We start from the raw sequence: 72,089 nt of genomic DNA, 5'->3' as shown, positions 1-72,089 counted from the left end.
ATCAGTAGAAGTTTTATTATAGACGTATAAAACTTCTGAAGATTCACATTGGAAATATATTCAACATCTATCTATTACTGACAAATAATTAAAAAATATCTATCCCATTATTTTACTATATTACCTTTTTTAATTTATATTAGATACATAAAAAGTCAAGCAGTCAATAATTTAAGTAATGTAAATGAAAAAACAAAAAAAAAATACGTTAGCGACAAATGGACATAATTTGATAATAACATAAGCAGCCATAGTAAAAACACGAATATAGCTACCAAATAACGGAGTGAAACTATAATTAAGAAAGATAAATATCGTTTATTACTGTTAGGAAAGTCGATTAGAAAAAAACTACCCCTTTCACCCCACAATTTGTAACCCGTTGTGTCCGTGCAGTGGGCGCCGCGCCACCGACACGCATAAAAACCTACGCGGCTAAACTGTACGGAGAAAGCTTCTTTTTTACGTATAACTGTAGAAGAAGTTCAAAAGTCTGTTAAAAACATGTTGGATATATTAAAATGGTTAATTCACGTCATTAGATTACGGAAATTCTCATATTTTATCTGTTTTATCAACATACATAATAATGCAATCCAGCATTTCGTATTTTTTTTTATTTATTACTTTATATGTATGAAAAAAAATACATTTTTTATTAATAGCAAAACACAGCGTATTCACAACAATAAAGCGTATTCCATACATAGTAACATAAAAAAAAATACAGTTACATAACGCTTTCCATAATAATAGAATCATTATCGAAAACAGAAGAGTGGGCAGCTGATTTATTAAACGATAATGGTTGCTGTCATAAATAGTTTTTTTATTAAATTTTTTGACTTAAGCGTGCACTCGCCCGACATAAGGTGTATAAGTTATAAACCCAGGGCATCACTTTTACCCCAGTGTAACTTTAATCGATGTATTTTAATATATTACTAAAATATTTTTGTAATGAATTTATAATTAATATAGTATTTTATTTTATACTGACCTCGCAACGCCAACAAATAATTTACTTGTTTATTTCAGAACCTACATATGAACAATTGTATTTAACTAAGAGACAGCTACGGCGGTATTTTTCATAAATTTTTGCATATAACATTTATTTTATACGCACTACGTCATTAATTTACTTAATTTTCTTTTTTATCTGTTAAAAAAAGGAGCTTAATATTATATGAGGCTATGGAAATATTTTATTACTTGTAGAAATAAAGTTGGTCATATTAAATATGTTAAAGTAGCTTTTATATTTGTAATTTTTAAGCATGAATTATTTAAATATTAAAAATATTTTAATAACTTGTATTTTTTAATCTTGATCGCGTCCTATGATTTATAAATACAGAATAAAAATTATTAAGTTTGGAACATGATATCACATTATTTCATAAACGGGAATAATTTTAATTAAAATATAAAAAATAATATGAGTTTCGACACGTGATATTATATTTATGTTCACACTTAAAACGCCCAAGTAAACTATGTCAATATGTCAGACACATATGTTGGACGACCTTGACTAATGCACGAGAGTTGAATAGCAAATCGGCGTATCGTGATTTATAGTTGGAGTCAGAACAAATATTAGCTGGGCGAAGAGCGCCGGAGCGCCAGGCGCCGAGCGCGCCGAGCGTGCCCAATGCAACAGCCTACGCAGCATTTTTTCAATCTCGTCACATCTACTTAAGTAAAACGACTTTAAAATCAGCGATTCCCCGTTGAAAAAAAGAGTTAATATTGATCGTAGATTTCTCGTCGTGGGGTGCAGCGGCCGGCTGAGTCACCCCACGGTTTTTTAACTCACCCTAAGTTATATTTTTTGTAAAGCCCCCCTCACCCTCCCGGCCCGCTTTAAAGGATGAGTAGTCTCTATGGAAACGGCTCGATCTAATTTATAGCCGGGAGAAAGTACGAATTGCTTAATTAAGAATTTAAAATGTGTCTACTAAGCAATTAATTAAAATTTTCGAGTCTGCAAATTTCGAGTCTACGACATTTATCTTCGCCTTATAATAAAACCCAATTCTTACTGTTGAAACTGGAACTTAATTAAAAATAGAAGCGCTTCTTGTATATTTACACCAAATTAAATACACTTATAATGTTACGGTCGGTAAATGGAATAGATCCGAAAATCAATATTAGGGATATAATTAATTTCGTGCAAATATTTTTGACGAAATTACGAAAAATTTCTCATTTTAATATGTTTCAACTTTTTATCGCTGGATTAATCGAGTGACGTAGACGGTTTATGAATACGCAAGGGTTGTTTAGCGTGGGTGAGCTCGAAGCGGTGAGGGCACGCGCGGGTATACTGTGGGTCACGAGTCTCACGAGTACGCTGGGAGCCGAGAGCAGACACCGCGCGGGCGCGCTCGACAGTTGGCGTGTTTTATAGTGAGTTTTCTACTAGAAACGCCTGCGCAGATAAAATGTCTAAGTCTGGTAAGTACGTTTTTCTTATATTTTGAGTAAAAGTCCTAGAACTTGCACCGAAATCAACATAATATTCATACGGATATCTGTAAAGAAATCATCGATTGCATAATCAACATTAAACTTCGATTCATTCACAGTTGGTTCTTAATTTTCATTCAATATGATGTTTTAGTTTTTACTTAATTACAAAAATATAAAATCTTTTACAGGTCAACGGTGCGTTCACATTCGATTTATATTTATTTTTAATGTTATAACATCTAAGTAACCACATTAATCAAATATTTCCATTTACATCGCATTACATTACAATTTTTTTTGTCTGTTATATATAGTTAACAATACGGTAACTATACGTTTCGGTATGTAATATGATAGCCTAGTGGCTATCATTTTCATATCATAGGCTAAAATTATAACAAATACACGAAAATTTAATATCATATTAAACTGTGGATTTGAAACGTCCAAACGACGACCGAAAAGTGCACAATGGCGTGTTATGATTAATGAGATTTGTACCATAGTACCATATATTAGCACAGTTCGTGTGCAGATCCCTGAGTATTTAACTAAGGAATCTGATGACTGTACATTGTACAATGTTATATTATTTAAGCTTGAATGGATTCCTGAAATTTTGATTGTAGAAGATGTGAGCTAGTTAAAAATAGCTGGGACAGTTTAACAGTCACATGGAAACGGTAATACTTAATATAGGCGGAAAAATGGAGAAAGAGTTAATTTTTTTTCTGTTGACTTTCAACTTAACTACACGTTTTAGGTATTCAATTTATAGAAAAAAAGGAACTCAGTGCATACAACTTTTATTTTAAAAACTTTACCGACATCCTTAAATACCTAATTACATAGTCAAACCAGAATATAAGTTATAGCCGTAATAGTTTATGGTTCATGACTGCGACATTTTTGCTGGTTTTGCCGATCTTGATAATTAGATAGTGTGGGTAAGGCGAAAAAAAAACAATGGCGACGATGATGCCTAATGAGCCATAAAGAAGAAAACGATACGTAGAGCAAGGCGTAGACAAAAAGGGCGCGGCAAGGGTGAGGAAATCGTGCAGGGGAGGCGCGAGGAAATGGCGGGAGAGCTAAATTAATTTGCGCGCTCCCGCCAAACAAAGGCACGCTAATGGAACGCGGCGAATGGAAAAAATGCCACCGTCCGCTCTCTGGCGACTTATTTTTTTTTCAAACACAACCTTTGACTTTCCCAAATGAATAACATTACACCCGTCGAAGTTTGTCAATGGGTGCTTTGTTTAGATTTAATGATGAACATTAAGCTATATTGGTTTGACAAAATTGCTTATTATTTGTTTCTTTGTGAAACTTTGATTGCAAATTTTCATTTACCAATAAATATTTTAAATACACAGTTTTAATGAATTTATTTTAATTAAAATATTTTTTTGTTCGAAATAGCTGCTACGAGTTTATTAGTAATTACTGAATAATAATTGTAATTAGTAATCAGAAAAATATTTATTATACGACATCATTAGTTCAATATTAAAAGTTTGAACGTGTGCCGTTGAATAAGTATAGTAATTACGGTAAGTCCCGAGATTCATGCATTATCTCACTATATTGGAGGAGTCGCTAGCTACCAAAGTAATGAGCGATGTTCATCTAAATGTACTAACTCACGGCTCTCCATTTTGTCGCGAAATGATATTAATGCGTCCCCATTAGCTATGCTCGTGCGATTTATGAGTGCCCAATTAAAAGTTGAGAGCGCTGAAGACTTAAAATTAGTGGAAATTTCGAACATTTATCAAGACATCAGCGTTGCCTCGCGCAACGCGAAACTTCCCAAATTTAAATTAGAGACGATTTTTACAGCTACCTCCCGAAGGAGGTAGGGGGGGGGTACTACCCTTTCCTTATAACGAGGAAGGCCTCATGCATTTTTATGTGCTTCTTTTTTCGCCGGCGTTTTAAACAAGGGGGTGAGTATGGGGAGGCTGAGGGTGAACTTTTTTATTCGCGTCTTGATAAGTTAGGGTTGAAATTAGACGTTCGAGTTTCGCTCGCGGAATTCATAATGACTAAAATTAATAAGTTTTCCTTGGAGGGTTCTTGGAACTGCGATACGATCGAACATGATTTTCTACTTGCGAATTGGTTTGCGAACTAAGTAGCTTGCTTGGGGTAACTAAAATATCAATATACAGCAAACAGTAAGATGTTAGTTATGATAATGAATGATACTGTATAAAAATATTCTATATGATGAATGGAATCGTGATTGGAATCCCTAAAAAAATACTGGTACAATTGACATAACATCTTAGTTTTGGTGGCGGATTGAGGTTATAATGCATGATTTCTTTCAGTGCAGACGACTGTGGACAGTGGTGACCACTTACCATTTACCAGTTACCATAAATATCAATACTTTTTTATTTCAAACAGGTAGGACCTGTTTTATTAGTATTCATATTTATTTCAGCCAAGAAAATATTTTCGTTAACATAAGCGAAAATAATTACGTTTAAAGTTTTTGTAAGGTGTTTGACTCTTTTATTCTAGATATATTATAATTTGATATAAACACAAAAGTAAAAAAAATGTGTTTCATTTTTTTTGTGTGAAATTTAATCACGAATTTAATCGTAACTATTTAAGAAGACCATTCATTACGGTGCGAAAGATATATATAAATATAAATCTTAATTTATATCTCCAAAATAAACTTAAACGTTGGCGTAAAAAACAATTTATAAACCTGGAAAAGAAATATAAGTATATATACTTATTTTTTACAATAACTTTACACATATAAAAATTAGAATTATAATAATATGAAAATTAAAAACAAAAAAATATTATCTCAGATTATAGATAAATATTTACGTTGCTTGGAATTTATAAAAGCATGTAGTACGGTAAAGGTGTTTACTTCAAACAACGGATGCATGAAATCTCGGACACTGAAGAACTGGCGGATAACGTACAGGGAGAGTGAAGCACATGGTGACACTTGTTGATTGTGTGGCTGTGTGCGAGCATGCGCGCTCACACACGCTCACATGTTCCTAACTCACACTATAATTCAACTGTCGTTAGTCGAGATTTTCAACGATTTATATCGCAGTACCTAGTTGTTTTCGTTTTACTTTATTTAACAATTATATTACTTAAAAGTAGTGTTCTCTTACTTCAGTTGCGTAAATCATAATTATTATTATGCATGTCTACTTTACATAATTATTTCTAAATGACGATTTATGATTATAACTATCTGTTATATATTGTTGGGTGTTTAGAATTTTTAAATCGATACATAAAACGATGATAAACAGTTTTGGAAATTCCATTCATAATAATATTAATAAATTCCATTCCATTCATAATAATAATAGAAAATTCCATTCCTAAAAGTAATACCCCTATATTAGTAATGTAAAGTATGAAAAATTGTAGGGCCCCATAAAATGTTTCCTTAGTTCGTCAAATAATGGTGAATTTTTTAAGCTATTTGGTACAAATATATGGATTATTTTATTTTAGTGCCAAAACATTATCCCATAATGGTTAAATATGGAATGAAAGTTGAAGTCAGCTTTGTATTTTATAATTATTAGTATAAATATTATAATATGAATACTAAATTATAATAATTTATCTTTATGTATTTATTAGTTATTAAAAAAATTAAAATTACATACATGAAGTTTCAGTGACACTTTGGTGTTTGTGCTAGTACTGATACTAAATAATAATAATAATCTCAATCCTATGTATAAACACACCAACTGCTGACGCAGTACTTACAGCACGGGATGCTTCTAACTATGAGACTAGTAAGGTCACCCATAGGCCAGCTTAAGTGGAAGGTACGTTACATCTTTGCAAACATATCAATTCACAACCTCAATAAAGCCAGTGAAAAGTAACTAATTAATACGGACATAACATAGAAAAGACAGAGGTGCGCGCCGTGGAATAGAAATTTTGCGTTGCAATCAACGTTCCCCACATCAGACTATATCTATCTAATTCTAATCTTTTAAATTTATTAATATCTATAATTTAAAATTACTTTAAAATTCGCCATTATCCGCATTCCACACGGGCGAAGCCGTAGTTTCAACTAGTAATACATTAAAATCGTTTTACAATTTTATGACCACCATGACATTTAGTCATTATAATTAACAAATTAATTACGATTTATCGATGTAAATCATCGATATATACTTATAGACTTTGAGTAGGATTTTAGCAATAGCCAAGCAAAGGACGTTCATTAGGACAATCAATCCGGGCCGAAGCTGCGCGAAAGGAAGGGCCGTTCGGCCTATTATAATTCGCGTCTAATAACGTCGTTAACAACGCACATTAAAACAAAACAAACAGTGGAGAAGCGCGGGCGCGGGCGGGCGCCATCCTTCCTCGAATCCGTGTCATTAATTTACGTAATGCGTAGGTACGCGCTATCCCCAAATATTTAAGAAGCCTCCTTCGGGAGCGCCCGCTCCTCCACTATTCCTCCCATGCCCCCGTCCTCCTCCCACAACTCGCCTGCCGAGAATTATGGCGGCCGCCTTGTAATTATATTTTTTAATTTATCTTCCTTAGCAAATACAATGGAGGCGCCACCCCGCCACCGAAGCGCTTCCTTCTCATGCTGAATATTGTATCAGGCCGCTGAAAAAAGGAAAGAAAGCTTTAATTACAAGCGAGAGCGCGGCCGACACTACGCGTTAAATATTTGATGTTGTCTCTTTCTTGTCCTCTCGCCGCTCGCCGGGCGCTCCGCGGTCCGTCGTCAATAATTAAAACACCTATCAACTCATTCCTCCTTCACTGACCCGTCATTATCTACTTCCTAAATGGAAAAAACTGTACAGACAAATAAAATAGATACCCGGACATAATAGTAATTAATTTAGTATCGTTTATAATTTACAGTTACCGTTAGTTACCATATCCCTTACATTAGCTTACATACGCTTAAGTTACAGATACAAAAGTACTTACAAATATTTATTTGTAAAAATTAGAAATATAATTTAAAAATAAATATATGTTTAAATCATAAAATAATTATCATAAACATTTAGTGAAAAAAAGTAAATTAATTCAATAAGTCAAGATACGTCTAGAATCTAAATACTTAGATTAGACCATCTAAATTTAATGTGAACTGCTTATAGAGTATAAAAATAATTAGAAAGAGTTTATAAATAATGTTATATAGACGTGACACAAGAAATCTTGTAAACTGATTTATGTCTAAACAACAGTCACAAATTAAGGCGGATTCCGTAGCGCGGACACCGGGAGCTGCGAATACTTAACGCGAGGAGACAAAGTATAAAGTAGCAACCCCCATCCACCCACTGAAAAACGTCTCTAATATTCTTTTAGAAACGGTGGCATTTACGGGCTATATTTTATCCTGAATTTGCATACGCTCCTTTTTTCTTTACCCGTCCTCTATTTTATGGGTGAGTATTTTTTCATCCGAGGGTTAAGATACAAAAGGGTAAAGCGCGGGAGCCGCTACGATAATTAAATTGCACCGCGGAGTGTGCGAGTGGCATTAACATTTCTGCGAAGCGTTCGGATTTCAGGCCTTACTACTTACTATATAAACAGAAATGCTGCTTAAAGGGATTTTTGACAATTTCACTAATAATTTTTAATAAATTTAGAAATGTTATCTATAAATAAATAATAATTACAATGTAAAAATACAATTTGTAAAGACTTAATATGCCTTGTAGCGTGTTATTTACATAAAGCGCAGTTATGTTTACAAATAGTATAATTTAACACTCATTAAAATTACTAGATATAAACGTAATTTTGTAAATAATTGATCCTCATCACTGTGGATTGTCAAACCTCCAATGTCTGACTGTTTTAATTTTTCAATAAAATATAAGTGACATTTTTGGAGTATTGACTTATTAATGCTACATGTTAATTACCACCAGTGTGACCAGTGACCAGTTCCAATCAAAATAAGCTCAACAAGGCTATACCTAATCTATATGATGTACTCATATTTTATAAATAGATTTACTTGGCCTTCCTTTGCCTGGGACTGAATCTAAAAAACAAATATCCTTACAATTTTTACTTTAACGTAATTAAAATATAATTTCTAAGTCTAATGTTAAATAATTTGACCAAAAAATACATGTCGATTACATTTAAATACCGTATTCCAATCGTAGCAAGAATAATGATAAGCAACCTTATATTTTCATATTCCAAGCCATTTCCAATTAATTTATTACTAGAACAGCACTTTTGCACTAACTGCTTATATCACAATTAATTTTACTAGAGTTCCGATAATTTCGCTAAACTTCGCTAACATTCAATACTTAATATAACCAAACGGCTTAGATATTACAGGACGTGAATATGTACCGACGATTGCGGGTTCAAACGGTTTAAGTTATGTATTTAAGATACCAAAGTTATCATGCCAATGAAATGGCATCGTTTGTTTTTGGTCTTTACTCTTTATGTAATTGGAATCGGCCCGAGAGTAGAGACAAACCTGGGTATTCCTGTATGCCCTGGACAGCTGTTTCAGGGTGCGCCAAACTCATTGAAGAAATATGTACTGTTTCACACAGCGCTATCCAGTGCACGTTGTCAATGTGTCAATGTCCATCCCAGTTTTTAGTCATACAGTCAAACTTTTATTAGTCTGCTTCTTGTTTGCAATCTAATAAATGGTTCATTAACGAGTCTATTACAAAATTTTATAGTTATAACTGGTCAGTAATAGAAAAGAGAGAAAACACCTTAATCAAAAATTGATAAAAATTCAAATTAGTAAATTGTTCTTTTTTGGAAGGAATTGTTTCATAAAATTAGTAATAAATTTAAGTGTTAGATTTAACTTCGGTAGGAAATTATGTATTCTGTCAGTCGCGATAATAATTTAACTAACAAATTAGGAGAAATCTTACCCTGCTCTAAGTCAAATTACCATAATTGCTAATCAAATGTTGTAGGAGCGGCCGCGGCGTTGCTTCGTACTAATTACGAATTCTAATTTTCTCTCTTGTTTCACAGGCCTTTTGAATTTGTAAAATATTGCTGTTGCTTCGGGCTATTAAATGAATTTCAATCTTTTGGGTAACTTTATGTAAGAATATTTCATTAATTAAAAAGTAATCACAAAGTTTACTAATTCGAATTACTTTAAATTTAATTAATGTAGTCAAACACTTAAAACAAATGTAAAGGGAGTTTAAAGTAATAATAGTAAGCGCTAATTTCATAGAAGGAAGGATAATAGTAGATGTCAATTTACTAATATCCAGGCACCCAGTTCGGTACAACAGTATTTGTATCTTAAATCATATGTGAAACATGCCACTAATATCAACCGCTTCAAATTAATTTTAATTAACCCTATTAACAAAGAAATATACACATCATCAGATAGCTTAAACATATTTTATACATAATAATAATAATGATTTACTTGCTTCGATAAGTACAATCAAATATTGCAGTCTTTCGAAATTTCTTATTACCCGTAATCTTTAGTAAAGATTCACGTACATTAATCACTGGGCCACCTCGGGTCTATTATTGATTATGGATTCGTAAAAAAAAAGAATGTTATGCGTGTCACTGAGGTTGTTGTTAAAAATTGTAAGTTAAATTAAAGTATCTATATTATATATAGATAGTTAAGTGGAATAGTGTTGTATTCACTTGATGGTAGGCCTACGTTTGTATGTAGGCCTACCGTCAAGTGAACCTAGTTGGGTAAGTTTCAACCACTCAGATACATCAGATATCCTTTCGCTAAACTTAGTATTTATATTGTATTTGGTTCAAATGCAAGCCAGGGTAACAACAGGCACAAGAGACATGACATCTCAGCTTCCAAGGTTAGTGGCGCATAGACGACGTGATTTGTACCTATGTATCTTACAGCGTCAAAGGGCGGTGGAGAATACATATTATACAATAATAATTAGTATAATAACTTATAAATAATAAAAAATATGAATCAAAAACTAATTGGTGTTTTAAATAGTCTTTTGCATGAAATATGTAATAAATCGTTATGTTGGTTTATCTTTTGGTGTATCTTATCTTTAATTTGATTTACCAAGCATCATCACGATCTAAGTTTTAGGATATTTTTTTATAAATATATTATATTCATTAATACGCGTCTGCATTTGAAGTCGTAGATTCCAGACGATATCTTTATTGAGTCGGAATGTGCCCTTATTCCTATATCCGTTATTTGTCTTCGTGGGATTCTGGATTCCTTAGCCGGTTAATTCCGATCATCTCTACTATGAATCATCATTTTTAGGTTCTCATCGAGACTCTCTTTGGCAGCCACCATCACCACTTTTTCACCAGCATTCCCAAAGCGTCTTCGCCGGCGTCGGCATAAAATACGAAGTATTACATTTTACGCGATATTGCAACCTCTGCATAGGATACGCTATCGTGCAATTGTAGCTCTAAGATATGTTTATCTTCTTTTATTGGAATAAGCTATCGATAGAATAATTAAAAAGAAAATACTTTGAAAAGAGATGAGTCTAATATACATACGTACCTAAAGGAAATGCAAATATTAAACGCTATACTGAGCTATATTGAGCCGAGATGGCCCAGTGGTTAAAACGCGTGCATCTTAAATGATGATTTTGGGTTCAAAACCAGGCAAGTACCATTGAATTTTTATGTGCTTAATTTGTGTTTATAATTCATCTCAACCCGTATTGGAGCAGCGTGGTGGAATATGCTCCAAACCTTCTCCTCAAAGGGAGAGGAGGCCTTAGCCCAGCAATGGGAAATTTACAGGCTGCTAATGTAATGTAAACGCTATACTACTTGATGGATTAATTATTATAAATATTTGTAAAATGGTTTGACTAAGATGTTGTAATAAATAATATCCGTTATTTATGAGATCTGGTAGAGTTATTATTGTTAAAAATTTGTCCCGACAGACCGTATGCCAGGTACGGCTGATCAGCAAAATAATACCCAAGGATGGTTTTGGTTGGCGACAGGCACGCAGCACGCTGAGGCTGCCAAATCTGAGAATAGTAAGAAAAGATGATGTTCTTGCGATAGCCGCAAATCATTTCGAAATCTATCCGTAATCAAGATCAGATAATCACATTTTAAACTTAGGAATATAATAAATATATTTGTCGTAAACATAAACACATATTTAGAATTACTGATCTTAAATTTCTTTGAAGTTTTTCAAGACATATTTCCATAAGATCTTTGAAATTTAATAACATTAAAAGTATTCGAACTCAGTGTTGCGTGATTTTTTAATACTCTCACAAGCCTACTTATACAACACCGGCTCCAATTAAAAGCGCGACAGGTTTAAAAGCAAAGTAAAGAAAAATATGAGTAGATGGGGAAACATGCTCGTGTTTACGGAAACCTCCTCCGGCAAATATTATCGCGAGACGAGCGCGATCAAATATTCAGAGGACGCGCAGAGGCGGCGGCGGTGCGGGACGCAACCCTCTCTAACTTTCAAGCCCTTCCCTTAGCACGCCCTACACTAATTACGTTTAGAGTTCTTAAGCGAAATTACTTAGGCCCCTCGCCACCCGCGCTCGCCTCGCGACCCCCTTCCGGAAATGAGGCGCGCTGGAAAAACAAGAGGAAAGCGTTATACTTATAATGCGCTCGCTGTCTCTGTGAACGTCCCAAATCTGGGCTATCTCTAAGAGATGTTGATGTAATGATTTTTTCTTCATTTTCGCAAGTATTTTGTTCATGAGCGGTTGCTAAGTGAAAAGCAATTAAAGCACGGGCGAGTGATCTCCACCCCCCTCCCTGCATCTGGGGGCCGGTATCCCATCCCATCTTGAGACTTACACAATCAACAAAAAAGGAAATTATATTAAACTTGATTTTCTGTACTTAGCATTTTAATCGTCGTCTTTAAATTAAATTTTACTACTGAATGCTTAATCTTAAACATACTCTTCTTGGTAATTAATTTACTTATAAGTTTTTGTATAGTTTTGGTACATGAGCATTGCTAATAATAAATAATAATAATAATGAGACGACTATATCTGCAATTTAATTGAATATAATATTCCTCCCCCGACCGTTATCGCTGAAGACAGCCATTTTCAGGACATTAATAAAGTACCATATATTACAATGAGAATGCATCTGTACTCTCTACTCCTAAACTTTTATAATGGGTTGTGACCAGAACATCAAAGATAAGATGTAGGATTTCATACGCTTTCCAAGACAGAGAAGTGTAAATACTGCCAACTTTCTAGTCTAAGCTCTAATTGCGAATTTCGAGAAAAACGCAATAAGGTTTTATTAACCCGACTGTTGGAACCCAGGTCCTTGGGTTCTGCAACCAAGTAATTTCACAACGAGACCAATGTTAGTTAAACAAAATAATACTGCATATTAATGTTGAGTGAAATATGCGACAGATGAGTTAAATATAATATCGCCAAATTAATAAATACATTTTGTAAAAACGTAGAGGATTGTTAAATTAATAAGTAATCAAATTGACGGTTCGTTTTTAATTTAACATTTTTTACATAATTATATTAATTATTGTATTACAAATACTGTTTTATTATATAATCGATTTTGTATTTTCAAAACCTCACTAGCATGTTGTCGTTCGCTTTCCTTCCGCACCTTTTATGTGACGGATTCACTTTAATTTTCTAATTTTCAAATTTGCCTCAAGACAAGAAAGCCAGGCAGTATTCATTATCCAATCGGAAGCAAGCGTCAACATGAACATTGGAGTGTTTGTCATAGATTCAAAAGCGCTATATAATTTCCTGTTTAACTTTAATGGCTTTGATGTTACATATACGAACGAATTTTAATTTTGCGAAAAAAGTAAAAGAGAAAAATATAATCAATTTTATATTTTTTAACAATTATATCAAAGTTTAAAATGTATAAAAGCATTAACTTAAGCACAACTTTTAGCATTGCTACTGTTTAATGAGATTTAAATAATTAATAAACGAGCTAAATTCCTTTTTTCAGCAAACGGCAGGCGGTAGGGGTCGCGATGAAAAACAAGTCATAATTACAACCCTGCCCGCGAGGAATACTGCTGATTTAGCATCTCCTCGCTTTAAACGCGCACAAAAGCAAAGGGAGACGAACATAATTCATAAATAAAGGCATAAAAATTGTCGTTATGAATCTTGATACGAATATTAATTGCTGTTTAATTTTCAATTTAATGAGGTATCATTGAGAAAGTTTTGTTAAACCATTTTACAAATAACAGTTAAAAAGTCGCTAAAAAACTATTTGTCTAAAATGTGTTATCGAAGCGACCGTTACATTAAATTTCACATGATTGCTTCTGAATTAATTCAATTTGAAATGTTAATAACGAACGATTCCGCTAACTTGAATTTCCGTAAATTCAGTTCGGTGCTTCTTTATAGAAAAATTACATTATCGCAAAATCGGTACAAAATTTGAAAAAGGAACAATTTAGATATTCAAATGATTGACATCTCGCCAGGCGGTCAACCGCTACGCGCCTCGAATTTTTGTAAACTTCGCCCCTCTTCATGCCAGCTTCCGCAATCCATTGTTGGTAAGTCTGACCGCGATCGATTTGATTGTGATCACATCTAAAACTATTTAAATTATTTTCCGTTTTTAAGATATTTTTTGCGATTCCTTGGGAACTTCCGTTATTATAATTATGTGTTCAACGAAGTTGATTTGGTTGTTTTTGCTTGAGCAATTTCATTGTACTAAATTCAGTTATTTTTGGATAATAACCCCAACTGCATAAGGTTTAATTATACCTCATGCTTTAAAAACCTGTGTATTATCTACAAATATACATAATATTGTTAAATAAGTATATTTATATAGCTTTAATTATAACTCATTAAAATATTTATATAATCAACAAGGCTTGATGTTGTGAAATTCTGGGCTTAGGCAATTCGGAATACCTCTTTATACCGAAAATATAGTTTAACAATAGCATTATTTATTTAAACAAACCAACATGACCAAGTTAATCCTTTTCTATTAGATTACAGCAATTTATATAATAATGGACTGCCAATTATCCAGTATTTATTTTATAATTTTACAGGCACTTGGGGCTTTCATCAGTTTGTTTTCCACCACTGCCGAACGAGATGAACAGTAAGAAACACAACTCATCACACATTTTAAGCACACGAAAATTAAATGGTGTTTGCCTGGGCTAAAATTAACATATTCACTAATTGGGCTAACTCGGCTCTTTTTCTTAACCTTCACTAGGGTTTTGAATATGACACATAAATACTAATCACAAAGATATAGGTATCACTCCATATTGCACATACGGTTCTGATATTTTATTTGTGTAGTAAAAGAATCACGAAATAATCTACTTAAACACCATTCGAGTTAAACAGTTCGAAGCAAATAAAATTAATACTAATACCTTGCGTTCGGTGGTCTTTTCATTGACAATTTATAATTATTAATTTATATTATAACATTACAATTCTATTCATGATGTCTTCAAAAGTAAAAATCATGATGTTGCAAATCAATACTTATTAAATTTATGTGAAATGAACAAACTAGGTAAATAATTATCTTATCAATTAGATCATACGAAAAAAGTGACATATTAATCCCATTCCTAATAAGCCCTAAATTGAGGCATGCGCTAGTTGCAGATGGCGGCCAGCGCCGGCAGCTCGCGTGCGCTACTTGTGCCACCCTACCAAAACACTATTGTCGTTCCCCACTTACAAAAAACTCACCCAGATTGTTTACTTCACTTTTTACCTTTTTTTAAACTTCTGTTCACCTTTTTATGAGTATTTTCGTCGCGGCGCACGCGGCTACCGCCTTTATACTTTTCTCGTTGAAGCGTTATGCGTCTCTATTGTGATCAGATATGTCGAAGTAATTCATTTTTAATGTTTTGTTAAATACAGATAATCGACGGATTTATCGTATCCACTTTATCAATTTCTTGTTAATTTATTGTATTTTAATATGCATTAATTTTTTTCATGTTTAGTGTGAATAAATATGTAGGTACCTAATTCGTAATAAGATGGCAGATGAATTTATCATTTGGTCATGCATTGATAACTTTAGTTTGATTGGTATTCATACTTCGAGATGGTCAGTGGTAAAAGCACTTTTATTAAAAAGGTTCATACAGTACATACACCTTGTATGTACTGATACTAATACTGGTTCAATTCGATTTTACCAAGAATTGACACCTTAAATTATTCTTTAAAACAAATTTTCAGCTGTCTTTAAACAAGTAGGTTACCAACTAGTTTTTAGAAAAAATGAACGCCTTTTAATCGAAATAAAAGAGAGAAGTGTTTGAAGAATCAGTTGTTTATATATTTTGTTAATATTTATTCAGGTATGCAACTCCTTTATATATATGTAGACAGGGATAAAGACAACGGAACTCTTCAATAATTACCAGCAAATACATTCAATTAATTTGAAACTTATACATTGGTGCAGGCAGTTGAGATTTTGTTTTCTAAAACTCGACTCATACGCTACCATATTAGTACTGTACAGACACAGTCACATGACAAGTTAAGTTGTGGCGGATAATTATTTCCAGGCCAAATTTAAAGTAGCGTTGCAACGCCTGCTAGGCATCGACTAGTATATTTATAATTAGATCTTATTATTAATCTGCGAAAAATCTAAGATTTATCTCTGCCGTTATCATGGACCTTATTGATGGGATGTTATGAAGTTGTTTGTTATTTGTGTTTTAGTAAATACATTATTTTTATAGACGATGATGACGATTACTCTTCCCTACAAAGGATGCCCAAAGGGGTCCCTACTTATTTCGGACGTCAATTCTATTCGATTGGCCTAGCTAACTACGCAGAAGATATTATAGAACGGCTTTACGTGCTCCCCGAGTCGCTACAGTGCCAACTATAATAACTAATTATAAGTGCAATCAACTTTATTTTTTTCATGTGTGTATGTTATATCTAAATAAATAAACTCTGATTAAATAAATAAACTTCCCAATTCCGAGCTGCTAGTGAAAAAATATAAATCTATGTTTTTTTTAAGGGCCTGGGTTCGACGGCCTTACGATATCATATATTAGGAACAATCACAAATTATCTAGGAGAAAAATTTACACTGACAACGTAACCAGTAACTTTAATTATTACGTTAATGTATGATGTTCATATTTCGATCAAATGTTTCAATATAAAAGGAATGGAAATATGTTATTTATATTTTACTTTTGTCATAAATGGAAAATATAGAATATGTAAAACTAGTGTCAGGATAAATTTAAGAAAATATATTTTGTATATATTTTTATATATATACTTAGTAAATAATAATACGAAAACAGTAATTATGTAATTACTGACATTAAACAAGAAAATATAAATAAGTAGCTATTAAAAAAAATATAAATATCATTTACATATAAATCATATATACCGTATATAATTTTTTATATAAGTCATACTTGTAAAAAAAAATTATTCGTGCGCAAATTCTGTAGCGAAACGGAATACGCAATGCAATTAATTTATTATCTAAACAAAAAAAAACAATCAGAACTTTTTCAAAAACAGTTTTTGGTTTGAATAATGGTATCTATACATATAATAAAATTGGTGTGTCTGTTTATAATATTAAAATAACCCATTTTTACGAAATGCATATGTTTGTATACACGGAACATATACAAAAATAACATTATTTACAATTTTTGTCTGTCTGTTTGTTCCGGCTAATCTCCGGAACGGCTGAACCGATTTCTACGGGACCTTTACTAGCAGATAGCGGATGTAATAAGGAATAACTTAGACTTACTAACTTACTTTTATTTTAGAATTATATGTAAAATAATAATAAAATCACGCTTTTTTGTTAAATTCAAACGCGCACGAAGTCGCGGGCGCAGCTAATAATGAGTATAATATAAAAACATATAAGTTGTTGTATTTTTTTATTTACTTAAAAGTACATATTTTGTTTTAATTAATAAGAAATAAAACATTATGGTGTATGTAAACGATTTTGCAATATTTTGTAAAATGTGTTGATTTATTTCTGATGAACATAATTTTGAACATAACATAAGCATGACAATTTTTTTACACAAAATAAGACCTTATGGTCTAATACCTAAGGATACTTACATCTGCTATGCTTTTGAACTTCTCTATACAATTAATTTAACAAAAATCTTTTTAGGATACTATTGACTATCGCACGCTCTATTTTCAAAGAAGTATTAATAATAATTTATTGAAAGTATTATTAGATTTAATTTAATATTTCAAATATAATCCAGATAGAGTAAAATAGCACCTTGTTTTAAAAAAAAATGCAACATATATATTTTTTTAAAGTAAAAAAAGTAATAAAAATGATTATAATCATAAACCGAGACGGTCCTGAGGATACAAATGGATGTTAAATAAGCTAAATTGAAGGGGAAAAAGGAAAATTTGTAACTATCTATTCGTGGCTTGCATTTTTTGGCATTAAATGTCATATTCAGTGCCATTAAGTATCGCATAAATCTCTTATGCTCGAGGATGTTAATGGAAAACTTTATAAGAAAACCCAGGGTCAGATGTAGGTTATTCTGCAATAAAATAGTATGGTGGAATAAGCTACAAATCTTTTCATTAATTCACCCAGCAGTGGAATTGTCACGAGTTGTAACTAATATAAAAAAGCAATGTACATAATACAGTCAACATGTCAGTGACAGCTGATGACAAACATGAATAAATATCAATCATAGTATTTTAGTTTAGATCATTGGCAGTGCATCCCCAATGGCCGGTCCAGTCGTCAGCAGGCGTTGGCAGATGCAAGGTATTCATTGTACTTCTTCTCTTGAGCTTGTTGTAATTTTTGCAATTTTTTAACTAAGCCTTTACTAAGTTCTTTACCTTCGTTGTCGTGTGTCGGCAAGCCCTAATAAAAATAGATATCAGTATAAGGTCCATTGTTCATAAGAAACTATTGCAAAGCAAATTATTGAAGTAATTAGTTCACTGTTCAGTATAAAATAAATAATATTCGCCAACTATATTTATAACTTTAATTAAAATTAAAATATTATATATACTTTTATTATATATTATAGTAAAAAAAATTATAGTACTTCTGTAAATTTAGCTGAATAAAGATTTTATTTCTCACCTTATCATCGAACTTTGAATACTTGTCGGTTTCCTTCTTAAACATTTCCATGGGTGGTATTTTCTTCTGCTCCTCCTTTGCCCTTTGAGCTTCTAACAATTCCTGTTTTTTTCTCAGTTTTTCCGCTTCTTGTTTTTTCTTCTCCTCTCTTTCTTTCATTAATTCCTCTTTACTCACGAGTTTCACAACTGTTCTATCTAAAATAAAATATATTCCAAATTCAGAGCCACTTCCACCCCGTAATTTTTACCTCACTGGATAAATAAAAATGTTACGACTTGCGAAGTTTACATATTCTGCTGAATACAGGGGTTTTTTGTTGCATGCATGCCCAACTATTCCCTGAAATAAACTATGTCATAGTCCGCACGACACACACCCGGCTTGTCCTCCAGCCGCACGCCCAGCTCGGGCAGCACGTCGTCGCGCAGCGCGTCGCACAGCGCCAACACGCCGCCCGCGCCCCCCGCGCCCCCCGCGCCGCCCCGCGCCGAGTCGCGCACTTGCGCGCGGAACGTACTCAGCGCCTCCAGGTACGGCATCACCACCTCCTCCAACTGAAACACGGTTCGTTCATTTCATAATCGTCGAGAAATACAATCGAAACGGTCAACTCACTACAACTCACGCATACGTCGCCGGCGTCGGACACCGGGAAGCCGATGAGACCGCGTGGGCCCTCCACGGCGCCGAACACGTGCAGCACGTCCGTGACGTAGCGCGCCGCCGCCGCCAGCAGCGGGGCACTGCGCGGCGTCGTGCTGCGCAGGAACACGTGCGCCGCACCCACCACTTCGCGCAGCGCGTCCAGTGCCGCGCGGGTGTCGATGTTATCTACACATATGCACATTGTATCGATGCATTTCAATAGTATGGATTCAATCAAGTTATTGATTGTGTTAAAAGACTTACCGCACAAGGCCCTATGGACTTGTTCCTTCGCGTTGCTGAGTTTGGCCGAAAGGAGCTGCTCTTCGGGACCCCACGGGCCACCGCTGCCCTCGTCGTAGCCGCTCCGCAGGGCATCTTTTACCGTCAAGAAGAACTCCTGGAAATTAAAGATTACCCACATATTTATTTAATATATTATTCTTTAACACATTAATTTATAACTTTAAAGTTCAGAAAATGCAATATATTGAATGCTTACATTAAACAATTTCTCAGTCTGTATAGCCATCTCCATTGTATTTTCTGAGTAGTCTAAAGTCTCCTTCCAACCATGCAGGAGAAAAGCAAAACGTAATTGTCTGGCAGTGTGACGTTTTAAGGCCTCGGAGATGGTTACGAAGTTCTTCAATGATTTCGACATCTTGCAGCCAGCTATTGTAAGATGTCCTGTATGAAGGAAGTACTTAACCCAGCCGGGCTGGTCGAAATGCGCCTGTAGAATTGAGAAATCTATAGTCAAGAGATTCGAATCAAACTAACACATTGATTTTCTAAACACTATCATGATGAATAGCATGTTACAAATCCGAATATAAATAAATGTTTTATTTTTAGAAAATAAACATGTCTCTGATATTTTTATTTGCTATTAAATTTTCCAGCTGCTTCTTACATTCTTGCTAAAGTAATATGGTTGACATTCTTAGCTCCATATATTATCCTAATGTAAATCTAAACAGGCTATCCTAATGTAAATCTCTGTTGCTTTATAATATTAGTAAACATTACATTTACAGAAATACATACCTCACTTTGAGCTAACTCATTGTCATGATGCGGAAATTTAAGATCAACTCCGCCTGTATGTATGTCCAAGCTTGAACCGCACACATCTGATGCCATAGCTGAACATTCTATGTGCCAGCCTGGTCTACCTGCACCCCATGGAGATTCCCATGATGGTTCGCCAGCTTTACTACGCTTCCAAAGAGCAAAGTCATTTGGAGATTTTTTTTCAGCAGTATCATCACTGAGATCACCTGAATTACATATTGATTGATGGTTAAATTACATATCTGATGTCATTAAGAATGTGGTTTTTTTGTGTCATATATTTAGGTGACAGGCAAATATACCTGATGTTAAATGATCACCACTGCCCATAGACATTAATACTGTAACAAATATTAATCACTTCTCACATTGCCAATGCTGGGAACTAAGATGTTATATTCTTTGTGGCTACATTTACAAGGGCTCACTCACCTAGCCACTAACTAAGCACTGTTGCTTGGTGTGAGAATATATTATGAGTGGTTGGTACCTACACAGTTTGCACAGAGTTTGTACTAACAAGTAAATGATAAAATTGACACATTACCTTCGCCTTCCTGCAACGATTTTGTGTCTCCGTAAGCTTCAGGCACTAGTCGGGCATAGTGATGATTATCCTTGCTGTCAAACTCACTAACATTGAAATAAACAGAACCATTTGATTCATAAGCTAGTCCATTGTCAATTATCTTCTGAATAAATGAAACTATTTGTGGAATATATTCACTAACTCTTGTTAAGACATCTGGTGGTAAAATCTAAAATAATAATTGTACAATATTTGCATCATTAACATACCAAAAACTTTTAAATATCTATATGAAACTGATGCTATATGAAATTGATTATACAAGAAGGTCATTCTACACTAGTGCCTTGCCTAAGTAATATTTATATATATTTTTAGACCTGAGCCGTATCTACAGAATCATCTTCTAGTAAAGTCAAGTCATATGTTTTCCAACTGTTCTGCTAGTTTTGATGGCTAAAATATATATTTTCAATTAAATTTAAATCTACAACATACTTTGTATTAATAGATGAATTTATAAGATAAATATTGTAAAGATTTTAAGCCTTTTATTAAGGATACATATTAGTAATATTGTCAACTCAACTACATACTATATTCTCCATTCCAACCATAATAGGAAAAAAGCCAAATAAACAACATATGACAGCAAATTGACACTATATCATTGGTTGAGAGCTTGATTTTTCATGATGTTCACTATGGTTTTGCATAAAAATGGTGTTTTGAATGACAATTAAATGGTTGTCGGAATTTTGGAAGTAAAATTAAAGTGGATATAAGTATTTATGTGTAATAGTGTAGTATTATGATTAAAGATATATAAATCATAAATTCTTAGTTGTGCACAATATGGCTGAGTTATTAGTTAATCGCATGAATTATGTTAATCTAAGGTTTGTTTCTTTTTTTTTCCTATTTCCATTGGAATAGGTCATAGAGTAACTCACATTAAGTGCCTTCATATCATTATGAAATTCATTCTCCCAGTACTTAGGTAGTGCAGTAAAAATGGCATTATCTTTAACAGTCGAACCATACTTTTTATCCAACCATTCAGATATTGGATCTTTTGCTGATTTCAACATTTCACATTTCGCTGAATTAATTTTCTCACCATCATTCATTTCCACAGCCTCTTTTAGTACCTTTACAGAAGAGGCAATGCTGTAAATAAATATTAATGATCAAAACTGCCATATTTTAGTGGAAGGCAAACCAGCTAGACATAATATAAATTCTTTCTTACTTATCTAACATTTTTTGCATTGTGTTTTTCTTATCTGGATCTGCAGTTTGTTTTACTACATCTTCATAAAAGTTAACAACTGCAGTTGCATCGTCTATGGTGTCATTTAAATTTTTGATTTCTTTTAGATATTTCTCATACAAATAATTTTGTCTTGCTCTTCTTATTATTTTGTCATCAATATCAGTAATATTCATAACATATAAGATATCATACCCAAAATAATTTGACATAACACGTCTCAAAATATCAAAAGAAATATATGACCTGCAAGAATAAAAGCCTATTAATAGTTTTAACACTACCACTAAATATTTATGACTATATTCAAGTTTAAGAATTAAAAAAGAATAAATGAATACTCCTCAAGTTATATTAACTTTTTGCTCTGATCAGATCCGAAAACAAGTTCTAAACATTGTAATAATTTATACATTTACAAGCCGCTAACTTTCAGCTCACCTTGCGTGTCCCATGTGGGACGCATCATAGACGGTAGGACCACAACTGTACCAGCTTACACGATTGCCATTTGAACACACAAATTTCTCTTTCTGTCGTGTCAGACTGTTGAACAATTTTAACACAGGTCTTTCTTCTCCAGAGGAAGGTGGCGACCAAGTTGGCTGAGATCTTTTCGACATTTTAAATAATAACCACCTAAAAATTTCACAAAAATGTAACCAAAAACCTCAATTGTAACAGAAAAATTAGCATTTATAGACTCAAAACTTAGCATTAACTTATTATAAATGTGCCACGTACTTAAATTTACTTAAAATATCAACCACATCAGAATTTCACACCGATATCTATCCAAGACCAATATGAAATTATGATGAGTATGATGATAGATTTAATATTTGTCACTTGTCAGCCGGACAGTTGAAATGTCAATCAGGAAAACACGTTTTGGAATTTCGGTTCGAATTATAAAGATTGTGTAGCACATTGTAAACTTGTATAATATATATACTAATTAAAGAATCATTAATTTTATATATATCTTTAACATAAAATTTGCGCTGAAAATTAAACTGCCGTAATTAAATTTTAATGACTAATAAATAATATCATCAGTATCAGTAATTAATGTTTTTATTTCTTTAATGATATATCATGTATTAGTTTTATTTTATTTATATGTATCTGACAAAATGAGTGACTACGGGCTACTGATTTTGCAGTCTGCATAGCTTGCTTGCTTCTTAGTGCTACTGTTGGCTATATTTTCATTCGTATTTACGTATTATAGATGTGTGCTCCTTGCTGTTAATGTCTCTTTCTAGGTAAACGTATTTTATATGGTAGCAAAAGGGATGGAGTGATTTGATCACTATATATACATTTATATTGTATTTATTATTTTATTTTTAACCTTATAACAAGAGCATATAATTCATATTCCATTGCAATATAACTTTGAGTAAAGTTTTTAGTCTACAATTTACAGGTGTGTGTATGATAATAGTTATATACATATGTGTATATACTAGGTACGATTTTATAACATAAATAACAAACGCGTTTATCCACTGAACTACTTTGTATAATTTTACTACGTTCTTGTATATTTTAGTTTTTTAATAATCTCATACTAATTTACATCTTGTAAAATGGCTCTCTGTGTTTGCAAATGCTTAAATGTATCTTTAGAAAGTGATAATTTTGAAGAAATTATTGATATCGGAAAACTGGATTTATCTTTGACGGAACAAAGGGATATTTTTTTCAGTGAGGTACGGTCGGTAAACATGATTTAGCCTTGACTTCATGATGGGCTTTTGCTTCTTATAGTCAAATAATAAAGAGTTTTCGTGTTTATTAATATATATGTAAGCATCTAGACTCTATACTAACAATAAAGTAAGTATATATTTCAAAGAAACATGAAGTTGCATTCATAAAACTAATTTTATTTTAGTAAATGATTGATTCCGTTTAGTATTTATAAAATATGATATTACGCATGTTATGTAACATTTGGATTGTTTACAAGATTCGATCTATGATATTTTAGAATGCCACTTTATATCTTTAAATGTTATAAAAAGTGCATATATTTTCGAGACACCTACAACACATTTATTTATTTGAAAAATAAAGGTGCTTATAAATGAGAACAGTATGCATTTTTTTGTTTATCAACAAATTAAATAATATACACAATAGGAGAAGAGACGAATTGTATGAATACATTTAATTTAGGAATAATTAACAAAGTTTAAAATGAATATATAAATTGCTTTGTACTTTTAATATAACGATTACGAAATGTATAATATGACAAATATAATAAAATTTTAATACACATTTTTCAGAAGTTACTATCATGCACTTCCAAATCATTAAAAAGCCATGTGGTTCAACCGGCTCTGATTGGACACCGCATAGTTGGTCGCTACAATATAGAATCATGTCTTGCATGTGGGCAGACTACACATGCAATATTACCTGAAAAGAATACAGTTCTAATTTTAAAATCAATTCAAGTTAGTATAATACAATTTGGTAAAATTGAAAATAAAGTACTCGCTACTTTATCATTTATGCTGAGCTTAATAATTGATATGAGCATTTGCTTTGTTAAATGAATAATTTAAATAAATAACATTTTATTTTATTTAATGCTTATATTTATTTTATAGACTTCAATGGAAAACATAAACAACTTAAAAAAGTCAGAGAATTTCTCACCAGTATTTAATTTATTAGTGCCAGAAATTACAAATGATATTGAAATGAAAGAGAATGTCGATACAAATAATCAACTGATTAGTGATAAAAATGGCTGCTCTCCGTCTATTCAAGTGATTGGAACACTTAGGAAACAACTTAATCAAACTCTACAATCACAATTAGAAGCTATAGAAGAAACTGTAAGGCAATTCAGGGATCAGAAATATGCAGAATATGAAGCTTACAGGGAAAGGGCTCAGAGAGATCATAAAATTTTATCTAGGTAAACAGATAAAATATGTTATATGCCAAACTAGGTCATTAATTTTACATTATTTTTATCTCTAATGATTTGTGAAACCAGTGTTTTATTTCTTCATATAATATTAATAATGCTGATTTATTTTGAATACTAAACTGTTTGTTATTATTACTATAACATTTGCTTGTCTTTACATATTACAGTATTGTAAGTAAATCACGCAACAACTCTGAAAAAGATAACTGGGCAAATAATTCTACCTTAGACAATGGACCACCCTCACCTCTTCTACCACCTCTGCAAAGAAGAAGATTGTCCTCAATTAAAGATGCTAAAAAGTTCAATCAAAATGTGAAGGTATGTTTAAAATAGAAACTTACTATCTCAAAAATAAACATAATATGTCTTAACTAGGCTTCATTCTCATCGGTTAATTTATATTTATTACTTGTACTGATAATCATAAACATTTACGTTGTTTTTTTCTGGGATTAAGCTTGAAATGTAGACCATGTGGTTTTTAGCTTATTAGTATTTGCATTGTAAAGAATAGTTCTTGTAGTATTCATTTGTGCTGTGATATCCAACTACCTACTGGAGACTTAGATAACCTTGTATTGATCATACCTTTCTTACCTCAACACTAATGTTACAAGTTATACTATCAGGTTTATATATGGTTATATATGGTAAATATGATTGTTATTAATGTCTCAAAAAAGTCATCAAAAATATGATGGTAAATATGTATTAAAAAAAATTTCTTCAAAAGTGTATTATGATTTATTTCAGACCTCTATTCAAATCCCACATGAAGAAGATTCTTTAGATGCTGAGGATATTTTTGATTTAGAAGGAATGGATTCTAGAAACTACATGGCCTCTGACCAGGATGATTATGATTCTGACCGTAAGTCTCAAAATATATGCAATTAACATATTTTATACTACTTTGCTATAAAAGCTAAGCAAGGTTTCATCAATCAAAAATTCCATTTACCAAAGCCTGATACTTCAATTAAATTTGATTTCTACATTTAAAATTATGTCCATACAGATAGGCAATACTATATATTCGAAACTAGCAGATGATCAAAACATATTGTGTCTTGATTGTATTAGGAGGGTTATTTTACAACAGGTATTTCTGGATGTTTAGCAATTGATACATGTAGAAAAACCTACATACCTTTTTAGTATTCCTATAATATCTTAGATAAAAATTCATATTACCAAGTATTTTTTTAGTTTTTTCTGCAAATTCTAAATGCTGATTTATCCTATTTATCCTATAAATATTTAACTAATTTTAATCCATAATAATATATAATAATCATAACTTCCATGATAAAATAAGTTTGTTTGATTTTTTAATTTTCTGTAAATAAATATAAAGGCAAAACAAATTTTAAATTGAAGCACCTAATCTAATTTTCAGAAGGAAGTAATGACGAAGGCATTCACATTGTGCGATCTCGCGGCATCCCCGACGCCGACATCGCGCGCTCGCTTCCCATTAATATGCCCAAATTTCCAACAGAAAGACAGTCAGTGAGGGATGTCGATGACTTTGTGAGTGCCATTTAACGACTATACCAAGCATCGAACAAGCAATACTATAAATTCGAAGCAGCAATATTACCTTGCATTCTATATGTCTTACCTCAAGTTTCTGTAACTGTGGTCAAGGTCAGGGTTTAATGGAAATGGCCACAAGTCCTAATCTGTGACCATTCGGATTATGCAATAAATGATCAATGGGTTTTCTGATTCATGTCAAATTAAATTATTAAATTGACTTAATCACTGTCTCAGAAACTGGAGGTTAGTTTTAAATTTCTGTTATTGTATTTATAGGGTTGTATTTCAATATAATACATATTAGGTAACTTAACTTAACAAATAGTGACTAGTATGGGCGCCTATAACGAACCCAAGTCGTCAAGGAAACATACGGTCTATATCAGTAGTGTCCAAACTTATTTTTCTCGTGGACCACCATTTCTTGGCATGTGTCCGTAATCAAAGTTTGAGAGAAACACTAAAATATGAACTAATTTGTTTAATATTGCTGCTTTTAATTCTATCCTTAGTAACCCTACGAGTATTTCAGCAATTCAAATCTAAGAATTTGTTAGTGATTCTCTCAAACTGATGAAAAAAAATACCTTTGGCATCAAGTATTTAAAGTGGTAATCAAGTTCATGTCTGAACAAGCATTAAGCATTGTTGGGCGGATAGCGCTTTGCAAGTCTGTACACGAAGTAATATCGAATACGCAAGTTTGGACAAGTAACAATCCTTTGCCTTTTTAAAATATTATCTGCTTAGTTAGGTACTTAAAACAATTTAGGTAGGCCCTTATAAAAGCTATGCTTACATTTTTGCTCTTTACTATCAAAAGCAGATAAATTTTCGTGGACCCCCATTAAAATCTTATGTACCCCCATTTTTTATTGACGCCTACGTATACCCCCAGCAAGTCTCCCGTGGACCCCTGGGGGTCCACCTGGACCACTTTGGGAATCACTGGTCTATGTAAACGATTGAATATTTTAATAATAAAAACGTCAATATTAAGTTTTCCTATCCACTGAGGAGTAACGACCGTGTGCGTGCAGGAGGAGCCGGCCGACATCGCGGCCAGCATCAAGGCGCTGGCGCGCTCGGTGCACGGCGACGTGTTCGAGCTGCCGCGCCCGCGCTTCTCCACGCAGATCTAGCGCCGCCGCCCGCTGCATCCTAACTCGTGAGGACATCCGCTGGAGGTGTCGAGACGAGGTCCATACTGCCCACGCATTGGTGCTTTTGAAATGTGATCAGTGACCCTAATACCGCTATATGGACAGCTAAATGTTAGTATTGACGCCGGACGGCTGAATTATTTCGATGTTCGATGTTTGCGATCGACGTGCCATGCGCTGTGGACGGCCCGGTTACGTTCAGTTCTAGCTTTATATTTCTTCCTAGATGTGTAGTTTTATTCGTGCGACAGATTCAGATTTATGATAATATTAAAATTTAATTCGTGGTTGTAATCTTGTAAACTTCCATAGTACATATATAAGGACTAATGTAGTATGTAAGCAAGAGGCTATGAATGTTGTTAAAAACAGAATAGATAACAAATAAACCAAATAATTTGTTACATACCGACGAGGACGCGACGTCCTCGCTAGAAAGAACTGATTTGTTTAAGTAAATTTTGAAAACTCATTTGTAAATTACAATGAATATTTGTCATTTTATATATAAAAATAATTATCCCTAGCTCTCAGCTTTATAATGTAGATGAACAAAAGTCAATTCTGTAACAAGGTTAATCAAAATTAACTGTATGACACAATTAGTATCGCGGAGAAATGTCGGTTTAGTGAATTAAACATCCATCTAATATATATTTGCGAAAGTTCAGTAAAACCCCCAACACATGATAAATAACTAGTTGTATGTAATTTGTCCTTGGACAAGTCCATTACAATTTATTTTTATCATTGTTCTTCAATAAATCAACGTAAGAGTTCAAATGGTCGTGTAGCATTCATTTAATTGGTAATATTTTATTAATTTACTATTTTAAATAACTAAGAATACTAAATAGCAAAAAAAGAAAGTAATGTTGTTGCAGTCAGATACAAGTGACTTGTTGAATATAAAATTAATCGGGATTAACCTTGTTACATCGATAATGTGTATGAATCCTACGTGACCTTGGCGATATAATCTTTGTCCTGTTGGCACAACCAAGAGCTATTGAGCAAAGAATTGAATGTGTATGAATTATGAAAGTGTTTGTCGATGAACTTGTTGAAAATAATATCTATGTGTATTAAAATTAACATCTAAGTCATATCTCTGTTATAGAATTCAGAGTTTTTTTATTAATTTTTACGTCGTGTTATCTTAATGATAAGTGAAAAGTGTACAAAAATATTAATACTTGCATTTCTTACTAGTCTTTTAGGGTCACGAAATAAATCATAGTTAAAAATTGTTTACATACCCGAATTGTTTATACAGTAAATATAGTCGTTCTGTCATCATGCTTACTTAAAAATTTGTAATAAGTTTATTTTTATATTCGATATATTGAATGAGTACAATAGGACAGGAATGAAACGAGTTGGCGGCAGACGTTATGTATTTGTTTGTGTACACTTTGTTTATATGAACAGTTACAATATATATGTAGTTCTATGATCAGTGTCTTCCAGTAGCACTGTACTAATTAATCAGTTTCTCTAGTATTTGTAATCAGTGTTTCAGCCTTTGTCAATGGTTTTACTTTCTCTATAATTATTTGTTTCTTTGGAGTGACGATAACGAGATGGACTTTGAATGTAAGGAATAGTAGTGATCATGTAATAAAAATGACAGAATAAAAATGTGTTTTCTTTATAATTATATATACAGAGTGAAAAAAACAAAACCAAAATATTTGCTATATATTTTTTTAATGAAACAATTAAGTATGCATTAAATTAATGTATAAATAAAACATTTACTTAGATAAATAACTTATTTCTTACAATACTCGATGATTCGTTTTCTTTTATTTTGACAATTGAATGGACAATTTTTGAATATGTAGACGTTCGAATGTGTTGCCACGTCTTTTTCATGACATTCGTTGCTATGGTGATCGCGTCACAACAATAAAGACGAACACTAACCCATGTGCACCGCACGAGTTTGGAACTCTTTGTGTACAGAGGACATTGTGTGAAAACTTCAAATTGTTGCTGTTGCAGTTCTGGAATATATAATGTTAGGATCAAGATACAGTGCGTCCAGGCAGGGCCTAGACAAACCTCCGCGTACTGCAGTGGTGATCGACGATGACGATGAATTGTACAAAGGATTCAACGACGTATCTCCAGCATTAGACACGCGAAGTCTTCGTGAAGATCAAGCTTTTCAACAAACGATAAGAACTCCTGGAATCGGCAGGCAGATGACTAGTCGATTGAACACTGGGGTAAGATATATTGCTGTCGCATGATTTTTTATAATTTATTTTTATTTTCTTATTTTACATTAAATTACTTTGACTTACTATTTTCAAACGACTAAATATATTTCAGCCTAAAATAAACTTTAGAATGATTTACGCAACTTTATGTAAATTTGCATGAAAGTCACATTCTCCGAAATTCAATCAGCACTTTATACGATACGTGCACAAATAAACAAAGCTAAAGTACTGTCTACGCTTCTGTTTTAATGTATATTGTGTAATTGCATTTATATTTTATGATCGAAAGTACGACAACAGACTGGTGTCTTTCTAGATCTTTCAAAACAAATAGTATTAATTAGTATCAATCGTTCCGACGACCGGCCAGATGTTCCGCGTGGGCACGGTGAGCGTGCGGGGCGGCTCGCGCGCGGGCACGGCCTCGGCGCGGCCCGTCACCGCCGTGCGCGCCGCCGGGTACACGTCCACGCGGGACGCGCCCGCCAGGGACGACAAGAAGGAGGATAGGTGACGATAGCTAGCTTCGCTGAATATTATTGATATATACCATAAGTATTCATTCTATTACATATTATGTACCTATGCTTAGGAAGCTGGCGAGCATTTCGGTATGTATTTGTCTCATGTTTCATGTCTATAACGATTCAGTTCGAGAGATCAGAAGTTCAGATCAACGTATCGATTTCTAGTCCAGTAGAGATATTCTAAAGAAAAAATCACCGCAGAACACGAATGTCAGAATGTGATATATGACATTTACCGTAATAATTTAAATAATGCTTATATCTACCTCTGAGGCTATTGATCTCTGTATTATTGTTGGAAGAAATAGTGAACGTGTAAAAAATAAGCTTTACTAAGTCATTTGGTTCATGCCTGGCAAGATAAATTTGGTTTGGATCCATTCGATTGTGACTCTGGAAAACTTAAAAAAATACTAAAAAACCGCATAATCATTTAAATCTTTCTTTTTAAATCGCTTGTATCGATAGCTCATCTCATAGGAAATTGAAATTTTTCAGACGTTGATTTTTACTTAATGTGTATTTTATTGATTTTTGGGCTTTTTATTGACAACGTATTCGCAACGTACTGGCAGAGCATTTTTCTGTCGTCTTCTACAATTTATTAATCGAACAATTCTCCCTGATGAACACTATATATGTACACCTTAAGTTGTTACCACCTGATAAGAGTTTCTGCTTCTCCGATTATTGTCATCTTCAGAAGGATTCTGAACATCAGTGTCCAGCTTCTTTTTTACAAATTCAAAGCGCTGACAATTGTAAAATGTAGCGCTACAATAGTGGCAGACCAGAGAGTGTTGGGCGGTCCTCAATGACTTCTTATCACTATTAATAATGTCTGCCACTAAATTGAGCACACCATTTAGAAATGCCCGATAGCTCTTTTAGTCACTACATTAATGTTTTTTTTTTGTAACTTTTGTTATATATTTTTTTTTATCTAAGTTTTTCATCTGTGCATATCTATAGTATTGAAGATAAAATAAGGCAAATGGAAGCAAAAATAATGACTTTGGTAGAGGAGTCGTGTGTTTTAAGCGCGCGTCCCAACTCTGAAGACGAAACTGACACTCAAAGAGAACAAAATATGAGTCAGGCAAGTATAGTAAAACGGCAAATAAATAAACTGATTTATAACAAATTATTTCAAATTCTTATATTTAAAAGTATATATATTTTTTAATTTACAGGCATTAGCCAAAGCTCAAGAGGCATCTACACTGGAAAGACAGTTGATACGAATGCAAGAACAAGCCAATCTGGGCGATTCTCATAATTTGGACTTAACGTTCGCTGTATGTAACTACTGTTATAGTCTGTAGGGATAAGGTGTGTGTAAGTGAAGATAATGAGTTAGTTTTTCACTAATTCCAGGTGCTCTGTAATTTAGCAGACCAATATGCTCTAAATGAAATGTACACAGAAGCTCTCAACACCTACCAACTTCTCACCAGGAATAAAGTGTTTCCACACGCGAATAGACTAAAGGTAGTATATAAAATGCCGTGATTATCTGATTATCTGATCTATGATATTTTATGAAATTTTAAGGTAAATATGGGAAATATATACTTCAAAATGGGCGAACATCCTAAGGCGCTAAAACTTTACAGAATGGCCCTCGATCAAACGCCTACAGCAGAAAAAGATTTAAGGTTGGTACACATACTTACTTTATAATATTGTTTGTAATATATATTATATAGTCTTCGTACAAGCTATACATTTTTTACTTTAGAATGAAAGTGATGCACAACATTGGTTTACTGCTTGTGCGAATGGGCAAATTCCGTGATGCTGTAACCAATTTTCAACATATAATGCATGAACAGGGTGATTTTCAAACAGGTAACCAACGATCGTCTTATTTTTAAGTACTAAGTGATAAAATAAGAATATAAAATATATTATTTTTCGTTTTTAGGCTTACATCTCGTATTATGCTCGGTAGCATTAGATGACGCCGAGGGTGGCAAGGCGGCGTTTCATGCAATGCTCGACGTAGAACCACCCACTTATCACCATGATATTGCTATCGACGATGTCAGTTTTTAATTGAACTTTTTCTTTTATGGTTAAAAATATCTAGTGAGAAAATAGTTTGTATTATACAAAACTTATAAATTTAAACGCTCATTAAAAAAATAATATGTTTAGAAATAGAAATCAACAGAAGTGATGTGTGTGAACTTATAAGATCATTGGCTAGCAGATCAAAATTAAATGTTAGTTCTGTTAGCATGCAGAAGAGTTTTAGAGTTCCTGATAGTTTTTAGAAATAGTTCTGGCGTTTTTACCTTAAAAAAAATAATTGACGAAATGATCTGCCAAGTTCCCGTAGCAGATCATTTTACAGCAGATCAAAAATAAATAGGATATCTTTGGACATGTGTTGGTCAAAAAGTTAACTTTTCTACCAATGTCTGTTGGCCCTTAAATGCGAGTTCTGGACTCGAAAAGAGTTCCATATTGCAGGACTGATACCGATATGTCAGAAACAAAAGAGTTTTAGCCTTTAGCGATGCTATAAATTTGAATAGAATAAAAAAGTATATTACGACTTTTTTTGGTCAGTACTGATACCGAAGTATCAGAACTCTTATGTATGATAACAGAAACACATTTAATTTTCATCTGCTGAACAATGATCTGCGAAGTTCACACATATACAGAAGTCGGACCGATGGTGGACATGGCAAAAACTTTTGGCCGCTTACTATCAATTGTTTCACTTTTCTTTCTTATGTCAAAAGTTTTAATTTTTTCGTGCATGAAGTAAACAATTAATCGCACAGTTATAAAATATACTCGTTAACAGTTATACTTATATAAGTTATATTTATATAAGTTATGACGACTTCACGACAAATTGATTGAATTTGAAAAAAAATAGACAAAACTCGTGCAGCGCCATAATTATGCTCCTCGCAGGAGAACGACGCGTACGAGTGCGTGGTCCGCGACGTGGTGCGCGGCGACCGCCTGTCGCGCTGGTCGCGTGTGGCCGCCGCGCACGCCGAACGCTGCCTCGCGCTGGCCGCCGCCGCGCTCATGCGCCCGCTCGCGCGCTCACACCGCGACGACGACGCTGGGTTATTACTTTCGATTATTTAAATCCTTTGACGTTCCTTTGATCCTTTAATCGTAATCTAAATTTGTAATAAATAAAGCCTATTTTGGATTTAAAACTAAAACCTGAATTATAAAAAATATATGAATATTTTGATTTCTTAATTTTTGATTGTTTATTCGATTGAATCCCTTTCATTAACTCGACAGAAGCGCCTCATGGTGTGTGGAAGCTTTACGCGGCTATTCCGGCGGAGGCGCCGGTTCTCGCTTAGAACTAGGCAGTGCCTTGGCGGCACTGAGGAGCGCCGCCGGAGCTACTGGAAGTAGTGGTTCCGGTACGACGGGTGCGATAGCGGCCGGTACGCGCGCATTGCAACGATTGAAAGCTGTAGCTCGTGCACATCCCAACGACCGAGTTCTACGCGCCGAAGCCAACACCGATGCGGCATTCGTTGCATATGCGGTTAATAATACATCGTTAACATGGATCAAATTTTACATCGTTCAACAGTTTCTCATCGTTAAAACTTGTTATCTAGCTAGGCAAGTTTTCTGAGGCACACTCTCTAAGCGAGGCGGCGTCTCGTGACGACCCGTACAGCTGCGCAGCGCGTGTGTGCAGCGTGCTGTCGGAACTGGCGGCAGCCCGCCTCGCCTCGCCTGCCTCGCCCTCCGCAACGAGTGACTCGAATGCCGCGCGTGCCGCTGCCACCAGCCTCGTCGCTGCCACACATCTCGATCCCACTGACTTGATAGCTATGCACAATTCGGGTGAGTGGATTTGAATTACTGCACGATTTATATTTTATTAATTGGAAATAATTTTCACGGAATACAAAATTGAACAAATTCGGTGGAATGGTTTGCATTTAAAAATAATAAAAACAAATAATAGAACACACCTACCATTTATTTTCTTCGTAATGTAGCCCTCGCTCTTGAGCTGTCGGGCGAGGTGGAGGGGGCGCAGGCGCGCTGGCAGCGCGTGCGCAACTCCACGGACGCGGGCGCCACGCTGCGCGCGCTGGCCGCCGCCGGCCTGGCGCGCACCGCCCGCGCGCACGCCGAGCGCGGGAACCTGGCCGCCGAGCACTGGTAGGCTGCAACGCATCCAAAACATATGTGAAAAAACGTCGCCAATCTGTTTTAAGGTTTCGAACTATCTGAGTTTTCATCCGTCTGCTAAACCAGAAGATGAAATATCTTGAAATAATGTTATAGGTACAGCATAATAGGTAACTGGGACGTAGGCGTGTCCTGTGCGTTGGCCGAGCTGCATAGTGAGATGGGGGATACACAAACTGCCAAACATCATTACCAAGATGTAAGCTCATTTGTTCTCAATACCAGCTCACTAGTGAGTGGAGTGCTCCATAATGTTATTTTTTATATTCTGAAACTATTAATTTTTGAGATGAATATATCCACTGTCGTTTCGCTCGTGTGAGTTCATATACTATTTAAGTATGAAATATAGAAACCGAACGACTCGGCTGCACGGGAGCAGATGTATGTATGATGTATGATGTAGCGCAGTGTGCCGCAGGTGGAGGCGGCGTGGGCGAGCGCGGCGGCGCTGCGCTGGCTGGCGGCGGACGCGGCGCCCGAGGCCGCGCTGCGCCTCGCGCGCCGCGCCGCGCGCCTGCAGCCCGCCAACGTCGGTACCCCTCGATAACCACATACCTTTCATTTGACTTCAAAGCTTGCACGTCGAGGTCTTAAGGCGCCAAATAGCACAATAGTATGAGCAGAACGAATCGCTCCTCCGGTAGATTTTACATCGAAATTCGTTAGTGGCGCTGATGCGTCGTGTAACACGCGCAGCATTTTTTTACGCTTTTATACTTGTAGTGTGGGTTTTTTAATTTAAATGGCCATTATCTTATTTTTAAAAATAAAAATTTCTCCTGAAATCACAGTAACGTTGATAAAAAACGTTGATAAAATTAGCTGGTAAAAGATGGTTCATTGCAGCCAGAATGGGGTCTTCTAATGGGTAGCTGTCTACGCGCCAGCGGGCGTTACCAGGAGGCTCTCGCCGTGTATAAGAAACTGAACGCGAAGTTTCCGGATAACATTCAGTGTAAGTGTTGTTGTTTAGTCGCTAAGTAAGTTAACTAGTAGCTGATGAACCAGGTGGTAAATTTTTAGACATGTGATAATATTTAGTAAAAATCATCAATTTTATTCTTTTGATACAATATAGCTAGTAATAACGTATCCCATCAAAAACATAAATGTAAAAATGAGAGCCAAGTTAAATATTATGATATATACCTTGGTTGTTGACTTCAACGACAAAAGAAGTGAGATCTAAATTTGTGCCAAGTTAAATAGTCCTTTCTGAAATTTATTTATAACTACATAAATATCATTTCTTCTTATAACTTGGGATAATATATTGTTGCCTAAGGTCTGACTTGGCTAGTTCCCATATACGAATTATATTATAGCCTTCGTAAGTTCTAAGCCTTTACAAATGAATTATAAACACAAATTAAGCATGCAAATATTCAATGGTACTTGTCTAGATATGAACTCGCAATATCTGGTTAAGATTCATGTTTTCTAGTGACTGGACCATCGCAGCTCTTAATGTACGTTAATACTAACTAAGCAATACTGAGCTGTCCTCCATTCTTCTTAGATGTTCTGAATTATAATTTGTTATTCTAAACACAAACTACAAGTTGTGTTTATAAGCATATATGAACTAGCCAAGTCAGACCTTAGGCAACAATATATTATCCCAAGTTATAAGAAGAAATGATATTTATGTAGTTATAAATAAATTTCAGAAAGGACTATTTAACTTGGCACAAATTTAGATCTCACTTCTTTTGTCGTTGAAGTCAACAACCAAGGTATATATCATAATATTTAACTTGGCTCTCATTTTTACATTTATGTTTTTGATGGGATATCACTACTTTTTGTATATAAATTATTAGTAGGTACTTATTAATAACAAAATTAATACCAAATGGTTTTTGTTCAGCTATTCTATTTTCCTACGTTTACGGGGTAAAATTGTCTTTTTTTTATACGTTCTTATTTTTCTTGTAGGTACCTCTGAAATGTTCGAGTGAATTGCCCATTCAGTGTCCGGATTTTTTTTACGCGTTTTCTGTTTATACTTAAGTAGGGGTGGTAATACGTGCGCAGACGGTTGTACTCTACAATAGAGTTCTCTTGTGTTTTAATTTGACTTGGACCTAAATTGATAAGATGTACTCCATCTAAGGTTTTAACTCTGGAGAGGCCAACGTAAGCCTGCTCTTTACTTAATATAGAGGAGCCTATGTCGAAAAGAGCACCGTCAATGCGAAGGCCTTGTAATTTGTGTATAGTAGTAGAATATGCTAAGCAAATAGATAATTGTTTCCTTCGAACATATATGTACATTACTTAATATCTGTAACATGGTTTTGACTTCTAGTTTGCAAATTAAATTATGTTTAAATTGAATTGTTATTTTACCGACGCTATTGCTGTTGTCGACGTCCCCAATGTACCTTCTCTATTTTTCCATTGGACCCATACACCAGTCCTTTGCTGACATCAGCATGCTTGCTCGATACTGTTCTTCCAAGCAATAAGGATCCCCATTTGTAGCGCTAGAGTACAAACTTAAATCATTCCAGTTACGACATACATAGTCTACTACAGTCACACGAAACCTATTTTATTGTTGTATACTAGTATACTCAAACAAAAAATATGCAGTCGAATAGACTAGGCAGCTTCCATCGGAAGGCATTGAAATAATTCTTATGAGCGCGGTTGCCACTCGCTCAGACACGTCCGCGTTAAGGTTTAATCGCAACGCTCCTTTCCCGCTGCTCCGGCGTCGCATCGCGCGCCGTGTACCGAAATGCCTATTATTATTATTTTTTTAAGTATAATGATTTTGCACCATTGATGTGCGCTAAATGCCAGTTAATAACGTAATAAATACGAAAGTCGGCTATACTCATAAGTACTAAAACGGAAATATTTGGATTTAAAAAACTTAAGGGTGGTATTCAACTTGTTATATATTCACGTGAAGACCTTAAAATCCACATTAAGACGGGCTGTCATAAGTTTTGATTGCTGGTTCTTACATCATTTTTTTTTATTACAGTTATTATAGGATTATAGGAACTAAGTATATATTAAGTGTTCCTAAGAGACCCAATAAATGAAAAATTATAATAAAATGATAAAAAATTACCAGTTTCAGATTTTTTCCTTTATATTGGCCTAATTATCTACCTGCATGCCAAATTTGAACTTTCTAGGTCACCTGGAAGTAGGATATAGTTTTGATCTATAGGTCAGTCAGTGATAAAAATGACGATTTTTAGACGTTAATATCTAAATAACCATTTGAGATGCGTTTATGAAATTTGGAACACATATGTATCTCGCGAGTCTCAATATATGAGCCAAATTTGACACATTTATGTCAAATAGTTTTTGAGTTATGAGGAGGTCAAAAGTGGCTCCAAATGGTTCGTGTAATATTACACACGGTGCTGCACGCCAGTTCTGCTATACTAGAACTTGGCTGACACGCTACCGCGTGTCTAGATTCTATTATATAAACGTAATGCGATATAAAAGGCCTCATTTTCTCAATTCATAATCTAAAGGAAAATTTAAAGAAATCTAAATCTAATTTAAAAAAAGGTTTAGCTTGCAATCATTCTTAAGGCTATTTAGTAGTAATTTGTCTAAATTTATTTCGTAAAAAGATTTCTAAACGTGATATTATCCTTAGGTTTGAAGTTAATTGTAAAACTGTGCGGAGACCAGGGGTTGGCCGAGACTAGCGCCTGGAGCCGGGAGCTGCAGCGACGCAAACAGCAAGAGAGAGGTCAGACATACACACATGCAAATTCATACTAATCTACACAAATCTATGCAATACAAATCTAACCATTTCACTCTGTATCATCCTAGTGTACCGATATTTTTATCTCCTGGATTGAATTTATTAAATAAAATATACTTCATTCAAGGTCTACTCTATAAGCACTAAGGTATACCATATATGATTCACCATCAATCTATGTAGGTAATAGCCTACATTAGCAAGGTACCACTACACCGTATACATGTTGTGATATTTTTCGATAATTTGGTTATTGATGTCCGTTTTGTTAAGTTTTAATTTACTTCAAAAATATATGACAAAACACAATTTATATTTACATCTACGATAGTATGACGTAAAATTACATAAAAAAACATTGTTCAATATTTATTTAATTGCCATGTTTTATATTGAACATGCATATGAGTTATCAATAAATCCGTCATGTTATAATATTTACATCTCGCAGATTCTATCGCCGATGTTATAAAACGATGTTTTGTTAAAGCGATGTAAACCAGTCGTTGTTTTTGTTTAAATGGTACAATGGCATCAAAAGTGAGAACACTATCTCCAACTTTGAACCTCGATAACATTAATTTATGCTTATGTGACGTAAATGGACTCCACTAAATGTTCGCAAAATTAGGATGTTGTTTAATGACGTGCTAATTTTATTGTAAACTTTACGCTTTACATAATAACTATTACAGATATAATAAAATATGTTTTTAGAAACAAATGCTCGAATGTAAACATATTATTAAATTCGTATTATTCTAGTAAATGCTGTGACTCAATTTAATTTTTGTTGCTTATAAGGAATTTTGCTTAGACGCAATGATCTATGTATGTGTTGGTGTTGATAATTTGTTAAATATATTTCAAGATCTAATTTGAGTGCAATTTTTGTATAGGTTTGAATAAAACGCAAGGCAAATTGATTTCACTCGTGTGCTTCAACTAATTTGTCGTGTTGAAGTTTTACTATGGTGTTTTAGAAATATGTTTATTTTTCAAATATGTAAGTAAATTGAGAGACCCTTTCATATTCGTCGCGACACGCATTGTATAGATATTAATAAGCAATACAAAACGTTTACATAACAATTTATATTTTCAGCGATATTATGCATGTCCGCGAATTTTTTTTTTTTATATTTTATAGATAACGAATGTTATACAAACAAGGCAAATAAATATAAGATTGGAACAAACATGGAAATCCTATTAGGGAAGCAAATAAAATATTCTAAATAAAAAAATATAAATGTTAAAGATGTGAGTTCAGCTGATTTTTATAGTCGAAATGCTTCGAAGGCTTAGACAGACACGAAGGGTCGAAGGTTGGATAGACTCTAATAAAATTTGGAATATACGTCATTTATGTACCTACGTCATGTTTTGTCCTAGGATAGTTTACTAAAATTAAACTATTACGCCGAACAATGCGGGAAGTGGCATATTATATTTAATAAAATAATTTGAATGTGGAACAGGTTTTTGTACACAGATTTTAAAGAATTAATGATTAGAGATTCTTCGGTATTCTATAATCATAGAAGTAAGTAAAACACGAGTGTGATGCTTGTTACAATTGCGCAGTGCACGTGGCGTCGGCAGACAGCGCCTCTTCGCGAGCAAGCCATTCGCCTGTTCTGCAGACACAGCCTCAAGGTCAGTCATAGCTATAAATGTTAGTTATCTTCTCAAACTGTTAAATAAAGAAGTACGATTATTAAAAATTTAAACCTTAACAGCACTAAATGGGCAGAAAATATCAATATTTCAAACCGCAGCCCTTATTGATCGGTTATCTTTTTAAGAGGTAGTACTATGCTAGCTTAATTAAAAATTTACAATTTTTGGTCAAAAGAGCGTGAGTTCAGTTTTACAGCATGAATCACCACTGAACGAACCTAGATTCTGCCTAATTGACCATGCCAGCTTTTAAATTATCTAAATCATCAAGAAAACCTTTGCAACTGATTTTCATCAAATTAAAAACATGCTTTTTATCTAAAATAAGCTATATCTTATATCTTACGAAAGTTATGACGAACATTTAATAAGTTATCCTAAATCAATTTACTCACATTTTAAGTAAAGACGATGCGTCTGATATCACAAAGTAATTACAGAAGTTAAATGTGCACTTAACTAACCATAACCAGAAATATAAAATATGGGACACGAACCCTAATGTAGATAGACGAATCGAACTGGCTATAACCAGTTTCTCGTTTCCTTAATGTTGCTATGATAAATTGCTTTAGAATCAACAAAATTGTTATTATTTTACATAGATTATTCTAACATTAGATAATATGTAACAATCTTAAAAATACATTGTGGACTTTTTATTATTTGCTTAAACATAATACAAGGAAAAGGAAAAGAACAACTCATAATTTAATATTTATCCAATATTTGGATTGAAAAGAATATGCTTGCGCTGATTACAGCGTGGTGCGGTTACATCTGGTATGCGGACCTGTGATAAACGTAACTCGTTTTTATCAGTTACTAATAAATATGACTTGTCTTTCTAGCAGAACAATAACCGATAAAACAGGTCACCTTTTCATTCTAATGTATTATTCAGATATCTTTTCTGCTTGCTCAGATTTGTTCGTGTAAAACTAACGTTTACATTAATTTTTAAAATAATATTATACCTATTTACATGATCGTTTTTTATGATTCTTTCACTTTCGTCTATGTAACTATGGACATCTGTTAAATATGTCTGTTCCGATATAAGTAACTTCTCCTTCTGACAAGATTTGATGAGTACCTCAGAAAGCAAGTTAAGCGATTGGTACTGTGCCTAAACTTTCTCCGATCGCGTCGGATTGCCGTCCCATCGGACTATGAGACTGAGAAAGGAGTGCACTCGTGTACGTACACTAAAATATCTCCGGCTCAAACTCGGATCGGCTCGAAATCGGACAGATAGAAATATGGAGGGGAATGAAACATACCACAATACTATAAAAATTGTACGATAGTGTTCGATGATGAATATAATATTCATATAAATAAATTAAGGGAGATAGAATAATATTAATGAGAAGCGTTCGTCCCCAGGAGCAGCGCGGGCGGAGGGCGGCGGCGCTCGTCGCGCGCGCACGTGAGTGTGCGGGTTGTTTTCTTCTGACGGTCTATACGATATATTTTGCGTCAGTTAGCATTATGGGGCGTTTCATGATAACAGACCACGTGCCTTGTTGACTTTTACCGGCGTGTTTCTACCTACCTGCTCCTCATATCGAAGTCGTGAGACTATGCAGAAAACACATGGTCGGAAATGGAAAGTCTAAAAGTTTTCATTTAATTAGACAACAACAAACCTTGAATTTTGTTGTTCTAATCTTATGGTCTGTAGAACCACAGGTATGTAATATATTCGTGAAATGGCTCTGCACGCATATTCACGACTAAAAATTCTTTACGTGCAGATATAAAGAAATCATAATATTAAAAATATGTATACAGTTATAGATTATTTATTCTTTAAAATGAAAATTTTGTAATTGAAAATAACATTTCATGAGCACTAATGATAATATTTTACCTAGTGACCTTTAATGTTTATTAGTATATAATTGATATCTCATGTGAAAAACACGAATTACTCTCACTTAGAGCATGTATCTAATGTATTGCGTAATCTATACTAATATTATATGTAAATCTGAAAACAATATTGTGTAAGCGCTCTAACCGAAGAATTTACGAGAACGTTTCAAAAAAATATCTTAGTATAGGCTACTTATTGAGAAAAGTTATAAACAAATAATGTCACGCTGCAATCCACGGAAGGAAGATATCGACTTAAGTTAAACCGACGTAATATGAAAGTAGATAGTATACATTTTCGGAACCAAACAATATTATATGTACATCATCCCTTATAATATTGATTTGTAGTATCAAAGCCACATTACATTCGACAATCAGATTGAACTCTCACTGGAACCAACTCCGTAGCACGAGTACATTGGCTGGGTCAAACCTAATTAATATTAAACATTTTCATTCACTTAACAATTCCTAACTATGAATTTGAATAATTAGTTTATATCGTAAATTTAATTAATTAAATAAATGCGCAGTTAGGGACTTGCGCAGTTTGACTGAACGTGATCGTAAATTTCCAACTACGTCTTGTTATAAAAAATATTTTTTTTTTCATCACAAAATATATATTAACTAATATTATTACTATTCATTGTTTTGATTTTTCTTTGCACTGTTACGGTTTAAAATACTTTTATTTACATCACTATTGTTATAATTGCTAAGTAAGTCCTTGAGGGAAGAATAAAATTAGTAAACAACTTCACTGATAAAATAAAACCATTATAATTGAATTTAGAACTTCCTGATGATACTATTGATGTAACATTACTTGCAGTAATATAAACGAATCGTTCAGTCAAGAGAGCATGCAGCCGCTGACACGGTCCCTCACTCGCACCGACAGCAAGAAGAAAACTCTAGAAGATTTTGATGATGACCTTCCTCTACCCCCCGAGTGAGCACGGCTGCTCATCACATAAATTTAATTTAATACGAATTTTATAACTTTCCATACGTGTATAAAACATTATTACATATAAATTGTTTAATTTATGGCTCTCCAAACACTATATTAGTAATTTAATCAAGACACTAATGATCGTTATAACATATATGTACTTATACGAAATGTCTCAACATGTACCCCTTACTGATGGTAGGTTTTTTTTGTATCGCTAAACACCAATAGGTACTTTGTTTTACTGTTCTCCGGCTCAAACGATGAGTTAAACGTGCGTCAGTTATGCTTTATATTATGCTGTGGGCGAAGGTGACTTACTATCACGTGGCTTATGCCTTCTATTGCTTTTCCTAAATAATTTAAAAACATATTTGTAATTTATACTCAATATAAATTTTAATTGATTTTAGCTTGACTTAGTCCGATGAAATAATAAAATGAAAGGCTGCAGGAATACATTAATATATTTATAAATATATAATAAAAATGTACAGATTCTTAGACTAGAAAAAAAAAACAACTTTACATGAAAAATACAACTACTATTAGTTTCTAATGACCTATGAGGCCTCTTTAAAATATAATCATAATACTTACATACCTTAAACAAACATTTAAAATTTTATACAAAAATAAAATTATCCACAGGAAAAGCTTACAAAGGAGTATAAGGCATTGAACCCTCTTCGGTGTATAAAGCAATGTTGATTTTTATTCAATTCTTCAAAAGTTTTCATCTCAGATTCGTAATATATTTCATATTTTCGCCTAATTGAAAAGGCTAATTCTATTTGCAATACAAGACGACCATAACCCGGAAAATCAAGAAAAAAGTAATATTTTTATATGAAAATTTCATTAAACCAGGTCAATTGTTTGTGTAGATTACCATACAATACTTTAAAAATACAACAGTACAGACAGGTATTGCAAATGACACTACAAAACGATTCTTCGATTACAATTTATGAGTAAATATTTTTTTAAAGAATTAATAAGTATTCGAAAATTGAATTTTCAATTCGTATTGGTTTCTTGTAATATTTTAAATATGATATGATAATACTTTACAAAGTGTTTACTAATTTTCTCGAATGTGAACAAAATACGATCGAGTAAATGAATCGAACTCGACGCTCCGATAACAATAATATTAATATTTATTAAACGGGAAAGTTAAGATTATTTGACGTATTGTTTATTGAAATACGAGATATATTATTGTTGTTATTATTTTAATAACAGCATATTATATTGATCTCGTGAAGTTCTGTCCTCGAAATTTGCCTTAACCCGAAAACGAATAACATGCAAAAACAATTGCGTAATAAAATTTGCTTTCACAAATTCTTTTCAAGACTTTAATACATGAAGACTATATTTCGTCTTCATATATAAATCAATATGACTTTCAGTGACTTTACCTCATAACTTGGATTATCACCGTATTCGGTATCGGTATAAATAAAATACTATTATCGATTTATCGATAATCGTATTTTATTCCACACTAAGTGAATATCAATGTTCTAAAATCCAGATTCTTGGCTAGCTCTCATAATATTTTTATTTTGCCATTGCTTTGCTTTCTTAGTAATTCTAACTTAATGATAACATTTTTGAACGTAATATTGCTTTATGTTAGTCGAAATTTTAATAAAAGTTCACCCGCTGACCCGTAGACTCAAAAACAAGTAACTCATATACAATACAACATAATTAAATAATATTGAAATATTAATGAAACAAATATTTACAGAATAATGATAAATAATGGAGTTTCACAGTACAGTACGCAGATATCATTCCACTTCTTCACGTTCTTTAATCCTCTCGCCAAAACGTCCTTCAAAGTTATCTTAACGTTACATAATATACGAATGGTTCTCGCAAAACGTATAAGTTATAGTTTTACGAAGTTCGACACAATCCGTTCACTGTTTATTTCACTAAGGATGCAAACAATCACTCAAGTTAGTTCGAAGTGAGAGTGCACAACGTTTTCGTGACTTGCGTCGTGTACTATGATATAATTTTTGCGTACGGATGGTCTATGTGGCCATACTGAATGGCAAGAAGCGTGTCCTTGAGCCGTTGGAACACAGGTTGAGACTGCTTCATGGTGGGGATAGGGATGTTGTCTTCTAGGTAGCCCACGTTGCTGATGGGAGTCACCACCACCGCCGTGCCCGCGCCGAACATCTCTAGCAACTGTTTCATATGACAAATAGTTCAATTGTATTATAATGTTACTATTTGCGATAAATTTAAGCTAATAGTGGCCACGACAATAGCACATAGCACACTTCGGACCTATCGGGTGGCCTGTATACCGTTTAGAGCTCGAGGCTATATAATATTCTAGCCGTGGTGTGATATTGTAAATATCATGTATATTATTTATACTAACTTTTAAAATTCTTTATTCAAAATAATTATGATAAATTTGAAATATACTACCAAATACAAATATTTAGTAATTTTTAAAACATAGATGTAACGCAATCTTACCCGTCCTTTGCTATTGAGTTCGATAAGTCGTTCCATTGTGATTACCTCTTCCTTTACAGTCAAATCTTCCCACTGGCTTGCCAGCTCTAAAATCGACCGCCGAGTGACTCCGGGTAAGATGAGTCCATTTAAAGGCGGTGTACTTAATTGTTTATCTATATAAAAACGTATGATATTGTATTATAGTCACTGTAAGGTCAGGTTATAGTCTTATTTAAATATTTATTACATTCCTAACAGATATATAATTCAGTCTAGAAAAATAAAATGATGTTAGCGACCACGTTTATTGCTTCAGATATGTAGCGAGAATATACTGGTCATAAGGTCAGCGTGCTATCGTTACGATAACATGACAATATGTAGCGTCTTACACGGATAATCGATTGTTGACAGTTTGACTCGTTCCGTTTAATGAAATGATATTAACTTCATCAATATTCTAATAACATTAAATTATATTTACAGATAAAAAGTAAAAGGTAAAATACGAATAATATGTTGAATTACCTCCTTGTTCATTAATATAGACTATAAAAATATTCATAGCTCCAACTTCTGTTAGTTCTTTATCCGGTCCAAATAACCATAACACTTGTTGGTGACCTAACTTGGCTGCGCGCGATGTCACCGCTGCAACAAAATAAATCTCTGTTGTATAAAGTAATATTATGGTACACAAGTAAATCGATATAGTGGCCAGATAAAACGCTTTAGATCCTAATGTCCTGCCATGACGATATATTGAATATAAATACCTATAGTAGGTCCATAGTTCGACCCAACTTTTCTATTGCCGACTCCGCCTGGAAATGCTCTCACGACATTCGGGTCCGCGTAAATAGAGACCGCTCCGTCGCTTCTGGTCTTGTAGTAAGCGCTCACAGGACTCAAAATTGCAAATAGCATGGCTGAATCTGGCTCCATTACACCGAACGTAGGCTTTAAAGAATAATAAAAATTGCATTATTTTATCATTGATAGTTATCAGTTAGTATATTTTTGCTGGTATGGAACAAATAAAAACTATTTATTTAACAATCAAATAAGGAAAAAGTAATAAATTACAAAACGTCTTTTTGCTACACAAGGTGGAAGAACGAGTAAGACTAATATACATATTATGTACATATGTATATGCAGTCGGGGCGGGCACGCGGGGGATAGCAAACTCAACGCAGCAATTATTTTATAAACTATCCATAAATATGAATATTACTAACCACAATATATAACCCATTATCAAATTTAAATAATTACATCACCTTAAAGTAATGTCAAATATTGTGTAATTGTAACTTGCGTAGTTAAATAATATTTGCGTTTGTTAGCTCTCGTGGGCGTTGTTATAAAATCATAACGAAAGTAAAAATATTAAGCCTATGATTTACAAGATGATAAGGCAAAAAAATATTAGCCTGACTTTTATATAAACATAAGCAAGGTCATATGCCAAAATGATGAGAAGATTGGCACATTTTGCTGTTTTTATCTTTCATTAAGATAAGAGAAAATCTTGGAATGAAAATGATAACTTTATTTGCCACCTTTATTGTATTTATGTTACAATTTGTGTACTTATATAATTCATTTTGATAAGAATTTGGCTGAATAAACGAAAGATATTTTACGACGTCATAAACTATTGCTTTTTAATGATGAATGAATAAAACTATAATACTATGAATGACTACTTAGTTATAGGGCAAGGAATGATCGCCTGGTCGATAAAATATACCTAAACATTGCTGATTGTGATGACGATTTCCAATTAATTTGAAGTGTGTCGGTGAATGAAAACATCACAATGCCAACTGCATTTTATTAAAAATATATTCTGAGAAAAACATATCGACTAATCTGGTCATGGTACAATGTACATTGTACAAGTTTGGTAGGTTTGGCGGATGTCAGTCTCAACAGAATAGCCTGCTTGCCTTTGCTCTTAAAGTTAAACTTTTCACGAAAATGCATTTTGTATTCTATTTGAAAGTCGATTAGATAGAATGAATAAAGTATGACTTATTTACTTAGCTATTTACTTCGTTTATAATAACACTATATACAAGCGGATATTTTCTAACAATAAGTCTTTCGTTGCAGACGCCTCAGCTCGAAAGAAAAAGTAATATAAATGAGCCTCACCTCTGTGCCTATTAAAGTGGGACGTAAGTACAGCGTGGACGATTCGGAGTGAGGAACCCACTCTTGGTCTATTTGAATAAGCCGGACTAAACATTTAATTAGTTCTTCGCCGTCGAACATCGGTAAACCAGATCGCTGAGCGGCTAAATTCATACGTTGCATATTTAAGTCTGGTCGAAACAATCGTATTTTATCATCAACCCCTCTATATGCCTTCAATCCTTCAAATAACTGAAACATTTGGAATACATCAATAGTAATAAATAATCAACATTTTTTAATAATTATTAATGTGAATATCGGACGTAACAAATATTATTATCTATTACTTATACATTGCACGATTGACGGATTTTACATAAACCATGTATTTTGTGTTACAAGTATTATAACTACATATTAACCTCATATTTAATAAACAAGCGTTATAATATTGAGTTTAAGTTCATAGGAAGATTACAAATAAACATGTTTGTTCGCCTGATAAAATGATTTCTATGTATACCGGAGATCCCCACATACTTGTATAGCATAATGTAGAGCTTTCGCTGCCGGGTGTATCGACAAATTCTCGAAAGGAATAATTTCCGGTTTCTGCCATCCGCCCAGTTCCTTAAAGTAATTTATTTTGAGCATGTGATCTGTGAAATATTTTCCAAAACCTAATTCATTCGCTTCCGGCTTCGGTTGTAATTGGTACGGCGCTGCTAGTCTCACTTGAAGATCATCATACTGCAAGTATACAAAAAAATATTTTTTATCGATTTATTTTTATATTTACATCGACTATTTATACATACAAGCGTTTATATGCCGGTTGGATAGTAAGTAAATAGCCTACTTATAAAAAAATCAGCCGATATTTTTGTTCGTAGACTTCGTAGACAAATTTTAATATTTTAGGATTATTAAAAAATAAAATAAAAATAAATTTATTGACATGAAAATTTATCAGTCACAAAACATCCAGTGGTCCCGCACTAGGCAAGCCTGTCTTGCGGGTACCAACTAACCGGTGACAATTTTGTATGCTTAAACAAGAGCTCGGACGATATACGATCCCATAAAGAATTATGTAATAATATTTCGTTATAAATATATATATATATATATATATATATATATATATATATATATATATATATATATATATATATGTATATATATATATATATGTATATATATATATATAAAACAGAATAATGTGTAATACCTAAAGAACAAAAACAATAAGTAACATAAAAATAAATAAACAATAATCAGTATAATTGATAATTGATAAGAGGAAGTATGTAGGTAGGTATGTAGGTAAGTGTAATTTATTTTATAAGTTAGTGAAGTAACTTAATTAAGTAATAATTTATAGGTAGGTACATATTCATACACAAAACATGTGTATGAATATGTTATTTCTATTAACGTAAGTACCTACGAATTTATATGTTTGCATATAAATAATATGGCAAATCACTTAGTAATCAGACTGTTCACGTAATACATGAGTGGGCATGTATTACGTGAACACGCATACCTTGAAAGAAAATTCTGGTGTTATTTGAGGGCGAGGTGTCGTTTGCGGAGCTGTTACTGCTTCGGGCTCTATTTGTGCGCTCTCCTCCAACTCCTTGTAGCGCAGCAAAGAACTACAGTATCGTACTGCTTGTATTTTGTGCTGGTTTTCGTAAATCCATTTTACTAATACCTGAAAGACGTTCCATCTGTATGATATCATCTATTGATACAAAACATAAAAAAGTTGTGATAGCCATATTTATTGTTTATGCTTTTTTTTTATTATATTCATAAACTCTATGTGCTTCGAATTAAATTCGAAAAAGGATAAAAAAACAATTCAAACAGTATTAATATATCCGAGAAGGCAGAGGAAAATATAAGAATAGGTTTAAAAAACGCATTTAATATTCGCATTGAATGTATGTTGATTTAATTAGGAGGATAAGGTATTTTATTATAAAACTAGTATGATATATCAGGTAAATGTAACAACTCCCATACGAAATAGCGTATAAAATATAATCTGCAAGGTAAAACTAACACTGTAATTACTTTTTCCCCTTTGTTTACAGGGATAAGATTATAATTATATATTAATAATTTGTAAATACTTTAAAAAATATATTCATCATTTATATTTGGAGTAGCTGTTACCGTGCAATAAATAATCCTACTGGAAAAACCCCCGCTATTTTAGATACCACTCATAAAAGTTATTTGTCAACCTGATATTGCGTGATCGAAACTATTGCATTTCATGGTAAAAATTAAAAAAAATGTTTTTTTTTTTTATTAAGGATTATGAGTTAAGAGGTAAAAATTGGTACCTTAATTGATAACTATTAAGACGTACACAATGTTCTATACTAGAAAAAAACGAGTTCGCAACAGAATTACCATATTTACTATAAAAAAGAAAAAAATACTGTTTCGAATATAACAATTTATAAAAAGTAGTAAAATTGTCTATATCTATGTAAAACTATGCCGAAGAAATCTGTAATATTAGCTAATTGAATGTGTATTTAGTTTAAAAACATGACAATAACTTTACAGAGACAGCAAAACGCATACTAAATTGATTAACAAAGATTTTAGTTTGAGTAATCAAACTTCGCAAAAACTTTATCCGTGTAGTATTTTGCAATAGGTGTAGTATTTTTTTCCCACGAATAAAATATATTTTAAGAAACTTTCCATCATTATTATTACACAGTATAAAACAAAGTCGCTTACCGCAGTCTGTCCCTATGTATGCTTATTATATGTGATGTCGTTAATAAACACAATTTTTGCGCTTACATTGCAAACGCTGGCTGAACCCTACGAGATCGATCAAAATAATGTACTACAGTATTGTAAACCTTAAAAAGTCTTGATAAAAGTCCGCGATTGTATGGCAATCTCTTCGAGATAACCTACAATAACCATTTTTGTGCTTTACTTTTTACGAGAAATAATGGCTTATTTTAAGCAATACTGCATTAATCCTTATCCAATTAAGTACCCTAAATACTATGTGAATTTAATATAAATCAATATGGCCCTTTACAGAATGCAATTTAAATGAACATTTTCGATGATATTACAGATTTAAAACGCAAGGTCATAGCGGTTTGTATTGTTTAATGACTGAAAAACTGTGAACGTTGTAAGACATTCTGGAGACTGGAGTATATTTAGTGTCAGGCATCAGCATTGCACCCGTGCCAAGCCGAGCGGGTCGCTAGTTAAATAAAGACTAAGAAAATAATTCGAAATAGAATAAAATATTCCGAATTCAAGAGTTATACTTTCAATTTGCATTTATATCAAATTTAATAATATGCAAATAGTCCGAATAAATTTATGTTTTTAATATGCGAATTTATTTAACATACATTTTGTATAATTACCACTAATTACAACTTAAATATAATACACTAATTATTACTTCAAAGTCCTCCCCTAACATATAATATTAGTACACATGCACCCTTCCCTAACACAGCCATAGACATCGACAGACAAATTCACAACTTTGTAATAATTGTTAAGTTAAAAAAAATCCTTTTAATAAATATTTAAAACTTTGATACAAAAGTACTAATCTTTTTACAATTTAAAATTTAGCTTTTACTATTTGTCTCTATTGACCATTCCTTCTTTCTTTCAGTTTTTAAATTATTGCATAATTTTATAAATAAATTAATAGCGACGCAAGTATAGCGTTTCTTGAAATGTTGTACATATCCAACGTGTAGATGCACTGAACCTCATATACCTAACAATTTAAATGAGAAAAGAGATTCGTAGTAAACTGGAAGTATGCTCTACTATACTTATACCCGATTAAAAAATAACGATATTACTTATTCAATGTGCAATATTTAGAATGACTTTTTTGTAATTATATTTATTTTTCTAAAAGTATTTTTATGTACGTATAATAGTTTTATTACGACGATTGCACCACATTTTAGCACGTAGTAGCTCTCTTAAACTCATATGATAAAATTGTCGGATTATATCAGAAAAGTACCAAATAACAATTTAAAAAACAAGATATAAAAAATCCAATACGTATAGCAATAGGAATTATTTGATAATCAGCTTAATTTAAAATGAGAATCGTTGAAGCATAATTTTGGTCAACCATATTATGCTTTAACAACAATACTGACAACGTAATTTTTGCTACACTCCATGCGTTGGATTAAAGTTCGAGTGATTAAGGGCCATGTGCAAAGCAGTTTTTTTAGCCATAATAGGCTAGCGTTTAACCGTTGTCTTGCCTGATGTTAAGCTGCATTGTCAACACAACACACTGTCTACGGTCTCTAGCAAGCTTGCCTAGAAGATACTTGTTAACTCTAGATTTGATTCTAGCAGCAATGAAGCATGACCATTTTCGGAAGTTGCTTGATTCTAGTTTTTTAAGACTTATTAAGGAAAGCTAATTGTGCATTTCAATTTTTTTGGATTTGTAGGTCTGTAATGTTTCCGAACCAGTGTTATGGTAAGCTGCCTTATCCGAGGCTTAAACTTCATATTTTGGAGTGTAGGGTATCAATCCTTAATAACCTTAAAGTTCGGTTAACAACTATATAATGCGAGTGCACGCACATGTGTAAGTGTGCTTTAATTGATTTATTAATTAATCCCGTCGTCACAAAGACACTCTGAGACGAAGGTCCATGCATCGTAAGTAGTCTTCCCGTCTACATACTGAATCTCAGAACTTTTCCCAATATAGGCTAGAGAACTCAATTCGATATTTTTTTCGAAGGTTTTGGTTGTATATTTATATAGTTACAAGTATGTTCTTAGGAAAAAAATAATTAAAGACTACTACAAAACCTTTTTCTCCTTAACAAACAAAACAACGAAGTTAAGTGGAACAACCAAAATTCCGTTACGTATAAACGAATCTGGTCCATTGGTATTCGAATCATTTCCCTATCTTAAACTTAGGTTTATTATTATATATAGTAACTTAGAAATGTGATAAAGCTAAAAACATCACGTAACGTAACATATCTATTACGTACATACATACCGAAATCGAGCATAACTGTATTAAAATTTCTTTTAAATATATGTTTTTAGAAAACTACTTTTTTTATATTTCATATAAGTACATATTATATTTAAATTAGCTTAGCCAGTGAGGTTTACTCATTTAAAATCATTTCAAATATTTACAGGTACCTATAATTGCTATTTTCTTGCGATCGTTTTTTGCTTAAAATAAATAATTCATAAACGAGTTAAAATAATATTTAATAGTTAAAAACTAAAGTTTTATAAAAAGTTAACATATTAAATTATTATTAGCCTTAAACGTACTACCGCTATGAATGTTTAGAATCTTATCTTCGATCATTGAGTAGTCCTAGACGATATTAAACGGGTGGATTTATTTAATAACGACAACTAATCAAAGTGCTTTAAGAAAAAACAAATATTTAATCCCACTAGAAGCTCTAGCTCTAAGCATTGCCAAAAAGCAATTTCTATACAGGCTTTTAGGTTCTTAATTCAAGGCGCCCTGCTTTTGGGTCTGGGGTTGATAGTCAAGTCCAGTCAAGTAATTCGCGCCAGGTTTCGGTGGGGAGGGGATATCGTCAGAACATAGTTTTCACCCGCGCACTTATTATGCTTAAGGCGAGGACTGATTTCTTTAAAAAATATTTTTTTTATAAGAAAAAAGAAATATATATAACCTAATTTTCTTCGTCGTCTAAAGAAATTGGCGTATTCCATTAATATCGCATTATACCTTAAATTAATTAACAAAAGAGAGCTTCATACCTTGCTACGACGAATAGGCATTGTCTTAAACACAATTATTATTGTTCACTTAAAATTATCACGTTCAATCAATACTGTAACACCAAAATTGACAGTGAAATTCCAAAAATAAATTTTATTAATAACTTTTCACACCGTTCAACTTTGTAATTTCATTAACAGTTCTCAGTTAACTGACTTCACTTGATCCACAACGCTAATATATAAAGAGCAAAAGATAAGATTGCGGGCTGACCTTTGACGTAGTCATTCACAATCAACACAAATTATAAGACATCACTTGATAGCTCAGCAAAACTCATCAAAATAAAGATTACGCACCAAGTTATTTATTCAAGGGAATAATGTGCGCACAAATGATTACTGAACCGCACCAAGCCCGACTGCGTACTTGCGTAGGTCCTATAGGTGCCGACGAGGGGTCGAGCGAAATGTCTGTATTAGGTCATCGATGCTCATACACATTTTAATGAATATGTTAATATTTTTAGCGAAACAAGGTTCATTTGCGTTTTACATCAGAAAATTCGGGGGCCAATTCAATCAAACGAAGTTTGTTTACAGTAAACCGTTTTGTAATCCAATTATTACGTCAATATGGTAATTTTGACAACATATTTTTAATCAGTTCTAAATTATATACTGAACATAAGCACAAACATACAATAATAACAATAGTGGTGAATTTACCAACAGACTTAGAAGGCTTGACGTAGCAAATTTAAGTAGTATTTTTTTAACAAGGGCTATATCTATATCCGTTACTGATAATAAATAATATAATCACAGATATTACTGAGGCGATAGAAGCCTTGAAGGTAAAGTGGCCTAATGATGATATCCCTAAGTAAGTTACAAAACAAAAACTTTGGGATTCGCTATTGGTCCACATTACACTATACAGCTTGACACAAAATTTAACAAGTGCCCAAAACCGTGCCAGGCTTCTAGCGTTATCAACGAAAGAGTCAAGTCAGTGGTTGAACTGATTACCCTCTAAAAATATTGGGACACTTTTAGATAATGAATGTTTCCGCATATCAATTGGTCTCCGATTGGGAACACCGCTGTGCTCTGAGCACAGATGCCCGTGTGGAAAGGAGGTGGATTCTTTCGGTTTACATGGTCTCTCATGCCCAAGGAGTACAGGCAGGATTTTCCGCTACGGTTCTCTTAATGATACAATAAAAAGGGCTCTTGCCACCATCGACGTTCCTGCTCTTACAGAGCCTCGTGGAATGAGACGTGATGATAGTAAAAGACCTGATGGATTAACATTGGTTCCCTGGGAACGAGGACGGACCCTTGTGTGAGACGCTACATGCGTTGACACGTTGTCCCCGTCTCCTATCATATCCGAGAAATATTGTTAAGAGCCGGTGCCGCTGTGAAAAAAGCTGAAGCAAAAAAAAGATCTAAATATTCGTGTCTTATGTCAAATTACTTTTTTGTCCCTTTTGCTGTGGAAACCCTTGGCCCTTGGAGTGATGGTGCAAAAAGCTTCATCAAAAGTATTAACACCTCGCCTTATTGCCTCCACTGGTGACAGGAGGGCTGGTTCGTTTTTAGCCCAGAGGATCGGAATTGCGATTCAACGGGGAAATGCTGCAACTAGCATTCTTGCCACCATTCCACGCGGTCAAGATTTATACTGTAACTATTTTTAATTCATATTTGTATATATATTTAAGCACTTAATGTTATCAATTCTTATGTTAATAAATATCCGTGAATTTTATGGATTAAATGTACAACCAATATATTTGGCAATTGCTAGGATTAAACCAATAATTTTTTGGAGCAGAAGACATTTATAGGACGACAGTAAGTTAGTTAAGTAGAGGAGGTATATGGTTATGGCGATAAATTTATTGATGATTATTTTTTTTCTATTTAATTCAAGAACTTCTTTTTACATTTTGTGATACTACAAAATATTTGGAAAACTTACGTCTTCCTTTTTAGGTTCGCAGCAATATTTTTTTATACTCAGCATATTACCGGCCGATTTTCGGTTTCTATTTTACCTTTTTTCTATACACACATAGCCTATTCTTATCGAAGAAGGAATATCAATAAACTAACTCTAGATTTACGCATTCCATGCGATTTTCCAATAGCACACCTATATTATGGACTACTAACAGTTCTTAATCAATATATATTTACTTAATTAATTAAACACTATCCCACTCAACTACTTACGTCCACTTTAATTTCACATCACACTTTTATTCCATGGCTTATTCGACATTCAAAACTCAACCTTTTCTCAAATCCATAATGAATGCTATAGAACATTAAAGCTCTCGATCAATGATATTCGCGTCGATTTGATGTCAAATGTGGTTTTTTGCCCGTTTTGGTTGGCTACAGTTTCATTGGATAAAGACTAAAAACTAATATCAATCACTGATAATTTGTTATTCCGATGTGTTTATTGAATGATTAGATGTATATATTTAATTTGAACAACTGTAAAATCTGATATTATATATAAAACAACTAAAACAATAGTAGAGAAGAAAGAATTATTTCATTGTAAGCCTATATTTTTTAAATAATTAAAAAAATAGACATAAAATGTTATCTTTATTTTTTATTGTTCTAGAAAGTACTACATACTTTATTTAACATTTTTAACTATGATTGTTATCTATTATTATTTTCCATTCTTAAAATTGACATAAAATATATCTAAGAAATTTAAATTGCCCTGAAGCCCAAGAGTATATAACTTCCCATGGAAATATTGAAACAAAGAACAATACTGTCACAAGTTATTGAAGTAGTTGAAGATAATTTTCTTTTATGATAATAAATAATTGATATTTGTGTGCAACCTAAATATTACTATAATTTGCTTCACATTTTGAAGAAAATCTACTACTAATATATTCTATTTAATAATAATACTTTATAAACATTATTAAAGTAATCAATTTATAATTTAACATTTACTAAGTCTATAATTAATTGATTTCTAAACATAATCTGATTCTACATACTATTCAAGTAATTACAAATTAAATATAATTAGTATAGAGGTGGTTGTGATAGAGCATTTCTGTTTTCATTCTTTGCATGTTTCTTTAGAAGATCCATGACTTCATTGTCAAACTCTTTTGGTGTTGGTTTCTTTTCAATAATCCAGTAAAATATGTCCCAATCATTGCTGGGAGAATTGATGAGACGATCATACATCATTGTTTGGTTCTCATTAAAACCATCCAAATGTTTTTTAGCAAAAGTACTTAGAAGAAGATCATTCTCCAACATTCCTCTCTTGCGTGACTGGTAATGAAGTCTGAAAAAAGGAATATAACCATATTTAGTTACTTGATATAAGAATGCATGGTAGATGGGCTATCTGATGAAAATGATTACACCAATGGACATAAGCTTTCTCAAAAATATTTACCAACCCTTACCACCAATTTTGAGAACTAAGATGTTATGGTTCTTTATACTAGGCCTTTCGTTACACTGGCTCTCTCAAACACAACAATACTATATTGTTTCTTAGTGCTAGGATGTAAGATGAATGGGTGATACCTATCCCGTCTATGTGGCTCGCACAAATTCAAGTTATAATATTCCAAGTATCATATTATATTCATTTGTAAAACCAAGTTTATTATTTCATATATTAAATGACGATGATGTTTAATAAATAGTTTTTTGTAAAATTGCTAAAGAGTTGGTACCTGGCCTTCCTCTTTTCTAATGTTTGTGGTTTGTCTACATCATAAACTGGAATTTCCATGTAAGTCGTGTCTACATGTTGTGTGGTATCGCTAGAAAGTGTAATAGCTTGTAATTTACGAATAGCGTTGACAACCTGGAAATAATTATACAGAAAAGTAAGGTTAAAAGAAAATTTTGGGTATCAAATTAATAAATTTTAATGTACTTACTGATCGACCGCGCAGCATAGTGGAATAATGTAATCACGACAAATTATAATTTTGTAATTGTCGCAATCTGGAAACTTGATACAAGGCAAAGTTAGGTTTCAGAAAATAACTATATAGAAGAGAACTGTAATTTTCACTTTGACTTTGACAATAGATTTATATTTGTTAATGACTTTTGAGTTGACTTAATTTTAATTACATTATTGCCAAAGTAAAAAAATGTACTGACTACTGATGGTGAATATATTCCATTACACTCTTTTTTTAAACATACATCTTATATGTTTCAAAGATATATTATATCCAATTGTTATAAATTGTTTATTTTGGATTAGGGTAAATAACAATTGTCATAATGAGTTGTCAAATATCGTTTGAGTTTAAACGTCAAACAACCTTTATTTATAAGCCGGTTGCTATGACAACAAAGTAAAAACATTTCCCTTTTAAGCATTAATGTTATGGATTTGTGATCGATAGGCTTCTATTTTTGAGCTAAAATGAGCCTTGTTCGTGAATTTATATTAAATGCAACAGGTAAAATAAAGTATTTGGATATCGCTAAACTTTGTATTAGAAATAAGAACACATTATAATAATGTATTTTTTTGTAATGTTACACTATTGCATCATAAAATTTTTACTAGAAGACGACCAATGACACCATCGCAAGATATATCGCAATTAGACATAGTTTAAGGTCAACTCTTTTTCGTTTCAACTGAATGATTCGATTTGGTGATACGGCTTTCTTCAAGCCCAACTACTCAGACAGGCTTGCAGACTTTATGAGTGAGCCAGGGTAACTATAGGCAATAGGGACCTAAACATCTCTAATCTCAAGGTTGGTGTCGCATAGGCGTTATAAGGAATTGTTACCAGTTTTTGTAGTGGAGACCACTTACCATGGGATGGCCTATAAGAGATAGAAAGCACAGAATTTGTTAAATAATCAAGAAAAGCTAGATTTTGATTTGTACCTAACTGGTACTAATACTTATACTTTCTAAAGTAATTAATTTAAAAATAATTTTAAAGTAATTGAATGTTATTTAACTATTTGAATTTCAAATTTTCAAAATATTTCAGAAAAATTCTTTTGTATACCAACACAAGAAGTTAAGGAGCAAAATGAAGAAGCATTAATAAATTTTATTCATAACTCTCAATCACTTGTGCTACAAATTGTTATGAATAGTGGACAATCACTACTATTTTTTACAATGGTTAGTTATGTAATTTTTTTCTGAACATATATAATATAAGTTTTCGCCTGGAACTTTGCCTTCGTGCTGGGGGAGGCAGTTGTAGGTTATCGATTTAAAAAAATAACCTATTTAAATTGGTGTTCAAGCTTGTTTTGTACTAAATTCCATCAAATTCAGTTGGGTGGTTTAGCTGTAAAAGTGTAACAGACAGTGTCTCTTTAATATTAATATGGTATATGTATTTGTTGTGTAATAAATATGTATTCAAACTTATTGTAGATTCAAGATGGTATGAAAAAATCTATAATATTTTATAAAACATCTGCACAAGAATTAACTAGTCAAGATTCTCTAAATAATATAAATATTATCACTCTGACTACTGGCGCAGCAGAGTCATTGTATCAAATTTTGAGACAAATCTATAGTCCTTTACTTGCTGTGGTGAGTATTACTTAAGACATTAATATTCAATTTATCTTTAATAACAATAAAAAAAATTAATATTTGACTCTCGAGAAAATCAATAAAATACAAAGATATTATAAATATTGATTCTTATCTTGAAATATATTTTTTAATAACTGTATAATTAATTTGTTAACTCAGGGAGAAGATCTGTATTCAAACAAACTTCAAAAAAATCTCTCAGATTTACAAGCCAATTTGAGAGCCCTTACTCACGACAAAGAACATGAAAATACGAAAGGTAAAAATTTGTGCAATTAAGATCCATTGATATCGCAACCATGATTACAGATTTATTAATGTTGCTATATTCACATTGCAGTAATTTTGTCTATTGAAGATGAAATAGACTATTGGAAAACAATGGGACAAAAAAGGGATGCTAATAGAACAGAAATAGAAGCAGCATCTTCATTTTGTGTGCTGTTTGAAGATGTTTTTGAGGAAATTAGGTCAGCAATGTTTAATTTTCAAAATTAAATTTCTGATTCTTTTTCTAAAATTTTGTTTGTAAAGGTTCTTAATAATTCTTCTATTAAATTTTATAATCAATCTTAGTAATCCTACATTTGGCACTTTATTCAAACACACCTGACCAGCTGTAATACAAAAACAATTTGATGTAGCTATTAAGAGCACATATTTTCATGTACCCAAGATATAAGAACCAGACCAAGAACATTAAAACTGTTGTAAATAACTTTAGCACATTTTTGTAATTTATCCATATTATTTGTATGGGATTTTAGTGACTCCAAATTCTTGTTAGATCTGTAAAAAATCCAAGTATTTTTTACATTAGGCATTAGCAGCCCGTAAATGTCCCACTGCTGGGATAAAGGCCTCCTCTCCCTTTGAGGAGAAGGTTTTGGAGCATTTTCCACCACGCTGCTCCAATGCGGGTTGGCGGAATACACATGTGGCAGAATTTCGTTGAAATTAGACACATGCAGGTTTCCTCACGATGTTTTCCTTCACCGCCGAGCACGAGATGAATTATAAACACAAATTAAGCACATGAAATTTCAGTGGTGCCTGCCTGGGTTTGAACCCGAAATCATCGGTTAAGATGCACGCGTTCTAGCCACTGGGCCATCTCGGCTCTTATTTTTTACGTAACAAAATTATTCTCTTTCACTTTCCATCTCGAGTGGAGGGACACTCTGTCGTTGTCATTATATTTGAAACTATAAAGTTTGAGCTTACTCTGCTTACTTATTTTAATAATATTTACAACTTACTGTTACAAATCAACGCAAACAAAGCTTACCTCTTTATCATGGTACAAGCCTTGTTTATGCTCAATAGATTTCCCATTTGCAACATCTCGTGACGTATCAAACGTTTTTTTACCTATGCATTATTTTTACCACTTTGGTAGCAACGAAACCCTTATTTTATCGGCTTACAGAATGATTTTTCAATAACATATTATTATAGTATTCAAATAATGTAAAATATAAAAGCCTGAGCTCTAATTTCTATAATTCTAATTTTAACAAAGATAAAACTTTCAAACCACTCTTGATTGCCTATAGGTATATGATGATACTTATAATCCTGCTAACGTAGAAGAAAAATTCCTCCCCTAAGCGGGTTGAATTATTTATTCGGAAATAAATATTAAATAGTAATTAAATTACTTACTATATTGAACCCCTGAACAAAATGTCATGCTTGCAATGCATTAGACATTGGTATAGTTAGTAAATATTTTTTTTTTTTAAATAGTTGTTTTTAAATTCTGGACCATAAATTCATTTGGTAATTTTATTTGTTAGATCTTTACAAACCAGTGTTATGCAAGAAGTTAAAGATTCCGCTGAGAATATTGCTGGAATATTAGATGACGTGTGGAGGTATACAGTACATCCGTATTCAGAGAATAGAATGATTCATATTTTTGATATAATTGGTAAGCATGGAATTCCTAAATCTATTTCACCATTTGACAACGAATGGCAACATATATTTTATAATACTTTGTTTATTTAAGATATCAATAATTTAAAAACAGTCGAAATTAATAAAATGTAACAATGTTAATGTCTAAGATTTTCAGTATTATTCGTTCCTTAGTTATTGGTAAAGTCTACATTTGTATATACGTATAAAGAAAGAATTATAATTAAAAAAAAAGATGTAATTTTATAATAATCATCTTTATTTTAAGGACATGTTATCTGCTCGGTTATTCAAAAAGCTGTTTCACAAATAGACCCATGGAAGATCAATGATGGGTTCAAAGACAATGAAATTCTTGTGCTCATGACGGAAGGACTTAATGTTGTACAAACGTGGATCGGTGCTTGTAAATCACTCACCGAGACATATTGGCCGAACTATGCTTTACATCCCTGGAAAGGAAACGCATACATACCAAACTTCTGCGTCAATTTTGAAACAAGACTAAAAGAGGTAAAGTACAAATAAGTATAATGTAATATATATAAAAAGGATTTAAGGTAACTTGAGCTTTATGAGTGGTGGAAAGTGGTAGAAAAAAAACTGAACTCTTATTTTCTCTAAAGTAGTCACTGGATCGTTTCTAGGCTGTTGAGATAAAATAAGAATACTACAGAAAACTCATTTAATATTTCAGATACATAATATTAGATCTACTTATAACCAATTGATAAAATTGCTAACTGAGAATGAGAAAGTTGAATTAAATAGTCATCAATTTTTAGAGCCTTTCAAGAGTAAGTAATCATTTCTGTTATATTGTTTTTGGTACATTTTATTATATATATTAAATAATATACATGTAATGTTTGCAAATTACCTCTTTATTTAGATATTAACATATGGATTTATAATGGTCCGAATCAGTCATGGGAATCAGCTGTTGCAAATTTTTCGGCTAAAATAAGACCTGCGGAATCTAAAATAACGGAAAAACTTAAACCACGCATGAATAATACATCTACTAAGCAGGTAACATTTTTAAACTATAAATGTGACCTGTAACAAATTTATTCTCACGACGTTTATGGCAAAATTGTTATGCACTTAATTTATATGGGTATATTAATGCAGTCTGATTTTCAGATGCTGTACGAGTTTATTAGATACAAAACTCTCATAAACAGGCCGCTAGTTAAACATGCTCTCAGCAATGAGCTAGACATCTTCGTAAGCTCCCTTCTTGCGATGCTCAAAACGATACAGAGCCAGATGGACTCTGACGAAGTAGACGTACAGATGTACCAGCCGGCGGAGATGTCGCCCCTCGTGCAGCGAGTGCAGTGGGCTAAGCAAATGGAGGCGAAGGTTTCTTTCTATTATTTTTATTTGTTCCTCTATCCTGTCTGCAATAAAAGTGCACGCTATATTTAAAATTACATTACATTTACTTTTATGAATATAATTTTCGAATCAAAAAATTTAAAACAATAATTTACCATATTTCAGGTGAAGGAAGTAGTGATTTGCATCGAAAATTATCTCGGCGAATTCGAAAACAGCGAGGAGGTGCTGAAGCTTGCATCTCAACTTCTGAGAGATCTCAAAACTACGTACACCCAGCTGCACGAAGACTGGTCCAGAGATATCCAGGTATACTCGGCTGTAGATGTCATCGAGGAGACCAGAGATGTGCATAAGGCAAGTGTACCCACAGTCGGGCTCTCTCCGCAGGCGCTCGTGCGGGACGAGTCGGCGGCGGCGGGCGACGGGCCCGTGGTGCGCTTCTCGCGGGAGGAGCGCCTCATGGAGGTGCGCTTCGAGCCGCGACTGGTGCGCGCCGAGAGCGAGGCGCGCGCGCTGGCCGCCCTGGCGCTGGCGCCGCCCGCCGCGCTCCGCGTCGCGCTGGCCGCGCTCACGGCGCCGCTCGCGCACGCGCGCGCCCTGCACCAGGCACGTGCTGCTCATGTCTTCCCGTGCGCGGCAGTGTATTCAGTCATCGATCGTGTCTTTCGTGAATCACAATCGGATCAGGGCACCTTAGAGACCCTTGGTTGGCGACGCATCGGCTATGTAATGTAGGGATTACGTTTGATACGACGCCAATATCTGTAGGCGATGGTGATTGTCGGCCGTCAAGCGGCGCATTTACCTATCTAGCTTTCTGTTGTAAATAAAAACAAATACAGGTGGCGTCTTTCCATAATACGTTGGGTGAACGTATGATCCCGTCGACGCGGCCTATGATGCTGCAGGCAGCTCTGGAGCTAGCGGCGCTCGTACAGGATGACCAGCCGCTGTATTGGCATGACGAGGAAAAATTGATCGACTACACAGAACGACTGAAACGAGTGGTCCTTAAGCTAGAGGGTCAGGTGCGTTAATGCTCACAAATTGTACAAGCAAATTGCATTAAATTATTATACTGTAAATGTATTCTTAGACATCTATTACTATATTTGTATATATGTATGTGAGCCTTAAGGAAAAAAAAATAACGATTTAAAAACATATTAAAAAAGTGAAATAATCATTTTATTTTGTTATAAATTAACTTTATTTTCCTTATTTATTAAACATATATTCCTTAACTGAAAACCTTGAGTAGCTGTCGATTACTGCAAATTGTTCCCATAGAAACACGGTAGTAAATAATAGATTTTATTCGTGCGATGCGTTTTCATGCAGATGCACATCTGACTTTTCAATATGTTGTTACATAAAATTGTCTGATACTTTACAATTTAATAACAATCTCTTGGGACTTGTCGTAAAGGGCGGTCCCTCACGGGAGTTTTAAAATATTTCTTTAAATGAATTACCCGCGTCCTAAAAACCTGCAATTAGTTGTAAACGTTAGCTTTTAATAGTAATCATTGGTATTTTGTTTCAGAACACATATTTAACGGGACAACATTTAGCCATCCGAAATATAATTGTAAAACTTATGGATACTGATCTTCTCGCCAAACAAAGTGAATGGAAAAAAGGGATAAAAGATATAAGGGATATTATAGAAAAGGTACAATTTTTTTACCTCATTGACTACCGTTTTATTGTTATATGCATTCATTTAATCTAAAAATATTTTTGCTACTGTCCAAAGGTGGAGGCAAATGGCTACAAAAACACCGACATGTGGCGCTCGCACTGGGATTTTCAGTTGTATAAAACTCTTGAATTTCAATACATCAAGACGCTACTAGCTCTACACAAGCACTTCCCTAAAGTACGAGTTGATATGGTTTTGCGGTAAGCAGAATATAAACTTTTTATTATTCTGAAATACAGAGTACGAGACTCTGTACTCTGTAATATTTTTACTCGCTTCAGTGATCGGACAGTCCGCCTACAGCCTCCGTTAGAAGAAATACGCGTGCAACACTACAGTCAGCTGCGCCGGCTGGTGTCGCTGCCCAATCACTTCGTGGGTCTGCGGGCCAATATAGCCGACGAGAAATCTATCTTTGCATCCATCGTCGAAAAGTAAGCGTCCCACGTACCAAACGGAGCAATTTCATCGCTAAAGATTAGCAAAACTATCAAATATATATAATATCGTAAAATCAATGTAGTACCTCAAAATTCAGCAACGAGTAGATAGTCGCGTACGTAATATTGAGGGCGGTAACGGGCAGGCACGGCTGGCTCGGCAACCGCGCCGTGCGCGAGCTGGAGGCGGCGCTGCGGGCGGCGCGCGGCGCGTGCGCGCGGTGGGCGCGGCGCGCGGCGCTGGCGTGCGTGCGCGACCTGGACGCGCTCTGCGCGCGCCATCTGCGCCGCGTCGCCGACTGGGAGGACAACTTCAAGGCCTGCAAGGCGCTCGGCCAGGCCGTGGCCAAGATGACTTTGTGAGTTCCTCGACTTGTAGCTCTGTGTCGTGTCGAGAATATCGGTTCGGATGACTTAAATTTTAAGTAGTGTACTACCGTACTGAACGATAATTTATTATAGTTTGGGCCTCATCGGTTATTAAAGAGAAAACGAATATACGTCATAGTTGATAAGTATCGAAAATTCATGAAAACATCCACTTTTCAGTGACGACGAAAAAATAGAATGGATAACTATCGGAACGGCCACGTTGCGTCGCGAGTTTGAAGCTCAAACGCGCAACCTGTGGGCCTGTCTCATGTCGTCCTTGCAAGCGAGCTGTCGCGACGACGCTGTCGCGTTAGAGTCTTTTATGGCCAACGCTACTGTCATGCTAGAAAACAAGGAATTGCCTAAGAACGCTAAAGATTTAGCTGAAATAAGTTCCAAGCAACAGGCGCTACAGGAGCAGATGCCCGAGGTGATATGTTTATACCCCACGCACCGCACATTTAAATAAAGTACATTTTATGTAGTAATATATAATTCTTATAGAAAGATAATCGAAGACTTTGAAAGCTACCTCTATTTATCAAATTATATTATATATTGGTATAGGTATGAAACAATTATTCAAATGTTAATAATAAGATACACTTACATTAAATTATTTATAAGATAGTATGATGTAATATAATATGAATGCAGTAATTGTTAATGTTTATGACCTTAGATGGAGAAAACAGTTGAGGATCTAAAGAGAAAAGGATACTTGCTTCGGACCTGGGGTGGAGATTCATCGATCGATAACACAATACGAGATTGGGAAAAATTGCGCGAACAAATTCTTAGTCAACGAGAAATGTTCAACCATCAGGTATATAATAATATAATCAAAGTTTAAGACACTCCACATATAGTAAACTTTTCAGACAAAGTTTGTACATTTGCGAAATCCAACATAATGAGACGTGATATATCAAAGACTACGTCAATTTAATTAGTATAGTCGCTTCCGATGATTCCTTCGAACGTCTCTCGCTAGGCCGAAATAGTGAAGAGCAACCTAAAGGGGTCCTGGGAGAACCTGCACGGCGAAGTGGAGGCGTGGGTGTCGCGCTGCGGGCGCCTCGAGCACGCGCACGCGGACATGCGGCAGCGCGCGCGCGACGCCCTGCACGCCGCCGACGTCGCGCAGCGCCTGCTCGCCGCGCGCGCGCAGCTCGCGTGAGTGCCCGCCCGCCGCCGCGCCGCCTCCTCCCCGCCGCCTCCTCCCCGCCGCCTCCCCGACCGGAGTTGACATACTTGTTACCTTGCAGGACCGACTGTGACAAGTTTAATATGAAACTGGAAATTTCGGACACGTGGAGGGAAGCGGAGAGACTCATGAATGATCTCTTAAACCTTTGGACCGTACTGAAAGAATATGGTGATGGTAAGTGAGAGAGTCGAAAGAGGCAAAGATATGTGGCCTACTCGTACCGTAGCGAACACTAATAGTGAGTAAACTCCTCTGATCAGTAGAGAAAGCCGGCAGTTAGACGATTTTTTTACCACACTTTTGTAACGATATATTGCATTTTATAAAGTTTCTAAAACTTTTGTCCGGTTCTTTATTACTCGACAAAAAGTAAGCGTGAGATTTTTGTTTCTACACATTGTTGTGTAGTTTTGTGTTGTGTTTACAATTGTGACTCGGTCAACAGAGCGACTACCATCTTCTTAACGTCCATTAATTGCTCGTTCAATTCGCCAATTTTACTCACCATAGTGTAAATCTAAATTTCAAAGATTTAATTTTGAATATTAAATTATGTAACTGTAACAACTTTGAATAATAACTGCGGATGCTCTAAATAAGGTGACTTCGACCCATAAATTATTTACATATCTTATAAGTATGCAGGTAGTATTTATTTATTAGAATGCATCTAAAATAATAACGTCAAAAACGAATTGGCACAAATAATACTAACAAGTTTTTAACAAAATAAGACATTATTTTTTTTTATTTTTAATAGTAACATATGGCGACATAGTATAATATTCAATATTTTCTTTTTTTGTAGAGTTTGAAGAGCTAGCTGGTCAAGAATGGATAATTTTTCAAAAGAAACTTCATGTTCTCGACGATTTCGTAGCCAAGTGGAACAGTCAATTGGAACCGTATACCAACGTCACCTTATACATAAAACAAGAACTTGAAAATTATTGCGTAAGATTTTTATTTTCCCCGGTTTTCGTATCTGCAAGTTTTATATTTTTATAATTTTACTATAAAATTTGTCGTCAACAGGAACTTACAACAGCGTTAAAGTACCTACGTGGCACAGATTTCACCGAAAATCATTGGCGAGAAGTATTTAGTCTTATAGAACTGGAATACATCAAACCGGAAACGCTATTAGTAAAAGATTTGTTGAAAGTTGGACCCAATATCAAGAAACAGATGAAGACGTTGCAGGTTCATAATATTTAATTAAATTTATTAACGCTCTTAATCATATATTTATATTTAACATGGTATATTATACAGTACAGTGAAAAGCAAATAAAAAAAAATGTTTTTGATCATATTATTATTGATCGTTTAAAACACAGTAGTAGCTGGGCTTTATCCAAGCCTGTCTGGGTAGGTACCACCCACTCATCAGATATTCTACCGCCAAGCAGTAATACGCAGTATTATTTCGGGTTGAATTGTGAGTGAGCCAGTTTAACTATAGGTACAAGTGACATAATAGATTAGTTCCCAAGGTTGGTGACGCATTTGCAATGTAAGGAATGCTTAATATGTCAGCGCCATTGTCTATGGGCGGTAGTGATCACTTACCATAAGGTGGCCCATTTGCTTGTCCGCCAATTTGTATCATAAAAAAAAAAAATTGAAAATAATTATACAGGTTGTGATTACTGGACTACAGGTATTATGTTATTTATTTAACTGTAGCTTCGAACGAGTATGTAGCTAAATTCTAATGCAGTTTACAATATATGATGCTATTAAAGTTAGAAGTGCAGTTCTCCCGACCGATTTAAACCAAGGCGGCAATTGATAAAAGGTTTAGCCTTCTGCACGATACATGTTACACTGCGTACTTGTATACACAGGTGCACTCCTCACGCTGACGGCTAATCTGAAACGATAAGAAAGCTTTCAGGCGCACCCGATGGTCCTGTGCGGTTTTTATGTGGTTTATAAAGCAGTTGAGTGTAAACGCTGAAGCACTATTTCCAGATACCGTCCTGCTACCGAGATTTTTTTTACGAAAAGTTCCAATGACATTATAATTGCATTGACGTGCCGTTTAAGCCCAGGACATCAGGACCTGCGGTCATATAGTCAATATATGTACCAACGAGACCGTCAAAGACAAGAATTCGTAGTATTTTTAGTAGTAGATGGACAAAGCCCGTAACATTAACTTGGTTATGGAATGTAATAGAAATATCTATTACGTTGTTATTTTCATCTATAAGCCACTGTAATCCAACAGATTTTTTTGCATTCGAAGTTTTGACTGAAAATTTCGTTTTAAAGTGTTGAAGTCATTTGAATTCAATTATGTTTTTTCAATAGGATGTTTCACTGATTACAAATCAAAGATATAAAAAGCTTCTCTAAGAGTAAAAATAAACAAAGACAACGGACCTGTTCATTCGGTCCAATATGTCTTGTTCGTCGTCGTCGGCGTGTTTCAAAACTTATATTACTAACTTTTCATCAAAACTTATATGAATTGTAATAAAGTAAATTGATAAGATAATGAGTTGTAACTTGGATTAATCAAATAGAAAATAAGCGCAGCCGCATCGAGCGAGGCCACCATCAGATGCGCGCTCAACGAGCTGGAGCTGTGGTTCGCGGGCGCCAGGCTGGCGCTCGTGCAGCGCGCAGACAAGGCGCAGAGACGAATCAGCATCGTCACCAATTACAAGGAGATGATGTCTAAGGTAGAGGTATCGATTCATTCGGTTATTCGAGACGCTTTTCGGTAATATTTGTGTATACACTGGTGCTTTGCAAAATTGCAAATATGTCTCAGGCCCTTCAATGAACAGTGATTAAAGGTACTCACAATCCGGTCTCAAAAATTGATTTGATTGATATAGATCGAGTAGATATAATGAATTTAACAAGAATGTTTAAAAAGATAATTTGCGGACACTGGCAGTACTAAACCATCGAGTATGGTGCAGGTCGAGGAGCAGCAGTGGGTGGTGTCGTCGGCGGGCGCGGCGGGCGCGGCGGGCGGCGCGTGGGAGGCGCGCCTCGGCGTCGCGCACCGCCTCGCGCGCGCCGCGCACCACGCGCAGCGCAGGTGCGTACACTAGCGGGCCTTCGTAGCTATAAAAGCTGGGATAACACTTTTTAGAATATTTCACGTTGCCAATTTTGTTTGGATAGGTGCTAATGTTTTAAATACTGTATTCCATTTGGAATTTCCTTCTTTTCGAAGAGAGTGAGACTATGTTATATGAATAAGACGAGTCCTTGAAAGGTCAAACAAATTGCAAACATCGACACTGCTGTCAATAAATTAAAATTTCTTTATTCAATATTAAACTGATGAAGCTGTTTTTTTTTTAATTTTTATGGGTTCGTAAGCTTACTAATTGCATAATATTTTTTGAACACAATTATATATCGCAGTATATATTTTTTTATTTAACAATAAAAGCAGTTTCCTATGATATTATAATAAAACCGTTTACGGCACAGGGCTAAAATCCTCGTTTGTTTAGTAAAACTAAAAACTTAAAGTCTAATTGAATAACATAAATATCGGTAACATTTAATCGGATTGGTCAGAATATGGGTTTTTATCCAATCGACGCATTCATGAAGTCCATAACGTTAGTGTGAGCTTCCAACTATGCCATCCCATTTTATAACTGTTATTAGTTCAAAAATCAGGCAAGCAGCTTTGATAAAAGTTATAATAAGTATTTTTTCAAAACACAAACGATGTATATAAGTACCTATACTAATGTATAGAAATGTTTAAACCGTTTTGATAAGTGTCGTTAGGTTGTTATAAATATAAAATTAAATGATGGTAATATTCTCTTGGTCAATTTCGTCCATTGCAAATCGCAATCAAGAGAGACTAACGAGAGATTAAACTCCACAGAACATATTGTATTGCGCAAGTGTGTACAGAAATGCACATTCTATTCCTTGGCTCTCATAATCCAATGGTTCGGTAAATCCGAAAAGACTGAATAGAGTTCGGGTACAGGACCAGCAGCTTTATTTTTCTTTAAATAATTGTAATTCGCAAATTGTTTTTTTTAAGGTAAAACCTACGTGTTGTCCTTTACTTAGTTTTAACTATATTATTTTTTATATCAGAGATCAAAGCTAAATTTTATTATTAAATGTCGCTGTATAGGATGTGATTCGTCGCGAGTTTTTATATTTATTAAATATTATCATGTAGTACTTGCAACGAATGCAACGGCAATATAATTTCCTAGTCTGTGTAAACAAATAAAATAAAAAAATTCGATTACAATCTGATTAATATAGTTAGGACATCTCTATGACTAAATTACTATCGTATAAAATGTATAAATAATCTTTCCCTTCCATACTTAATTTAATCACTTCACTTCGGTCAGCTTATTCTGATTAAAAGTTTTGCCGTCGCAATAAGTAATCGGTAAAACATACCTTTATATATTTATTTTAAAATATTATTATATAATTTATATCTCATTTAATCGTCTAAATAAAGTGCATTCTTATCTTTCATAAATAATTGACATTGTAACATCATCGTTTTTAAAGTTTTTCAATTCTAATCAAACTTTGTTCTCATCTCAATATAAAGCTATTTTGAATTACGTAATCATCTAAATAAAAATAAGCAAGACGTATATCACATCATCACATGTTAAAGGGAAAAAAACTTAGCATGTGTTTTTGATCTTCCTAACGTTTCGTAGGATTTAGGATCCATCCATACTTACAAATATAAAGGTTATATAAAAATTATTTTTACAAAATTATTATAATAAAAATAGTTATTACACTTATTATGTACTTGGCAGCCATTACTGGCATCGCATGGTTATAAAAAAGGGCCTAGTTAAAACTTTTCTATTGAAGGACAAACATTCTCTCAACTATAAATATTCATAGAGTACAAGCATAAAAATATTCAGAAGAAGATAAATAATCAATATACATAAAAGCAATTCATTTTCATTAATTTTTTATTTTTAACTTAAAAGTCAATACAATTCGTTTTATATTTTTATAATACGTTGATACATAATGTTTTGTAATTTTAATGCTTAATAAAGCTTGCTGATAGCGTCTTTCAAAATGTAAGTTGGATTTAAAAGAGTAACAAACGAAATCTGCTTTGTATTTAATAACAATTATGCACTCTGATGTTCACGTTCTGTAGCCACGTGCTAGACAGATGTGTCTTTTCGGATTCAAAGTAATATTAATCCTCCTCTCTAAGATTTTTGTAAAATAAAAACAATAATGATATTATAGATATCATTACTGTTTTGTAATTTTTAAGCAAAAATATAATTTATTTTATTTAGCTGTTAAGTTTACCCGCTCACGTCTACCGTTTATTTTAAATATGCAATAATTTATCACAAATCAAATGATGTATGTAAATGGTACATGTCATAAAACTATTTGTACAAATATCTTAAAATATTTATTTATTTATTATAATAAATATTATTTATTTATTTATTATAATAAATAAATAATATTTAAAATAATATTTTAAAAATATCATACGGATGTAAAATATTATGGTTATGATTTAAATGTATACACGAAAAAATTATCCAAATAAATGCACGTTAATATTTACGCATTCTAGCCACTGGGGCATCTCGGTTCTCTAAGGTTCTTTACTATGTGATCATTTACTGTAAAAATAAACATGAGCTGGCACAATAGTAGAACTTTTATGTGCAAGTACATGAGAACAAATACATTTTTATATAACGCGTTTTATAACAATATGGATAAATTATAACTATTCTTATTTAATATTTCTCTAGTTGAGTATTTGCATTTTTTTGACTAGTAATATAACAAGATTTTAAAGTTATAAATAGTTACCTAACATTTTAAATTAAACAAGTTACAGTATGCAACGATATAACTTTACTTATCTCGATAACCCACCATTCAGTTCATTGAACTGAAATGT

At 33.6% G+C, this 72,089-nt stretch overlaps 7 protein-coding genes across 7 annotated transcripts; 4 read left to right on the top strand and 3 right to left on the bottom strand.

The window, feature by feature from the left end:
* Window positions 1-17,461: 17,461 nt before the first annotated feature.
* LOC125077869 (cysteine--tRNA ligase, cytoplasmic) lies at window positions 17,462-23,066 on the bottom strand. Its single transcript, XM_047689964.1, has 12 exons — window positions 22,959-23,066; window positions 22,656-22,853; window positions 22,194-22,460; window positions 21,895-22,111; window positions 20,960-21,170; window positions 20,386-20,618; window positions 19,838-20,071; window positions 19,600-19,735; window positions 19,316-19,521; window positions 19,067-19,244; window positions 18,688-18,884; window positions 17,462-18,459 (listed from the first exon to the last, which is right to left on the bottom strand). The coding sequence occupies exons 2-12, from the start codon at window positions 22,835-22,837 to the stop codon at window positions 18,334-18,336; spliced, it is 2,187 nt and encodes a 728-aa protein (XP_047545920.1). The 5' UTR covers window positions 22,838-22,853; window positions 22,959-23,066; the 3' UTR covers window positions 17,462-18,333.
* A 650-nt stretch (window positions 23,067-23,716) lies between these two features.
* LOC125077659 lies at window positions 23,717-29,513 on the top strand. The gene is made up of 7 exons (XM_047689650.1): window positions 23,717-23,932; window positions 24,515-24,685; window positions 24,842-25,155; window positions 25,338-25,491; window positions 25,927-26,044; window positions 26,573-26,706; window positions 27,756-29,513. The coding sequence occupies exons 1-7, from the start codon at window positions 23,810-23,812 to the stop codon at window positions 27,855-27,857; spliced, it is 1,116 nt and encodes a 371-aa protein (XP_047545606.1). The 5' UTR covers window positions 23,717-23,809; the 3' UTR covers window positions 27,858-29,513.
* Window positions 29,514-29,770: 257 nt separating this feature from the next.
* Window positions 29,771-43,214, top strand: LOC125077660 (intraflagellar transport protein 88 homolog). The gene is made up of 19 exons (XM_047689652.1): window positions 29,771-30,112; window positions 30,480-30,619; window positions 31,609-31,735; window positions 31,830-31,934; window positions 32,014-32,127; window positions 32,191-32,294; window positions 32,378-32,487; window positions 32,564-32,682; window positions 33,571-33,731; window positions 33,919-34,174; window positions 34,251-34,482; window positions 34,641-34,806; window positions 34,933-35,035; window positions 35,258-35,368; window positions 35,686-35,794; window positions 38,477-38,572; window positions 40,178-40,249; window positions 41,663-41,705; window positions 42,993-43,214. Exons 1-19 carry the CDS (start codon window positions 29,900-29,902, stop codon window positions 43,114-43,116), a joined length of 2,505 nt encoding a protein of 834 aa, XP_047545608.1. The 5' UTR covers window positions 29,771-29,899; the 3' UTR covers window positions 43,117-43,214.
* A 391-nt stretch (window positions 43,215-43,605) lies between these two features.
* Window positions 43,606-53,774, bottom strand: LOC125077582 (branched-chain-amino-acid aminotransferase, cytosolic). The gene is made up of 8 exons (XM_047689536.1): window positions 53,583-53,774; window positions 49,306-49,476; window positions 48,297-48,506; window positions 47,775-48,005; window positions 46,388-46,571; window positions 46,140-46,262; window positions 45,630-45,784; window positions 43,606-45,329 (listed from the first exon to the last, which is right to left on the bottom strand). Exons 1-8 carry the CDS (start codon window positions 53,601-53,603, stop codon window positions 45,141-45,143), a joined length of 1,284 nt encoding a protein of 427 aa, XP_047545492.1. The 5' UTR covers window positions 53,604-53,774; the 3' UTR covers window positions 43,606-45,140.
* Window positions 53,775-56,213: 2,439 nt separating this feature from the next.
* On the bottom strand, window positions 56,214-57,661 carry LOC125077706 (succinate dehydrogenase assembly factor 2-B, mitochondrial-like). Its single transcript, XM_047689712.1, has 3 exons — window positions 57,500-57,661; window positions 57,290-57,423; window positions 56,214-56,889 (listed from the first exon to the last, which is right to left on the bottom strand). The coding sequence occupies exons 1-3, from the start codon at window positions 57,515-57,517 to the stop codon at window positions 56,619-56,621; spliced, it is 423 nt and encodes a 140-aa protein (XP_047545668.1). The 5' UTR covers window positions 57,518-57,661; the 3' UTR covers window positions 56,214-56,618.
* A 1,877-nt stretch (window positions 57,662-59,538) lies between these two features.
* Window positions 59,539-64,308, top strand: LOC125077993 (cytoplasmic dynein 2 heavy chain 1-like). The gene is made up of 12 exons (XM_047690127.1): window positions 59,539-59,627; window positions 60,957-61,090; window positions 61,349-61,593; window positions 61,778-61,877; window positions 61,973-62,112; window positions 62,227-62,448; window positions 62,590-62,733; window positions 62,815-63,033; window positions 63,270-63,455; window positions 63,974-64,102; window positions 64,187-64,245; window positions 64,287-64,308. The coding sequence occupies exons 1-12, from the start codon at window positions 59,539-59,541 to the stop codon at window positions 64,306-64,308; spliced, it is 1,689 nt and encodes a 562-aa protein (XP_047546083.1).
* Window positions 64,262-69,228, top strand: LOC125077992 (cytoplasmic dynein 2 heavy chain 1-like). The gene is made up of 11 exons (XM_047690126.1): window positions 64,262-64,332; window positions 64,414-64,566; window positions 64,719-64,931; window positions 65,122-65,374; window positions 65,627-65,770; window positions 65,939-66,120; window positions 66,213-66,328; window positions 66,963-67,108; window positions 67,190-67,357; window positions 68,689-68,847; window positions 69,094-69,228. Exons 1-11 carry the CDS (start codon window positions 64,322-64,324, stop codon window positions 69,226-69,228), a joined length of 1,680 nt encoding a protein of 559 aa, XP_047546082.1. The 5' UTR covers window positions 64,262-64,321.
* The last annotated feature ends 2,861 nt before the right edge of the window (window positions 69,229-72,089 follow it).

This window comes from Vanessa atalanta, chromosome 4, assembly GCF_905147765.1.
Source record: "Vanessa atalanta chromosome 4, ilVanAtal1.2, whole genome shotgun sequence".
NCBI lineage: Eukaryota > Metazoa > Arthropoda > Insecta > Lepidoptera > Nymphalidae > Vanessa > Vanessa atalanta.
Note: the sequence above shows the minus strand (reverse complement) of the source record. Positions and strands in the feature narration are given on the sequence as shown.

Coding starts and splice junctions, on each gene's coding strand:
- LOC125077869 (XM_047689964.1), bottom strand. CDS start 22,837: ATGTCGAAAAGATCTCAGCCAACTTGGTCGCCACCTTCCTCTGGAGAA. Junction 22,112..22,193: donor ATGCAAAAAATGTTAGATAA/GTAAGAAAGAAT, acceptor ATTTATTTACAG/CATTGCCTCTTCTGTAAAGG. Junction 18,460..18,687: donor ATTCAAAGTTCGATGATAAG/GTGAGAAATAAA, acceptor TATTTTTATTAG/GGCTTGCCGACACACGACAA.
- LOC125077659 (XM_047689650.1), top strand. CDS start 23,810: ATGGCTCTCTGTGTTTGCAAATGCTTAAATGTATCTTTAGAAAGTGAT. Junction 23,933..24,514: donor GGGATATTTTTTTCAGTGAG/GTACGGTCGGTA, acceptor CACATTTTTCAG/AAGTTACTATCATGCACTTC. Junction 24,686..24,841: donor TAATTTTAAAATCAATTCAA/GTTAGTATAATA, acceptor TTTATTTTATAG/ACTTCAATGGAAAACATAAA.
- LOC125077660 (XM_047689652.1), top strand. CDS start 29,900: ATGTTAGGATCAAGATACAGTGCGTCCAGGCAGGGCCTAGACAAACCT. Junction 30,620..31,608: donor GACGACAAGAAGGAGGATAG/GTGACGATAGCT, acceptor GCATATCTATAG/TATTGAAGATAAAATAAGGC. Junction 31,736..31,829: donor GAGAACAAAATATGAGTCAG/GCAAGTATAGTA, acceptor TTTAATTTACAG/GCATTAGCCAAAGCTCAAGA.
- LOC125077582 (XM_047689536.1), bottom strand. CDS start 53,603: ATGCCTATTCGTCGTAGCAAG. Junction 48,006..48,296: donor CTCTACATTATGCTATACAA/GTATGTGGGGAT, acceptor CAAATGTTTCAG/TTATTTGAAGGATTGAAGGC. Junction 46,572..47,774: donor CCACTTTAATAGGCACAGAG/GTGAGGCTCATT, acceptor TATTCTTTAAAG/CCTACGTTCGGTGTAATGGA.
- LOC125077706 (XM_047689712.1), bottom strand. Junction 56,890..57,289: donor TTAGAAAAGAGGAAGGCCAG/GTACCAACTCTT, acceptor TCCTTTTTTCAG/ACTTCATTACCAGTCACGCA.
- LOC125077993 (XM_047690127.1), top strand. CDS start 59,539: ATGGGACAAAAAAGGGATGCTAATAGAACAGAAATAGAAGCAGCATCT. Junction 59,628..60,956: donor GATGTTTTTGAGGAAATTAG/GTCAGCAATGTT, acceptor TTTATTTGTTAG/ATCTTTACAAACCAGTGTTA. Junction 63,456..63,973: donor TCCTTAAGCTAGAGGGTCAG/GTGCGTTAATGC, acceptor ATTTTGTTTCAG/AACACATATTTAACGGGACA.
- LOC125077992 (XM_047690126.1), top strand. Junction 65,375..65,626: donor TACAGGAGCAGATGCCCGAG/GTGATATGTTTA, acceptor TTATGACCTTAG/ATGGAGAAAACAGTTGAGGA. Junction 67,358..68,688: donor AACAGATGAAGACGTTGCAG/GTTCATAATATT, acceptor TTAATCAAATAG/AAAATAAGCGCAGCCGCATC.